The following is a 72,089-nucleotide window of genomic DNA, read 5'->3' as shown; positions in this document are numbered from 1 at the left end:
GACTAGAAAGAGGTGAGGGTGGTAGAATTAAAAATTTGTCCAGCTGCAAGAATACCAAGTTTCTGCAGATATAAAGAAATATAAAATATTCATGGAAGACTTTGACAATTTCCCATTAAATTTAAATAAAAGGTGAATCATTTTCAGAATGCAAAGTGCCCTGGAATGCTGCAAAAATTGTAGGCAAGGTCAGGGAGCTTAAGACTTCTGCTTACAATCATGCAGCCAGTGTCAGCTGATAAGAGTGGAATGGCAATATTGAGTTCTGAAAATGTGTCACCAGTTTGGAAGAAAGTCTTTGATAATCTGGAGAATGACAAATGGGCCAGGGAAAGCTCTAGCAACATCCCATCAATATGACCTTTACCAAGAGAAGAAAAGAGCACACTTGCAGCAGGAGATCTGTGTCTGGACAGCAGTGGTTTTTCCTACAACAGAAACATCAAGCTGTTAATATTGTCAGCTCAAATCAGATGGTGTCTATGTTGTTGTTTATATTAGCAGTCTGGGGTTCAGATGGGCTGGTTCAGCAGCTATTTTCCAGCTCTCTTATCATTCAGTGGGTCTTACCGTGATCATTTTAAGAAGGTTCTATACTGATAATTCAAAAGCTAAAGTTTACTTTCAAACTTGAAATTCTGGGGAAAAATATTATTTCTTTGCCCATCTGTAGGTTCCTACCTGGTAAAAGCTAGACTATTGGCAAAAGTACAAAATTTGGCTGGTGTTTGAAAACTATACTCTGAGCTTTGCCCACTGAATTCTTCCCACTAAATACTACGAATCTGCCTACCACTGTGTGTGTGTGTGAAGATGTATTGTTAACAGTAACTAAGTTTGTCTTAGTTGAGTCATCAGTGAATTATTCCTCTACATCTGGCACAATCTCTGTGAATTTAGAGTTTCATTGAGCCACCAGATTTTCTTCCGATCAGGGAGAGGTAGATTATAATTCTCCCAGTATACTAATTGTTACCTGTTCATTGAATCCCGAGCTGATGCTATGGCCAAGCCACTGAACCCTTGAATTGGACTGAGGCATATAAATTCTACAGTCCCCAGAGCCCAGCAAAGACTGTCTCTCTTTTTAACTTAAGCTTATATCTAAGTTTTTTTTTTCTTTTAATTCTCATTGTTGACACAACTTATTCTGGCTTTGAACACCCGTTGACTAATTTATAGTGACTGAAGCTATGACTTATTCCCATTCACCTAGAAATTGACATAACCTTTTTTTCCTTGGACTACCTGGAATAGAGTGAGCATAGTCATCATTTTGAAAGCAGTCCTCAGTCCTAATAATGCAGAAATTTTACACTTATTTGCCCAGGAATTGAGCAATTATGTTTGTTGTGGATCTCAGTGATTATCCTCACATCCCCTAATGCAACCATGAGAAAACACCACATTGTTATCCAAAATCAAGTCTTTGTCAGTATTGCATTCCCATTGCAAAAGATTTAAGTATTGTAGGAGTTCTGAGATTTTACCATGCTGAGATTTTTAGCTGCCTAGTATGTTCATTTCTTACAGATGCTGTGGGGTTAAATGAGAACATCGTTCAGAGACAGTGAACTTTATCACTTACAGCAAGGACAGTTTTAAATTTGCATCCATTCCCTAATCTCAGATGAATACAGAGAGAGAAAATTTGATGCCTACAGAAGCAGTGGTCTGTTAATATGAAGAAAGTTTAAGGCATGGTAAAACAGTAATTTTATGAGTATCTTTATGTAAATATATTAAAATCACTTATTTATAAGTATCTTTACCTAGGATAAGTATATCATGACTCAAGTTTAATTGCTGCAAAAACAATCATGAGAAATAACATGGGAAAAAATGACCATTGACTTTACATTTTTCCTTCAGCTCTTATTGAGATATAATTGGCAAAAACCATTGTGTAAATTTAGGTGCACAGGATAGTGATTTGATTTACAAGTATCATAAAATAAATATCATAGCAACTTTAGGGAGAATTCATTATCTCTTTTAGATACAATTTGAAAGAAATACAACTTGTCTTTTGGTTGTGATGAGAAAACTTATGGTCTTCTCTCTTAACAACATTCATATAGAACCTAAAGCAGCATTAATTGTAATTTTCATGTTACTACGGGGCATCCCTAGAACACGTTTATTTTTCGGCTGCAGGTTTGTAGCTTTTGAGTGCATTAATCAAATACTCCTTTCCTAACCCCTGCCTCTGTTAACTACAAATCTAATTTTTTTCTATAGTATGTTTGTTTGTTTTTGAAGTGTAGTTTTATCTATAACACTGTGTTAGTTTCTCTTACACAACATACTGTTTTCTATCTTTAATACATTTCAAACTGATCACAAATATAAAACTAGTTTTGATATGTTGCTTTTTAAAGATATTTCATGGTTATTGACTCTTCCCCATACAGTACATTTCTTGTCCCTGACTCATTTAATCTGCCAATGGAAAATTTTCTCTCTTAATTTGCCTCATATATTTCTTTTTCTTCATCACATTTCCCTTCTTCTTGTGAACAACCTGTTTATTTCTATATCTATAACTCCTTTTCTGTTTTGTTATGTTCGTTTGTTTTAAAGTCCAAATATGAGTAAAACCATTCAGCATTTGTCATTCACTTTCTGACTTATTTCACTTAGCATATTACCCTCTTGGTCTACCAATTTGTTGCAAATGACAAGAAATTAATCTTTTCAGAGCTGAATAATAACCCATTGAACTTTTATTTTTGTTTGTGTGCATATATAAATATATATATATTTAGGGTGTCTGTATATATATGTATAAATATAGACAAATCTTCAGTTAATAGATGGGTAGATATATTTACTATAAAAACACATCTTTTTATCCATCATCTGTTGATGAGCAATTAATTTGCTTCTATATCCTGGCTATTGTAAATAATGCCATAGTGAATATAGGGCTGAATTTATCTTTTCTGATTAGTGTTTTTGTTTTCTTGCAATAAATATCCAGATATGGAAATGTTGGATAATATTTCATTCTTAATTTTTAGATAAAATTGCATACTGTTTTCCACAGTGGCAGCACAAATTTACATTCACTTAAACAGTGTATCAGAGTTCTATTTCTTACATCCCCACCAACACTTATATTTGTTATCTTTTTGATAATAGTCATTCTGACAGGACTGACATAAAGTCTCATTGTGTTTTGGACTTGCATTTTACTGATGATTTGTGATGTTGACCGATTTCATGTGCCTATTGGTTACCTTTCCCCCACTGTATATTCATTTTTGTAATGGGCTAAATGACCATAACTGTGCGATTTCATTTTTATGGATTTTGCTGTGTTCCATTATTCTGTTCATTCTGTGCCACTACCTTATTCTTTTTAATACTGTAGCTTTGTATTTTAGTTGAAAATCAGGGACTGTGTTACATCCTGTTAGTTCTTTGTCAAAGTTATTTTTGTTTTTAGTTTGTTTTCTTTGTTTTCATTTTATTTTAGTGATTTCATCTCTTTTGTGTTTACATGTAAATTTAAGAATTATTTATTGTAAGTGTCTAAAAATGCCGTTGGTATTTTAATAGGAACTGAATTTAATTTGTGTATTTTCTTGTCTAGTACTGTCACTTAAACAATATTTATTTCCTAATCTATGAACAGAGAATCTCCTTTCATTTGTTTGCATTATCTTCATTTTCTGTTATAAATATTTTATAGGTTTCTGAGCACAGATCTTTTACCACCTTGGCTGCACACATTACTTGATTTTTGGCTTTTTTTTGTAATGCAACTGTAAATGAGACAGTTCCCTCACTTTCTCTGTTAGCTTGTTGTCAGTGTGTAGAAATGCAAGATTTCTTTATGTTAATTTTATATTCTGAAATTTTACAAAATGCATTGATAAGCCCTAGAGGATTTATGCCATCTTCTTTAGGATTTCAATTTGAAATATGTCATCTGAAAACAGATACTTTTACCCCTTTTCTTAATTAGCTATATTATATTTACATTTATTTTGGATAGCTATGGCAAGAATTTCCAATACTGTACTGAATAAAAGTGGTAAGAGTAAGCATTCTTGCCTTTTTCCTGCTCTTAAAGGTGATGTTTTCTGGTTTGAATCAGTGAGTGTCATGTTTGCTGATTTCGTGTCATTTATGGCCTTAAATGTGTTGAGATGTGTTTACTTATGCCCACTTTGAGGAGAAATATAATCATAAATAGATACTGAATTTGTCAAAACATTTTATGACTCTTTTGAGGTGACCATATAATTTTTGTTTTTCAATTTGTTAGTGTGGTGTATCATATTAATTAATTTGTGGGTAATGAATCACTTTTGCATCCCTGGAATAAAATGGACTTAATCATAATGTATAACCCTTTTAATGTATTGTTTGCTAGCATTTTAATGATGATTTTTGCAACTATGCTTTTTAGTAGTATTTAACATGTAATTTTATGAGGTATTTGTTCCTGTTTTTGTAGCAGTCTGATACAGAAATGTGGGGTAGGAAGCCTTCCTTCCTCTGCAAATTTATGGAATTCTCTGAGAAGTATAGGTGATAACTCTTCTCTAAGTGTTTGGCAGAATTCACCTGTGAAGCTGCCTAGGCCTGGAATTTTGTTTCTTGGGAGATTTTGTTTAATTACTTATTCAATTTCATTAGTGATAATCTGTTCATATTTTCTAATTATCATTCCATCCTGGAGATTAAGTCTTTCTAAGAAATTGTCCATTTCTTCTACGGTTTCCATTTTAATTGTCATATAATTTGTTGTATCTTCTTATGATGCTTTGTGTAACTTTGATATAAGCTGTAACTTCTCATTTATTTTGGAGTTTATAAATCTGTACTCTCTATTTTGCTCATGAGTCGGGTTAAATTTTATGAATTTCATTATTCTTTCAAAAGATAATATTTAGTTTGATTAGATGTTTCTATTTTTAATCTTTATTTTATTAATTTATATTCTGAACTTTCAGCTGTCTTTCCTTCTACTAACAAGTTTTTTTAATTGTTTTGCTACATATTTTGTTTGTAAGACTATGTTATAATTGAGAGATAATTATTATTTGTATAAGTGGGATTATTTTGCTATAAGCTTCCCTATTAATACTGCGTCTGCTTTACCCCATGGACTTTGTTTCTGTAGTAATATTTCTTTATATATATTTCCTTTGATTTATACAGAAATCCATTTTTTGTTTAATATTGTATGATTTATCCTCCACACTTTACAATTTTCCCAGGTTTTTTCTTTTAGTAAATTTCTGTTCTACAGAATCCATAAGTCTCTTCACAAAACAAGGAGAAAAATAATAAAATTTATAAAAAATATGAAAGACCCAAATTTTCTAAAATTATCTTTGAAAAATGAACAAAGCTGTGGGTAATATCCTCCCTGACTTTGGAACATACAACAAAGCTACAGTAATGAAAACACCTAAATATGGCACTAAAAGAGACACATAGAACAATGGCACAAAATAAAGAGTCCTAAAATAAACCCACACACATATGGTCAATAAGTCTACAATGAAGGGGGCAAGAGTATAAAATGGAAAAAAGGCAATCTCTTCAACAAGTAGTTCTGGGAAAACTAGACAGTTCATGTAAAAGGAAGATGTAAGAGCACTTCCTTCCATAGTATACAAAATAAGATAAAAATGGAATAATTTTCTAAAAGTAATACCTGATAATTAACACTTTCTGACCAAGAACAGGAGCAGATCTGTCTTTGAGATAAATCATAGCAATATTTATTTTTGATCTATCTCCTAAGTAAAAAGAAAAGGAAAATTTACAATAACAGTTTTTAATTTTACTGAGGAGAAAATAAATGTAATATGTGATACAGGGATTCTACTTCTTGTATAAATGTGAAGTGCAAAACATTTTGCAGAGCAAAGGAAACCTTCAGCAAGATATATGGCAACACACAGAATAGAAGGAAGAATTTCAGACAATGAAACCAACATTTTGTTAATATCCATAATATATTTATAGCATACTAGACTCAATATTTAAAGACCAAAGACTCCAACTTAAAAACATTTGAAGGATCTTCAAAGAAACTTTTCAAATACAGACACGTGGATGATTTTCATGCACATAAAAAGAAACATAATGTTGCTATTAATTAGGAAATTGTAAATCAAAACCAGAGTGAAAAATAATCTCACAGCAACCAAAATGGCTATTAAAAAAGTCTTCAAATGTCAAACATTAATAAGAATGTCGATAAAAGTGAACCCAGATACACTGTTGGTGGAAATATAAATTGATGCATTCACTATGATAAAAGAGTGGACAGTGCCCAGAAAACTAGATATAGAAGCACTATATGTTGCAGCAAATCCAGTTTTTGATATAAATCTTAAAAAAATGAAAACATTATCTTTAAAGAAAATATTACCCCCAATGTTCTTAACATCTTCATATATAATAGTCAAGGAGAGATGCACAACTCAACCCCCCCATCAACAGATGATTGGCTGAAGTTGATGTGAGATATAGATAACATAAAAAATACTTAGTCATTGTCATATCAAAAAATAAAATTCTGCCATTCGGAGCAATGTGACTGGACCCAGAGAGTGTTGTACATAAAAAAAAGTCATACAGAGAGAAACAATCTACGTTATCACTTATATAAGGAAACTAAAGATATAAGAGAAATAATCATAAAAAAGAGAAACAGAATCACATTTATATGTGTAGTGTACCAAGTAGTTGTTTCCTGTGACGACAGGTAAGAAGGATGGAGAAGACAGAAATGTGCAAGGAACTAGATATAATTTAGAGAAGCAACACTGTCATATTTGCAGCACAGAAAAATATTTTAATAATTTAAATGATTTTAAAGAAATTATAGGCATATATTATAGTAAAATTTGCATGTAGGTGGGAAAAACATTGAAGAAAAGAACCCAGGAAATACAAAATAGTTTATGGTACTCTGATATTAAGGGAGGTGATTTGTTCACTTTCTTTACTGTTCTAATAATGTCCTTAGTAGAACTTAACCTTTTAAATGAAAAAGCATATGCTTTTAAAAAAGTGACATAAATTTAAACTATTCCTGTCTCTCCCTTTAAATCTACAGTCAGTGAAAGGATCACATCTCAACAAAAATAACTACAACACAAAACAATACTCAAGAGCGCATGTGTACAGCTGAAGTTTGGTGGGCTAAAACACATAAAGGAGGCTAAAATGAAGGAAGAGCAGAGGTGGTGCCTGCATCCAAGGCCCACTGACAAGGGTATCTGAGCCCAGAACTTCAGAGTACACAGCAGAAACAGTGTCTCATTGGTTCACACAGCTTCAGCCACCAACTGCACCATTACTCATGGTCACAGGTAACCAGGAGGTTGGCACAGTGGAGACAGAAATTCCATCCTTCAGACACTCAGATATTCATGACACAGTCCCTACTCCCCATTCACAGTGGTGGAGACAAGGTACCTTGCAACATAGGACATGGCAAAGGCACTTGTGTGATTCCAAATGCCCACCTGTCTTTACACCTTTCCTCAATGTGTACACTGAGTCTCAAGGGATATCAGATAAAAGGAAAGGTTCACTGGCCCAGTGACAACAGTGGCATTAACTACCAGAGATGTCTAAAAAGTGACAATGTAAGCAATCTTTTATCCAGACAGTAGCAACTGGAAAGTGCCATTTTGAATTATTATCAGAGGTAGCTCAGGTAAGTTAAACCAAAAATTGTGCAATATTGCAAAATACCAGAGAACAAAAGCAAGGACTCCAACTCCCAATCTGTTATTTAGTGTCATCAGGGCAATAATTCACCATGATCATGACCAATCACAGTAACAGTGTAGGGCACGCACACACAGAGATACTCACACACAGACATCAACACAGATGCAGACACACAAGAACACACTCACAAACCCACACTCGCACCCACACACACACACAATGTCAACCCTGCAGCAAAGAAACATAAGTCATGGAATATTGCCATATAACTAATAGAGAATCCAGACAGTTGTGATACAGAAACTCAATACAAAAAACAAAACTCAGAAAGCAGTTTAATGAGCTCAGTATTAAAATAAATGTTGATAAGGAATACATTACCTAAGAGACTGAAATTATAAAATAACCCAACATTATGAGGACCAGATGAACTTTGAAAATAAGATGAAGAATGCAACAGAAAGCATTGGAAGAAGACTATCTTTGTGGAAGAGAGATTAGCAAACTCACCAATACAAAGCTAGAAATGATAGGAGATGGCAGAGATTCAAGATATTAAAAAGTGAGGAAATTTTACAGTAGCCTTCAGACTTCCTCAGGAAGTGAACATAAGAGTGAAATCCTGGAGGGAGATGAAAGTTAGACGGCAGCTGATGGTTTATTTAAAGAAGAAATAGTTGATAATTTCCCGAACCTATTTGAGGAACTGATATACAACTCTGTGAGCCAACAAAACACCAATAACTTTAAGACAAAGAGACCTGTTTCAAGATACATCATATGCAAGTTGGCAAGTCAATGACAGAGTAAAATTTTAAAGGCAGCCAAAGAAAGTTTTGATAATGTACAAAGAACCCCAATTAGGCTCTCAGCAGATTTCTGAGTGGAAAATATGTGCCAAGGTTAAATAAAATGACATTTTCAAACTACTGTATTTAGAAATTCCTCACCTAAGAATATTCTACCTCGCACAGTTGTCACTTCAGTATAAAATTAAAATAAAGCCTTTACCAGAAAAACAAATCCTGAATGAGATAAAAAAAAAAACCAAGACACCTTAAAAGATATGAGGAAAACTGCTATTCTAAGAAAAATAAAATGGCAGAACTATGCAAAACATTGAACAAAATACTAAGCAGAGACCACGAGAAAGTTGCAACTGATTCTTTGGGTATGTTTTTAAAGGCTGCTATTCTATATGGATAAAATAGTGTAAAATAGGAAATTAGTTGCAATAAATAAAGATACATCAATCTGGTAAGATGTTCTCAACAGTAATAGAAATAATTTGAGTCAGTATTCATAAAAGGTAACTTGTAAAAATAATACAATATTAAAGGAAGATGCTATCAGCAGAAAAAGGACTAAATTATACATGAGATATTTTATTTTTAATTGAAATAGAGTAGATGTACTCTTTTGTGTAGTTTCAGATGTATAGCATAGTGATTCCAACCACTTTGTAGGTTATATTGCATTATAAATTATTATAATAATTGTAACATACAATTATTATATGTTATTGTGCATAATTCCCTGATCTATACAGATTATCCTTGTTGCTTCTCTCCTTTATATATACTAATTTTTATCTGTCAATATCCTACCATTAAATTGTCTTTCCCTTCCCCTTTGGTAAACATAAATATTTTCCCATATGATTCAGTCTGCTTCAGTCTTGTCTATCTAATCTCTCCATCTCTCTACCATATCTCTATCTATCTATCTATCTATCTATCTATCTATCTATCTATCTATCTATCTATATATCTATCATGTATCTATGTATCTATACTTCTATCTATTTATCTGTAATCTATCAAAAAATAGCTATAGATAGATGTACTCAGATACTTATTATTCTTTAGATTCCACAAATAAATTATATTATATACTATTGTCTTTGTTTAAGTTACTTCACTAAGCACAATATTTACTAGGTCCATTCATGATGCTGAAAGAGAAATGTGTTGTACTTTTTCATGGCTGAGTAATATTCCATTGCATATTTATTGTAACATCATACCTTCTTAAATCCATAGTCTAATGTGGACTCTTGGATTGCTTCCCTGTCTTGCATATTATAAACAGTGCGGTTGTGAACATTGGTTTTTCTCAATTTAGTGTTTTTCCCCAGATTTTTCCTAGGAGAGATATTACTGAGTCATATGGTAGTTCTCTTTTTACTTTTAAAATATCTGAATTCTGTTTTCCATAGAAGTTGTACATTTTACATTCCTACCAAAGGATACAACAGATTTGTTTCCTCCACATCATCTTCAACACTTTCTATTTGTAGACTTTTTGATATTATCCATTTGAGCAGTGTGAAATGATATCTCATTGTGGTTTTGATTTGCAATTACCTAATAATTAGTAATGTTGAGCATTTTTATCACTTGCCTGTTACTCATCTTTTTGTTATTTTGGAAAAATATTAACTCAGGAACTCTGTTCTATTTTTTGATTGGGTTTTTGTTTTTAACATTGAGTTGGGTAACCTAAATCCATGTTACATCTATTAACCTACATCTATTAACCCCTGGTCACTTGCATTGTTTGCAAATATATTCTCCAATTACACAGGCAGTGTTTTCATTTCATTCATAGTGTCCTTAGCTGTGCAGAAGTTTTCAAGTTTCTTTAGGTCCCATTTGCTTATTTTTGCTTTTATTTCTTTTGCCTTAGGAGACTGATATAAGAAAATATTCCTATGATATATATACAATAGTGTATCTCCTATATCCGCTTCTAGCAGTTTTTTAGTATCAGGTTTTACATTTAGGTCCTTAATACACTTGGAGTTTATTTTTGTATATGATGTCAGGGAATGCTCTAATTTCACACTTTTACATGTAGATATCCAGCTTTCCCAACACCATCCATTGACGAGACTGTCTTTCTCCATTGTGTACTCTTGCCTCCTTTATCATAGATTCATTACTCATAGGTGTGTGGAATTATTTCTAGGCTCTCTATCTGTTTTTATTGATTACATTTCTGTGTCAATCCTATGCTGTTTTTATAACTGTAGGGTTGTAGTGTAGTAAGGTATCCGGGAGGATTATACCTCCAGATTTGTTGTTTTTTTCTCAAGATCATTTTGGCAAATTTTAATGGTTTCATGTAAAACTTAGAGTTATTTATTTTCTGGTACTGTGGGAAATACTACGGCTTCGTAACAGGAATTGCACTAAATCTGTAGGTTTCTTTGTTCGGCCATGTTAACAATATTAACTCTTTCAATCAAAGAGCACAGGACATCTTTCCATTTCTTTGAATAATTTTTAATTTCTTTGTCAATGTTTTTTAATTTTCAGTGTGTAGATCTTTCATATATGTGTTTTCATTTATTCCAAGATATTCGGGGTGATGTGATTTTAAATAGTATTGCTTTCAACATCCATGTTAAGGTATCTCATGATTAATATGTAGGAATGCAAGAGACTTCTTTACATTAATCTTGTACCCTGCTCCCTTGAGGAAATTTTTATTGTTCATAATAGTCTGTGTGGAGCCCTTAGGACTCTATGTAGATTGTTATGTCATCAGTACTGGTGAAAATTTTGCCTCTTTCTTTCCATTTTGCATTTCTTTTACTTCTTTTTCTTTCCTTTTTCTTTCTTCTTTTACTATGGAACAGAAGTGCTGAGAATAGAAATCCTTGTGTTGTTCCCGAATTTACTCAGAAGGCTTTCAGCCTTTCCTCTGAGCATTATAAATTGTTATAAGTGGCCTTTAGTATGTTGAGAGATGTTCCCAATGCACTCCCTTTAATGAGATTTCGGATCATGATGTATGTTGAATTTTGTCTAATGATTTTTCTGTGTATTCACATGGTCCTGTGAATTTTGTCCTTCCTTTTTTATATAAGTGTCATGCTGATTGACTCGTGTATGTTGAACTATCCTTGTGAATCTGGATGGAATCAAACTGATCATCGTTTATTATCCTTCCTATCTACTGCTGGATTAGTTTGTTGATGTTGTTCGAGGATTTTTGAATGTATATTCATCAAGAATATTGGCTTTACATTTTCTTTTTTTTTTTTTGTTAGTATCTTTGACTGGTTATGTTATCATAGTATTGGTGGCCTAATAGAATAACTTTGGGAATTTTCTTTCCTCCTTCATTTTTTGAAATACTTGGGAGGAAAGTGGTTTTAGTGAAGGCATCCAGGCATTTTGTTCAAGGGGTGTTTTTAAAATTATACATTTTATTTAACTTGCACAGATTGTTCTTTTCAAGTTTTCAGTTTTCTCTTTATTCAGTGTTGGCAGGCTGAGAAATTTATCCATTTCTTTAAGATCGTCCAGTTGGTTGTCATGTAACTGCTCAGAGTGCTTTCATAATCTTTGTATTTCTGTAATATCAGATGTTATTTCTACTGTTTCATTTATTATTTTTTGGGGGCCCACTCCCTGTATTTCTTGATAAGCTTGGCTAAATTTTATCAATTTGTTAAAATTTTTAAGAAAATAAAAGCTGGTTTTTTTATGATTTTTAAATTATTTTTTAATTTTATTGTATTTATTTTCAACCTAATCATTGAAGATTTCTCATTCTACTGCCTTTAGGTTTTGTTTGCTCTTATTTCACTTTATTTTGGGTGGCAAGCTTGGTCCTTTGTGTGAGGTTTCCTTTTTCCTTGTAGAAGGCCTGAATTGCTCTAAACTTCCCCCTTAGATTTGCCTTTGCTGCATCCCATAAATTTTATGAAGCTCTTTTCATTGTAATTTGATTCTACGTATGTTTTCATTACCTCTTTGATTTCATCATTGACCTTGTTTTATTTTATTTTTTTAAAGGATGTAGTTTAATCTCATGTTTGTGGTTTTCCTGTTCTTCTCTACAGATTTGATGCATAGTTTCATAATTTTGTGTATGGAAAATTACTTGCTGTAAACTATATTAGCTTAATGTTCCTGAGGCTCTTTTTATGACATAATATGTGGCTAATTCTTTAGAAATCATCCTGTGCACCCATGAGAATCTTATGTGTTCTCCTTTTCTGATGCAGTTTCCAATAACTCATTTAGATTCAAATGATCTAATTTGATAATAAGACCTCTGTTTCCTTACAGATACTCTTTCTGGATGATATGGCCATCAGAAAAGTGAGGTGTTAAACTCATCTATTATTGTTTTATAATGAATTAATTACTTCATGTCTACTAATATTTCTTTTTATACTTATGATCTACATTGTTGGGTACATATATAATTTAATGAGTGTAATACTCTATTTTTATTTTGATCTCTTTTTCTTTATGTAATCTCATATTTATCTTTCATTGTAAACCTTATTTTAAAATGTATTTTGTATGATTTGAGCTTTGCAATCTGCACATTCTTGTCATTTCCATGAAATATAATTTCCAGGCTGTGTATGTCTTCCACCATAGAGTAAGATTTTTTTGGGTGGAGGCCAAGATGTTGGAGGAGAAGGATGCTGGCATCGCACCCTTTTCCACAAATGCACCAAGACTCATCCACAGACCCACTCAGCTAACCAGAGAACCTGCAGAACTCTGATAGAGCATTGTCCTCTTCAAAAGATAAAGATGCAAAAAATCTGGCAGGAGAAAAGGAGGAAAGAAAGAAGAAAAGGTAAAGCAGATTGTGACAGGTCTCACAGGGAGGGATCAGCTAAAAAGGACTGGCGCTCTTTCACTAGGTCTCCCCACTCCCACTGAAATGTTGGCAGAACGGACGGGGAGCCTCCAAGGATTGGATCTCTGAAGTCTATAAGTTGACTGACAGTACTAAGTTAAACAGGCAGAGGATCCCTGTGACAGCCAGCCTGTGATGCATCCAGGCAGCTGAGGGCAGGGCCATGCTGCAAGACCTGGTTGGAAGATGGGGATGGGTGCACTGAGGCAGACCAGGGGAATGGATGGGGCTGTGTGCCATTGCTGTGGGTGGACAGGGCAGAAAAACCTGGGCCCTCCATAAAACAACAGGGCAGATGTTCCCTGGCAGGGGAAAGGTGCATTCCCCATCTCTGAAATTCCACAAATTTTCTTGGAGAAGAGAGCTGGGGCTCAGCCACAGCCACCATACCCTCTGGTGCTTCGCACCCAGGTGGCAGTGGGGGCAAAACCTGTATCCTCTCCTAAGGACTTAGCAGCCTCAAAAGCCAAATGGGGCTTGTCTACAGTCCGAGGCAGATAGGATACTTCTGTCATTTTTCCTCAGAATACTTGCTCTGCCTAGACAAACATGGAGATGTGTTTTGGCCCAAACAGGGACAGGTCTGTTCCTAAGTCTACCCTGAGCCCAATTCCGGTGTGCAAGCCTGAGGCGGAGCATTCAGTGGCACAGAGCAGTGGAGAGACTGGCACCCTGAGGTGGCTGGCAGCCCACCAAATTTTGGGGTTGAATGCAGCCTCTGGCCATGGTGCTGGGAGAGGGCATGACACCCACTCCTGCCTGCTCAGTCAGAAACATTTGACTGCAGCCTCAGACAGGGCAGTGAGAAGCCAGCTCACAGTAAAGATAGCTGCTCCAGAACCAGTTTTCAGTGTAGGAGCAATCTACTTGCTGATAGGCTCTGGGAGCAGCACAGATGAGGGCTCCAATGGAGGGCCTCTGGAAAAAGCAAGCTCAGCTTCAAAAACAGGATGAATACAGAAAGAGTTCACATTAAATGTACACAGTCTCCAGGAGGACACTGACCATCCCCTTGTCTTAATCTGTTTTTACCTGTTCCATTTTCTATTACCCTCTTAATTTTTACTACTAAGTCAATTATATATACCCCCATATTAATCCCTTTGAAATTTTTAAAAATATTTTTAATATTATTATTTTTCAAAACTCTGCACCAACTTGCTTTTCTATTAGTCATTATACAATGTCTTCAAACTTTTATTTCTCCCTTCTTTAAAATTCTTTATGTCTCTCTCTCTCTTTTTTCTCTTTTCTTAGTTGTATTTCTACATAGGCATTGTGTAGATAAACACCTTTAAGAGCACAGTAGATAATTGATACTCCATAAACCACAGTGCCAGAGAGGTAGGAGCAAGATGAAGAAGCAAACATTCTCAATTAAAAAACAAGAGAAATCCCCTGAAAGAACGATCAGTGAAATAGATATCTATAGCCTACTAGATCAAGATTTCAAACAAGAGTGATCAAATTATTGAAGGAAATAAAAGATAGAGTTTAGAGATATAAAATATGTAAAAAATGAAATGGAAGATATAAAGAAAAGCTGAGTAGAATAGGTAAACCTATTTACTGAGATGAGAAATGATCTAAAGTGGTCACAAAGCTGACTAGACATTGCAGAGGAATGAATTATTGACTTAGAAGACAGGACAATAGAAAGCATCCAATCAGATTGTCTACAAGAGAAACAATTGAATAAAGCATGAGACCTAAGGGATAATAAAAAGCATGCCAATCATGGCATGATAGAAATCCCAGAAGGGGAGGAATGATCAAAGGGGATTGCAAAGGTGTTTGAAGAAATAATGACTGAAAACTTCCCAAACAGATACAAGGAATCAGATATCCAAGTACACTAACCTCAGAGTGTCCCAAACAGGAAGAATGCAAATACCAACACCAAGACATAAAATTAAGATGTCCAGAGTCAAGAATAAAGAAATGATCCTAAAGGCAGCAAGAGAATAGCAAAGAGTGAGTTATAAGGGAATCCCCATAAGGCTCCCAGCTGATTTCACTACATCAATACTAAAGGCCTGAAGGGAGTGGAAAGATATATTCAATGTCCTGAATGAAAAAAAGTTGTATCCTAGGATACTTTAATCAGCATGTTTATCCTTCATGGTAGAAGGATACATAAAGAAATTCACAGACAAGAAAATGCTACAAGAGTTTAGCAACACTAGACCCATGCTAGAAGAAATATTTAAAAGTCTACTCTAAATAGAAAAGCAGCAGGATACAACAAATATGTGAAACTCACAGCAGGAAAAGTGCTAACTCATGAATTACAAATAAAATACACACAAAATTTTAAAACAAGTGATACAAATCATTGAGAATGGGAGAGGGAGGCAGGAAAAGACAGAATTTTTTTTTGTTCTTTCTTTTTAAAATATTTTGTTCTCTGTAGGATGGGTTTGAGATCATGTTACTATAAGTTTAATAAAATCACTTATAATAATGGTCTAAAAGACTTATAAAAAAGGGTAACAACAAGAAAAAAACTTATCAGGGTGTCAATAAAACTAAATAAAATACATGATAATACAAAGGAAAATGACCAAACCATAAAAGGAAGATAAAAGGAACAAAGAGGAAATACCAAATCAACTGCAAAAATAATGTCAAAATAGCAATAAACACAAACCTATAATCGATTATTTTAAATGTTAATGGACTAAATGCTCCAGTCGAATGTCATAGAGTGATATGCTGGATAATAAAGCAAGAACTTTCAAAATGCTACATACAAGAGACCCAATTGAGAGAGAAGGACACATAGAGATTGAGAGTGAAAGGATGGAAAAGAGTATTCCATTCAAATGGAAAAGCCAAAAAAGCAGGTGTTACAGTAGTCATTTCAGATAAAGTAGTCTTTAAAACTAAGGCCATAAAGGAAGGTAAAGAAGGACATTTTATTCTGATTGAAGGAGTTATACAAGATGAGGATAGCACACACGTTAATATATATGCACCAAATAGAGGAGCTCCTAAATACATAAAATAATTACTAACAGATATAAATGGGGATACTAATGGGAATCTAAACATATTTGGAGATTTCAACAGTGAATTAACATCACAGGACAGATCACTGAGATAAAAAATAAATTAGGCAACAGAGAAGTTAAATAATACAATAGAAATATTACACTTGGTGGATATTTTCAGAGCATTGCACCCCCCACAAAATAGTATATACATTCTTTTCAAGTGCACATGGGACATTTTCCAGGATTCATGATATACTTGGGCACAAAAGAAACCTCAGCAATTTTAAGAAGACAGAAATTACCTCAAGCATGTTTACTGAACACAATGCCATGAAGCTATAAATCAACAACAGAGAAACAAATGATAACAAAAGGAAAACATGGAGATTAAAAAATATATTATTAAAAAACCAATGGGAAAATAAAGAAATCAAAGCTGAAATGAAAAAGTACCTTGAGACAAAAGAAAATGAAAGCAAAACGGCACAAAATTTATGGGACACAGCAAAAGCAGTGCTGATAGGGGAGTTTATAGCGATACAGGCCTTCCTCAAAAAAGAAGGACAATCACAAAAAAATAATTTAACTCACCAGCTGAATGAACTAGAAAAATAAGAACAAAAAATCGCCAAAGACAGCAAAAAGAAGGAAATCATAAATACTGGGGAGGAAATAAAATAGAGATTAAAAAGAGCATAGGAAAAAATTAAACCAATCCAAAAGGTGGTTTTTTAAAAAAGTAAGTAAAATCGACAAACCTCTGGCAAAACTCAAAATGAAGAAAAGAGAGAGAGCACAAATTTGCAAAATAAGATAGGAGAATGGAGAAATTACAACAAATAAAATAGAAATACAGAATATCATATGAGAATATTCTGAAGACTATATGGAATCAAACTGTATGACCTAGACGAGATGGACAAGTTTCTGGAAACATACTGTCCACCAAGACTGAATCTAGAAGAAATTAACCCCTTGAACAAGCAGAGCACTAGAAATGAAATCAAAATAGCAATATAAAACCTCCCTATGGATAACAGCCCAGGACAGGATGGCTTCACTAAGGAATTCTACCAAACATACAAAGAAGGACCCATATCAGTTTCACTCAAACTCTACCAGAAGATTGAAAAGGAAGGAATACTCCCAAAGTCATTCTATGAAGCCACATTCACCCTGATACCACAACCAGGCAAAGACACTACCAAACAAGAGAATTAAAAGCCAATATCACTGATGAACACAGATGCCAAAATCCTCACCAAAATAGTAGCAAATAGAATCCAAAAACACAGAAAAAAGATTATACATCTTGACCAAGTGGGGATCATGCCAGGGACACAGGTGTGGTTCACCATATGCAGATCAATCAATGTAATACAGCACATCAAAAAGAGAAAGGAACAAAACCGCATGATCATCTCAATAGATGCAGATAAAACATTTGCTATAATTCAACACACAAGTATGATAAAAATTTTAACCAAAGTGGACATAGAGGCAACATATTTCTGCATCATGAAAGCTATAGATAACAAATCTACAGACAGCATAGTACTCAACGGTGAGAAAGTCAAAATCTTCCCACTAAAAACTGGGACAAGTCAATGATGCCCACTCTCACCATTTCTATTAAACACAGTATGGGAAGTCCTAGCAACAGAATTCGGACAAGAAATAAAGTTATTCAAGTTGAATAGAATGAAGTAAAACTGTTATTATATTAACTTAGATGACCTGATCATCTATATAGAGAACCCTAAAGATTTTCCAGAACAAAACTACTAAAGCTAATAAAGACAATTCGCCAAGTAGCATGATTCATGATTAATATATAAAAACTGTCACATTTCTTTACCCTAACAGTGAAATATTCCATAATTTTAAAAAATTCATATGAAATCAGGTCAAAAAATGAAAAACCTAAGAAAAACCAAGATAAAAAAATCAATAGGATACTGATAAATAAATTTGAAGATGATGCAAAGAAATGGAATGAAATCTCAAGGTCTAGTTGAGATTAATTAATATTGTTAAAATATGCATACTACAAAAGATGTCTACAGATATAAAGTGATTCAGCTCGAACTACATGATATTTTCCTCATAACTAAAAATACTCCTAAGATTTGTATGGCACTGAAAAAGAACAAGAACTGCAAAAGTAACAATGAGGAAAAAGAAAAATTTGGAGGTATAACCCTAAACCCTCCCAGATCGCAGAATATATTGCAAATATACAGTAATCAAAACAGCACAATACTGGAAAACATACAAGCAACTATATCACTGGAACAGAACACATAGGCAGAAATGAATCATCACATCTATGGTCAACTAAACTATGACAAAGGAAACAAAAATATACAATGCCTAAAAGACCATCTTCAGCAAGTGATATTGATAAAACTAGACAGCTACATGTAAATCAATGAAATTAGAACACTCCCTCACACTGTACACAAATAAACTCAAGATGTTTTAATTATCTGAATCTAATACATGACACAGTAAAACTCCTGGAAACTAACATATGCAAAACAAGAGAGAAATTGTAGTAAAATTTTCTTACGTCATTCTTCCAAGCTGAAAACAATAAAAGCAAAATAAATAAAAGCAAAAAAAATAAACTTAAAAGCTTCTACACAGCAAAATAAACAGAATGAAAAGATGAACTTAAATCTAAGAACACATTAGGAAACTACGCAATCAACAAGAGGCTAATTTCTAAAATACACACATCGTTCATTCAACTACATTTCAAAAATCTACAAACAACTCAGACAGAAAATGAGCAGAAGACAATTCTCTAAAGAAGACACACAGATGACAAATAGGAACATAAAAAAAAATGTTCACATTGCTAATCATTATACAAAGGCAAGACAAAAATAAAATAATGTTTTACCTCACACTAGTGAGAAGGGCTGTCATCAAAATGTCTCAAATAATAAAGACTGTGGAGGTTGTAGAGAAAAAGGGACTCTCCAACGCTCTTGGTGGGTATGAAAATTGGTGCAATAACTTTGGTAACAGTATGGAAGCTCCTTTAAATAATAAAATTAGACCTATCATATGACCCAGAAATCCCAGTCCTGGGCATATAAAACATAAAACCTGAAAACAAAGAATCCTAGGGTAAAACATAAGAAGTACACTTGACTTAATTTGATACTTTATATGTCTCCTCTGGCAAGGGAAGCAGAAGCAAAAGTAACAAAATATGATTAGATCATTCTAAACAGATTTACACTGAAGAGGAAATGATCAATAAAACGAAAATTCAACCAAAACAATGGGAGAATATATTTTCAAGTGATATTTTCCAATCAACTGTTAATATTCAAAATATATGGCAAACACATACACCACAACAACAAAAAAGACCAAACAATCCAATTTAAAAAAATGTCCATAGGAACTGAATAGATAGATCTGAATCAATTTTCTGAAGAAAACATACAGTTGGCAAAATGACACATGAAAATATGTTCAGAGTTATAAATTTTTAGGAAAGTCATAAACCAAAAATGAGACAAGACCTCACACTTCTCAGAAGGCTCTCATCAAAAAGTAAAGAAATAGATGTTGGAAAGATTGTGGAGAAAAAGAATAACCGAGGACACTGTGTATGCAAAGAATGCAAAGTATTAATTCCATTGCATATAAACATCAAATTTTCTTCATCTAGTTTTTTTCAAGGGATGTTGGGTTTGTAGGCCCCTGTCTGAAGGCTGTAGAGATTAAGCCCATCGGCTGAACTGATAAACAAGCTGTGAGGAATGTCACATATTCAGGCTGGATAAGAAATGGCCTACTCAATGTATCCAGTATAGATGGCTGGATACCCAATGATGGGTAAGTTCCTCAGAGGAGGACAAACTACGGCAGGCACAGCCGCCGGCTGGATAAGAGATGGCCTGCTTAATGAAGTTCCGTGATGAACTTGAAAACAATCCTTGATCATTTAACATCCTGTGCTTTCTGCAGGAGCATCAGGACATAAATAGCTTAAGATTATTAACACTGTTATAACTTAGATGATATATGAGGTATTGTGCATGTCCTATATAAACCCTTCTTCTAATAATCAATGAACAGAGAACTGCTTCGCTTCTCTCCACACAGTGTTTTTGTATATATGTTATCGTGCCACTGACAGGGTTAATTTAATTTGTTGGGAGTGTCTTAAAAGGATGTTGCATTATATACAATGCTCTTTCTGCACCTATTGAGATGATTATGTGAGTTTTGCTTTTCATTCTATTAGTGTGGCATGTCACCTTTATTGATTTGAATATTTTGAAGTCTCCTTAAACCCAGGGATAAATCCCTTTACTCATGTATGTGTATGATACATTAAATGTGTTGTTGAATTCATTTTGCTTGTGTTTTGTTGAGAATTTTGGCACATATTTTCATCAGGGATAATATTCTATATTTTGCATATAATGTCTTTTCTAGCATTGTATTGCAAATAAAGCTGGCACCATAAAATAAGTTTGGAAACTTTCAACCCCTTCAAATTCTTGGAAGATTTGGGGAAGACTTGGTGAAAAATTGTCTTCAAATTTATGACAGAATTCACCAGTAAAGTCATCTAGTATATATTTTCTTGTTTGGGAGGTTTGGATTTCTGATTTACTCATACACACTTTTGCTCTATTTAAATTTCTAATTTTTTCTTGATTCAGTATTGGAAGACATATGATTCTGGGAATTTGTCTTTTGTTCTAGGTCATTCAAATTGTTGGCTAGTGGTAATTTCTTATGATGCTCTGTATCTCTACACATCTACAATATCTTCTCTTTTATTTCTAATTTAATTTCAATCTTTATTTTCTTAGCCAACCTAAATGTTTGTCCAATTTATGTTTAAAAGAAACAGACTTATGTATATTTTATATCTTTTCAATTATTTCTCTTGTTATTTCCCTTACTCTGATTCATTCAATTTTCTCATTATTCTTTCTGTTTTCTCCTAGATTCTTGATGTGTAAAGATAAGTAGTGTGAATATTTGTATTTCTTTTATTATTAAATATTATTTATATAGTTATTATTTATTCATTTACTTACATAATCATTTACTTATTTACTTATTTATTCATTTATTTATCAATGAAGTACTACCATTTACAATGTGTCAATCTATGGTTTATAGCAGAATGTCCAAATTCATGCATATGTTTTTGTGCCTATTAAAATAAACTTCATGATATTTACATACAGCCCTGTGTCATACAAAAGGCATTTTGAAAAAATCTATTGTTATATATAGTTGATAACATATATAACTCTACAGCTCCCAAATACATCGTCTCTTAGCCCCTTTCTTCAGTAACCATGAGATTATTAAGTAGGTCTGCAAGTTTGTTTCACTTTTGTAAATGGAATCATAGTGTTCTCATCCAAAATTTTTTTAATGTTCTACATATGTGATGTCATGTATTATTTTTCTTTCTCTTTCTGGCTCACTTCAATTAGAATGACACTATTTGGGACATCCATTTTGCTGCATTTGTCATTGTTTTATCATTTTTTATGGCAGAATAGAATTCCATTGTGTAAATATGGCATAAATTCTGCATATTGTCATCTCTTGATGGACAATTAGTGTGCTTCCATGTCGTGGCTCTTGTCTATAGCACTGCTAAGAATATTGGGGTGCAGGTGTCTTTTTGAATTAGGGTTCTCTTTGATATATACCCAGATGTGGGATTGCTGGATCATATGTTAAGTCTAGTTTTATTCTTTTGAGGAATCACCGTCCTGTTTTCCACAAAGACTGCAACAAACTCTATTCCTACCAACAGTGTAGGAGTGGTCACTTTCTCTACAGCTTCCCCAGCATTTATTGTTTGTGGAGTTTTGAATGATGGCCATTGTGACTATTGTGAGTTGATACTTCATTAAAGTTTTGAATTTCCCTTCTCTGATAAAGATAGTGAGCAATTGTTTTTTCATATTTCTATGTGGTATTTGTATGTCTCTAATGGAGATTTGCTTGCTTAGGGCTTTTGAAAATTTTCATATTGGGTTTCTTGGTTTTTTTTTATTATTATTAGGTTGTATGAACCCTTTATATTTTAGAAATTTAGCCTTTTTCAGTTGCATCACTTCTAAATATTTTCTTTAATCCTGTAGGTTGTCATTTTGACTTGTTTATGGTTCACTTTACTGTGCAAAAGCTTATAAGTTTAATTAGGTCCCATTTATTAAATTTGCTCTTACATCCATTACCTGGGTAGGCTGTTCTATAAGATAATTGCTGAGATTCATCTCAGAGTGTTTTGCGTATGTTTTCTTCTAGGAGATTTACTGTGTCTTGGCTTATGTTTAAGTCTTCAAGTCATTTTGAGTTTATACTTGTGTATGGAGTGAAGGAGTGTTCCAACTCCATTGCTCTGATGCTGCTATCCAGTTTTCCCAACACCAGTTGGTGAAGAGATGGAATTTTCTCTGTCATATTCTTGGCTACTCTGTCAAATATTAATTGAACATAGGCCTGTAGATTTACTCCTAGGCTCTCTATTCTGTTGCATTTGTCCATATGCCTGTTTCTGTACCAATATCATGTCGTTTTGATTATTGTAGCTCTGCAAAAGTGTATGGAGTCCAGGCGGGTTATTCCTCCAGCCTATTTCTTTGTCTTCAATATTGTTTTGGAAATTATGGATTTTTTTTTGATTATATATAAGTCATATAATCATTTGTTTCATTCCTAAAAAGAAATGTTTTGCATAATTTGATAGGAACTCCGATTAAGTCTGTGGATTGCCTTGGGCAGTATGGCCATTTAAACAATAGTATTTCTTCAATTATTAGACCATTGGGTATCTTTTCAATTCTTCAAATCTTTCTTGATTACCTTAATCAATGTTTTCTTGTTTTCTATGTATAAGTCATTTGCTTCCTTGGTCAGAGTTTTGATTAAACATTTTATAGTTTTGGGTGAAGTTATAAAAGGGGATGTTTCTATGCTTTGTTTTCCTGTTGATTCAATGGTAGTGTAAAGAAATCTAAATGGTTTGTACATTACTCTGTCTACCTTTCCCATTTCCTTTTATTGCCTAAGTTATATTTTGTGAAGCTTTTACAATTTTATATATATAGTGTCATGTCTGATTATCGTGACAATTTTACCTCTTCTTTCCCAGTCTGAATTTTTATTTCTTTTTCTTGCCTGATCGTTGTGGGTAAGAATTCCAAGACTATATTGAATTGAAAGTGTGAGAATGGGCATCCTTGTCTTGTCTCAGGTTTTTGTGGGAAGTTTTCCAGTTTTTCACCATTGAGTATTTTGCTGGCTATAAGTTTGTGGTAAATAGTTTTCATTATGTTGAAATATGGTCCCTCTATGCCCACTGTGATAAGAACTTTTATTGCAAATAGGTGTTAAATTTTATCAAATGCTTTTTCTGCATCTACTGAGATGATCATATCGTTTTTGTCTTCTCTTTTTTTGATATGGTGTTTCATAATTTATTAATTGATTTGCATATGTTAAACCATCCTTGTGTTCCTGGGATGAACCCAACTTGTTCATGGTGAATGATTTTTTTTTAAATACTGTTGGATTCTGTTTGTTAATAATTTCTTAAGGACATTTACATCTATGTTTATCAATGATATTGGCCTATAGTATTCTTCTTGGGGTAGTGTCTTTGGTTTTCTTATCGGTTTGATTTTGACCTTATGGTGTGAGATTGGGAGTACTCCTCCATATCAATCTTTTGGAAGAATTTGAGTTGGAATTGTATGGATTTTTCCTTCTATGTTTGGTCAATTTCCTCAGTGAAGCTATTTGGGTCTGAATTTCGTTTGCAGAGATTTTTTATTTAATTGATAATTCTATTCCAGTTTTGGTGATCTGTCTATTCAAATGGTTAATCTCTTCTTGATGCAATATTGCTGGGATGAATGTTTCCAAAAACTTCTCCATTTCTTCCTGGTTATCCAGTTTGTTTCCATACAGTTGCTTATGGTATTCCCTTATGATGTATTGTAAATTTGTTGTACACTTTGTAGTTTCTCCATTTTCATTTCTTATATTATTTTTGTTCTCTCTCTTTTCTTGCTGGTGAGCCTGTCCAGAGATTTGTCTATTTTGTTTACTACTTCAAAAAAGAGTTTGATTGATTTTTTTTCTATTTTTTAACTTTATTTTATTCTTCCTCCCTTCATCTTTATTTTTTCCTTCTTTCTGCTGACTTTTGGTTTTGTTTGCTCTTCTTTTCTTGATTAGTTTACATAGAAAATTAGATTATTTATTACAAAATGTTCTTCTACTTTTAGGAGGGTCTTGTCACTCTGAACTTCCCTCTTAAGAGTGCTGTTACTGTATTCCATAGACTTTGTGTAGTGTTTTGTCATATTTCTCAAGATATTTTTTAATTTATTCTTTTATTTCGTCACCTACCCCCCTTGTTTTAGTACCATGTTTTTAATCTGGATGCTGTTATTTTCCTCCCTGGTTTTCCGTGATTGATTTCTAGTTTCATGCTATTATACTCAGAAAAGCTGCTTGAAATTATTATTATCTTCTTAAATTTGTTGAGGCTTCTTCAGTGCCTGAGTTCATAATCTTTCCTAGAAAATGTTCCATGTGCACAGGAAAAGAATGTATATTCTCTTTTGGGGAGAAGTACTGTTTTGAAAATGTCAACCATCTCTAATTATTTTATAATGACTTTTAGTATCTTTGTTCCCTTATTAATTTTCTGTGTGAAAGACCAGTCCAGTGGTGGTAATGGGAAGCTGTAGTCTCCTACTGTGATTGTGTTCCCAGGGATTTCTCTCTATTTATCTATTAGTATTTGCTTTTCTTTTAGGTGCTCCTATATTGAGTGCATATATCATAATGAGTATAATATCCTCACGTTGTATTACTTCTTTAATCATTATGTCATGTCCTTGTTTATCTTTCTCTATGGCCTTTCTTGTAAATTCTATTTTGTGTGAAGTCAGTACTGCTAGTCCTGCTTTCCTGTCAAGTGCATTTGCATGGAATATAATTTTCCATCTTCTGATTTTCAATTGATGTGTGTTCCTCTTACTAATGTGGGTCTCTTGTATGCTTCATAATGTAGGGTCTTGTTATATTATCCCATCTGACAATATATATCTTTTTATTGAAGCACTAAGTCCATTAACATTTGTGATAATTATTGATAGACTGGTGTTTATTTCCATTATGAACTTCATTTCCCAGGTGATTTGGTATTTCCTTTTTGTTAATTTTTTTTCTCCTTGTGGCTTGATAAGTTTTCTTTTACTATTTTGGTTTTTTTTTCTTTGTGACTTCATTGTTAGTATTTGATTTATGGTTACATTGTTTTGTATTTATATTGACCAGTACTATATCTGTTTATTTTAGCTGAAAAGAACACAAACTCAAATCCATCCTACAGAGAACAGAAACAAGAAGAAAACTCCCTGTATTGTCCTGTTTCACTCTGTGACACTTAAAAATTTTAATGTCCTGTTTTACAACATAGTATTTATTCTGTTGTAAGTCATTGAATCTATTGCCTTTCTAATTATGCCTTTCTCTTCTTTATAGTGTCCTGCTTCTATTTTATTTAGAGTAGATCTTTCATTATTTCTTTTTCTCTTGCTAAATTCTTTTAGTATTTGCTTGTGTGCAAGTTATTTATCTCTCCTTCAATTCTCAAAGATAGCCTTGCTTCATAAAGTATCTTAGAACCCAGTTTTATTTTATTGATGACTTTGAATATGTCTTGTCACTGCCTTCTGCCTGCTGTATTTGTGTAGGAAACTAGTTTACAAATTTTATATATATAATTATATATATTTATGTAAAGAGCACCTAGAAATGAAGTTAATATATAAGGTGAAAACCTATACATAAAAAACAGAAAACATTGATGAAGAAATTAAAATTTATCCAAAGAAATGAAAAGATCTCTTATGTTAACGATGTGAAACAATGTGGTTGAAACAACCATACTTCCCAAAGGAATCTACATTTAGTGTGATTCATATCAAAATACCCATGAGAATTTTTCATTAAATAGATCAAATAATTTCAAAATTTATATATAATCACAAAGACCATAAGTTGACAAAATAATTTTGAATAAGAGTATTAAATTTAATGGTGTAAAGTTCTCTGATGTTAAACACTCCTACAAAGCTTTAGTAATTAAAACAACATGTTACTGGCTCAAAAACAGACACCAATCAAAAGAAGAGAATAGATCAACCAGATATAATTCCTCACACCTATGATCAGTTAACCCATGGTAAAGTAAGCAAGAGTACAAAATGAAGACATTCTCCTCAATAATTAGTGCTGGAGAGATTGAACATGTAAAAGATTGATTAGAATATTTCCTCACATTGTATACAATCCATGAGCAAAGAATATCATTCTATTTATTTTGTTTTCTTTTATTTCTTGCACCTGAAATTTATAGATCTATGTTAAGATCTTTTATTTCACATACCAAATGTATTCCTATATTATTCTATTTGATATAAGTTAACACACAATTGTTTTCCTAATTTCTCTTTCTGATAATGTGTTGTTACTATACAAAAATGCAATGAATATTTGTATATTGATTTTGTATTCTGCAAGTTTACTGAGTTTGTTGGTTATTTCTAACAGTCACTGGAGGTGTCTATGGAGTTTTCTATCTATGCATAATTATGTCATCTGTAAAAATTCACTGCTTTTTTACAAGTAGGATGACTTTTATATTTTTCTTGACTGATTGTTCTGGCTAGGACTTCTAGTAATGTAATTTAGGACTTGTGTAAGTGAGCTAGTTTTTCTTATTACTGGACCAGAGTAAAACATTCCTGTATGCTAATATTGAAATTGATGTTAGTCATGGTTTTTTCATATATGGCTTTTATTATGTTTAGTTACATTCTTTGTAGAGCAAATTTGTAAAGAATATTTTTATAAAATAGTTATGATCAGATCTGTCAATAATTTTCCTACATTTTTTGAGATTGTTATTTTTGAGTTCTTTGTTTTTTAAGGGATGATATCACATATATTGATTTGTGTATGTTAAATAATATTTATGTATCAGGACTAAACACAACTTAACTATAGTTTATAATACTTGTAATATGCCATGAATTCAGGTTGCTAATATTTATTTAGAATGGAATTTATAGATACTGAAGGAAAAATTTTCTTTGTAGCTTGAGTGTACATTTATTTATTTAAAAATTTTATCACTCATTTTGAATTTGGCTTCAGTTTAACGGAATTTATTACTAAATAAAAATATAAAGTTTTGTAGAACAGCATTTACTTCAGTTTACTGATACAGAACATAGCTATTATTTACAATTAGTGAACAAAACACTTGCCTTAAAATGCCGTATTATACTAACAATGCCAACTGTTCCAGAACTGAGAAATGTACTGCTACCTAAAATGAATTGCCTGGTCTTTTTCACCCCAAACCACATATACTGTTGTTTCTTTGTTTTTGATTTTTTATTTCTTTGCCCCTTAATGGAGGCACTGCTTATTGAACCAAGGATCTTGTGCATAAATGTATTTATCAACATCATTTTGGAACACATAACAGAACCCACAAGAGTATGGATAATAAACATGACAAAAAATTTATTTCTTCTAGCGACTGAAAAACCTCTGAGTGAAAGAATGGCAAACATAAACATTTGTAAATATACAATAATATGTTCTCTTTTGTAATTTTAAAGTAGAATATTAAATTACATTTTTTTTACTTATAGCAATGAAATGAAATTTAAAACAAAAATTCCCCCCTTTGGGATTTCTTAAATTTGATTGCTTATTTTAACCTAATTTTATTTCATAAATATTTACCATTTATTTACAAACATACCAAATAAACAGATATTTATTCTGCTAATATTTTGAATATAGAGTTATTTATTGTAAAGTACACAGATAAATACATACTTCCATTTCCAAATCAAATTATTTTTCACCTTAATTACAACTGATCATGAAAGTGTTATAAATTTTATGTAGAGGTTTTAAACAGTTTTCACTGTAAATTCCAAAATTTAAAATTATTTTATATATTTTCTGCATTATTTATACTCTGTTCCCCAATCTGGTGTAAATTTATGTACAAAAGGATGGATATTGGTTTTATTTCATAGACCCCAAAATTAAATTATTAAAAAGATTTTGTGTGGATAATATTTGCAGATCACACTATAAAAATAAACATCCTACATGTTTCATTTTAACTGGATAAATGAGAAGTAAACACTGACTGAACATTACACTTGAGTTGCTAGGAGACCAGTCGTTTTGTGATGTCACAGCTACTCAGGTTGAGAACCATTGTGATGGCCTAGCAGTTTATCTGTGCAGACCTACCAAAGCAGCATTTGAAGATGCAGTGCTCAAAATCATGCAGAATAAAAAGGTAGCTGTAGATAAAGTTACTTTAGATGGCATATTTTTCTTCAGAAATTCAAGTTGTGTCTCATAAAGATGGACCAATTGGTTCAGGAAACCCCGGTAGATCTCTATTGTGTAATCAAACATTCCTTGTGGACTTGGACTTGAAGACTATGATTGAAGAAAATGCTGTTCAGTATTTGTCTGAAAGATCCTTGATTAAAAGACCATGTTACATACATTGTGTCTCTGAACCAGATGAAGATAATGATTTTCGTTCTCTGTCATTTCCAAGAAAACTCTGGAAAAAAGGTGCGAGTGACAAACTTAAATCCATCTGGTGGGGTGATAATGGACCTTCCATAGTGATTGATGAAGATGTCTTTAAGAAGGAAGTTTTGGAAAGAAAGCCCCCTTTCAGAATATTTCAAATTGGAAGTATGAAAAGTTTAGTTAGACAGCTTAACCTTTATGGGTTTGGTAAAGTGCAGCAGAATTTTCAAAGATCTGCTTGTCTAGTTGACTTTCTGGCAAAAGAAAAAGAAGTCTCTGTTTTAAGAAAGGTATACAGAAATTTTAGATACCACTTGGTAACTTATATATAAAATTTTATTCTGTACATCATCCTATGGTAATATAAATGTTAAGATAGATTTTGAAAATTGTATTAAACTACTAAGGCTAAAATACTTTATTTTTTCTAAAAAATGAGGACAGTACCTTAAGAAGTCAAAATTATGAGAAACTTTGCTTGAAACTCTGAATCTTAACAGAAATCAAAATAAAGGTATTAATGCTGCTTTTAAAACGTGGCATAAACCATTACTGCAAATACTACCTTCTTAAATTTGATGACTATTCTATTTAAATGTGTAGTTTCCAAACAAGAAACTTAAAAATATCGTCAGCAATGTTCATATTTTGATGATATTATCTTTGCATTGTAAACGTGAAATCTGAGGATTTACAGGTTAGGCTAATTTTTGACTTGTATTTTGATTTAAAATATTACTAAAAATTTTCACCTTTGGTTGTAGCTGCAGTTCTATCATAATCCAAATTTTAAATGAGGCTGTCCCCAGATTTTACTTAGAGTAAATAGAAGAGTTGGGATTAAAAATGATTCTCTGGTATCTTCATTGGCTGAAGATTTCAAAAAGAAGCACTTTAAAGCAGGGGGTAATGTGGATAATCATAATTCTGGTTTTGTGGCTAACGCTAGTGGAGAAAGTGCTTTTTAACCTACTGCAAATTTTAACATGCCTCTAATAAGAAGGCCCTCTACCACCCAGATAATTGGTGATACAACTACCCTTATCAGAGGTGATTTTTCTCCTCCATCATCAAGGTCAGTTAGACCAACAGAACAAATTGCAGTGGATCAACGTGCTATTTTAAATGAGTTGACCACTGTCCACTGGCACTATCAATGCAGCTAAACTGAAGCAAATGGCCGTGTTGTGAACTTCATTACAACTAAATATTCTACTTCTCTGTACAGCATATTGTCTCCCATACAGATCAATTATTTTGGACTGATGGTGGAGCCTTATACTTTTCCAAATAGATATCACAACATATCTGCCAATGAAGGTCGTTTTTATAAACTTCAACCTGGGAGCAACCCACGGATTCTAGTGCCAGTGATAGCTGATACATCAGCTACCTCTCTTTCAAGGCCAACTCATCAGCCATCTTCAGTTTATGAACGTCATCCTAATTACAACTGATCTACCACAGGATTACCATATTATACAGGTAACAAAGATTAAAATGATGTTGAAAAATGTCGACAAATATCTGCCAATTTCTTGTTTGAACGATAAACATAGATGTGTAGCTGTATTTTCCTTTTATTTTTTAATAGAATTAAGAGTTAAATGGGGAGTAAGTTACCATTTAAAAAAAAAGAGATATTTGATATGATCATTTGATGAAACAATATGGGAGTAAATTTAAATAATTTCTTGTAAGGAAGAAGAGAAAATGGAAGAATTTGGAATAAGACTAAAACATGGAGAGTGGGAAAAGTACTAAATGGTTTCTGGTTCATACTGGAAAGTATTAAAAGTGTTAAGTTAGGATAGGTTGGAACAGTAGATAAATGCAGGTATCGGCCCAGGGATCATGGTCTCTATTATGTCATCCCTGGAATCATAAAGGTCACATGATGTAGTCTCAGATGGCACATTCAGCACGTGGTAGAATTTAAGAAGTAATTTTATCAATGGTCTTCTTTGCGCTGTTCTCAAAGCAATCGAATGGGTGCTTTCATTCCCTGCCCTCAAGATTCTACACTATATTTTCTAGTCAATAATTTATATTGCTTTTCTGTTCCAGCCAAAGGCCAGCTTACATCCTCAGGGTGGCACTTAATGCTTTTCCAACTCTAAGCCCACAAACTCAACTTAGTTTAGTCAGTTCTTTATAAATTGGCATCTGACTACCTTGGCATATCTTAATGTTTCACTGTATCTGGAGATACATCCAGGCAAATGCTTGTCAACTATTTTAGCTCCAGCCTCACCACTTTTGCTCCAGCTCATCCTTGGAAGTTGTGTGTCCTCCTTTTACCTACTTACACTTTTCCAGTCTCAGCACAGAAACCACCTCCTCCAGATGTTTTCTGTCTATCCCACTTTCCTTGTCTAACTTGTATACCAGCAAAGTAAGCACAGCACATGCCAAAGGATGAATTTTACTATTTAGTGAACGAAAAATACATGTTGACTTTAAGCAAAATCTACTTTCCTGAAACAACAAAACTCTCATGGTTTTCAAAATATTTCGTTATGGTCTTTACTCTTCACCACAAACTAGTTCTTTTCATAGTCCAAGGACTAGTAACTCAAGAGAGTAAGTGGAAGTAGGTACAGGAGAAAAAGTATTATTTTCTTTTTAATTCATGCCTCCAGAGGCCTAAAGCATTCCATTCCCATTTGCTGGAATTTTTCCTGTCTCTTCATCACCCACCCACCCCAAAATAGCTGATTCTCTTCCCCTTACCAATAACTATACTGACTTCTAATTAATTTACTTCTTAGAATCAGAAATTTACACAGAAGAGACAGTGCCATTGCAAATATTTAATGTATGTTTATACACCCCACATAAATTGTGCCCCTTCTAACTTTCACACAGGAAGCATCTTAGAGGTACTAGCCCGTTGGTTGGAGTGGTCATATTCAGTAACCCAATTGCAATCTAAAATGTGTGGAGTAGGAGGAAGTGAGGGTAGTGGAATTAAAGATTTATCTAACTGCAAGAACACCAAATTTCTGCAGATATTAGAAATATAAAATATTCATGGAAGACTCTGACTTTTTCCCATTATTTTAAAATTACAGGTGAAGCATTTTCAGAATGTGAAATGCCCTGAAATGCTGGAAAAATTGTAGGCAAGTTCAGGGAGCCTAAGGCTTCTGCTCATAATCATGCAGTCAGTGTCAGCTGATAAGACTGAAATGGCAAGATTCAGTCCTGAAAATGCGTCACCAGTTGTGAAGAAAGCCTTTGATAATCTGGAGAAAAGGCAAATGGGCCAGGGTAAGCTGTAGCAACATCCCACCAATATGAAATTTACCAAGAGAAGAAAATAGCCCACTTGCAGCAGGAGAACTTTGGACAGCAGTGGTTTTTTCCTACAACAGAAATTTCAAGCTTTTAAGTTTGTGAGCTCAACTCTGATGGTGGCTATGTTTTTGCTTACATTAGCAGTCTGGGGTTCAGATGGGCTGGTTCAGCAGCTAGTTTCCAGCTCTCTTATCAGACAGTGGTTCTTACCACGATCATATTAGCAAGGTTCTATAATGAAAAGTGAAAAGCTACAGTTTACTTTCAAAATTAGAAATCCTAAATAAGAATATTGTTTATTTGTCCATCTGTAGTATTCTACCTTGCAAAAGCTAGACTATTGGCAAAAATAGAAAAGTAGTCTGGTGTTTGAAAACTATTATCTGAGACCTGCCCACTGAATTCTTCCCACTAAGTACAACAAATATGTCTACCATTGTGTGTGTGTGTGTGTGAAAATGGATTGTTAAGCAGCAACTGTTTGTCTTATTTGAGTCATCAGTGAATTATTCCTCTGCATCTAGCAGAATCTCTGTGAGTTAAGAGTTTCATTGAGCCACCAGATTTCCTTCCAATCAGGGATAGGTAGTTTTTATTTCTCCCAGTATACTAATTGTTACCTGTTCATTGAATCCCAAGCTGATATTAGGGCCATTATAATGAACCCTTGAATTGGACTGAGGTATATACATTTTCCTGTCCCCAGAGCCCAGCACAGGACTGTGTCTCCTTTTTAATTTAAGCTTATGTCTAATTTTTTTTGTCTTATTCTCATTGTTGACACAATTTATTATGGCTTTGAACAGCCGTTGTCTTATTTATAGCAACTGAGCCACTGACTTATTCCCGTTCAACTAGAAATTGCAATAACCTTTCTTTCCTTGGACTACCTGGAATAGAGTGAGCGTAGTCATCATTTTGAAAGCAGTCCTCAGTCCTAATAATGCAGAACCTTTACAGTTCTTTGCCCAGCACTTGAGCGAAAATGTTTGTTGTGGATCACAGGGATTATACTCACATCCCCTGTTGCAACCATGAGAAAACACCACATTGTTATCCAAAATCAAGTCTTAGTCAGTATTGCATTCCCATTGCAAAACAGTTAAGAATTGTAGGAGTTCTGAGATTTTACCATGCTGAGATTTTTAGCAACCCAGCAGGTTCCTTTATTACAGATGCTGTCGTGGAGATGAGACTTTCGGTCAGAGACAGTGAACTTTATCACTCACAGCAAAAGCAGCCAGGGTTACCATTTGTTTCCATTCTCTAATCTTAGATGAATATACAGAGTGATATTTTGTTGCCTACAGAAGCAGTGGGCTTTTAACATGAAGAAAGTTTAAGGCATGACAAAACACTAATTTTATTAGTATCTTTATGTATAATTTATTAGAATCACTTATTTATTAGTATTTTTACCTAGGATAAGTTTATCATGACTCAAGATTTCTTGCTGCAAAAACAATCATGAGAAATGACATGGGAAAAAATGACCATTGGTTTTCCATTTTTTCTTCCACTTTTTTTTGAGATATAGTTGGCATAAAACATTGTGTAAGTTTAGGTGCACAGGATAGTGATTTGATTTACAAGTATCATGAAATAAATATCATAGCAACTTTAGGGAGAATTCATTATCTCTTTTAGATACAATTTGAAAGAAATACAACTTGTCTTTTGGTTGTGATGAGAAACATTATGGTCTACTCTCTTAACAACATTCATTTAGCACATAAAGCACTATTAGTTGTAATTTTCATTTTACTATGGGACATCCTTACAACACGTTTATTTTATGGCTGGAGGTTTGTAGATTTTGAGTGCATTAATCAAATTCTCCTTTCCCAACCTCTGCCTCTGTTGACTGCAAGTCTAATTTTTTTCTATAAAAATGTTTCCTTGTTTTTGAAGTGTACTTTAATCTAAACACTGTGTTGGTTTCTCTTACACAACATACTGTTTGCAGTTTTTAATACATTTCAAGCTGCTCACCAGAATATACCTAGTTATGACTTGTTGCTATGTAAAGAAGTTTTATTGTTAATTACTAATACCCATACAGTATATTTCTTGTCCCTGACTCATTTAATTTGCAATTGGAAAATTTTCTCTCTTAATTTCCCTCAACTTTTTCTTTTCCTTACCCCATTTCCCTCCTTCTTGTGAACAACCTGTTGCTTTCTATAACTATAACTCCTTTTCTGTGTTGTTATGTTCATTTGTTTTAAATTCCACATATGAGTAAAATCATTCAGCATTTGTCATTCTGTTTCTGACTTATTTCACTTAGCATATTACCCTCTTGATCTACGAATTTGTTGCAAATGACAAGAAATTATTCTTTTTAGAGCTGAGTAATAACTCATTGTATTTTTATGTGTGTGTGTGCATATATATAGTGCATATAAATATATATTGTGTGTATGTATATATAAATATTGATAAATCTGCATTTAAGTTGGGTAGATATATATACTATAAACACACATGTTCTTTATCAATCATCTATTGATGAGCAATAAATATGCTTCTATATCCTGTCTATTGTGAATAATGTTGCAGTAAATATAGGTTTGAATTTATCTTTTCTAATTAGTGTTATCATTTTCTTGAAATAATTATCCAGATATGGAAATGTTGGTATATATTTCATTTTTAATTTTCAGATATATCTCCATGTTGTTTTCCACAGTGGCAGCACATATTTACATTCACTCCAGCAGTGCATCATGGTTGTTTTTCTTACATCCTCATGAACACTTATGTTTGTTATCTTTTTGATAATAGTCATTCTGACAGGAGTGACATAAAATCTCATTGTGTTCTGGACTTGCATTTTTCTGATGGTTAGTGATGTTGATCGGTTTCATATGCCTGTTGGTTGCCTTTCCCCCACTGTATATTCAATTTTTGTAATGGGATAAATGACCATAAGTGTCTGATTTCATTTTGAAGCATTCTTTGTGTTCCATTATTCTGTTTGTTCTGTGCCACTACCATATTCTTTTAATTCTGTAGCTTTTAATTGTAGTTTAAAATGAGGGACAGTGATACACCCTCTTAGTTCTTTGTCAAAGCGTTTGTGTTTTTAGTTTGTTTTCTTTTCTTTCTTTTTTTTAATTGATTTCAACTATTTTGTGTTTACATGTAAATTTTAGATTTATTTATTGTAAATTCTGAAAATGCCCTTGGTATTTTGATAGGCACTGAATTTAATTTGTTTATTTTCTTGGCTAGTACTGTCATTTAAAGAATTTATTTTCTCATCTACCAACACAGTATATCCTTTCATCTGTTTGCATTATCTTCAATTTCTTTTGTAAATATTATACAGTTATCTGAGAACAGGTCTTTTAACTCCTTGGTTGGAAACATTTCTTGATTTTTTTTTGTTTTTTGTAATCCAGCTGTAAAAGTGATATTTCTCTCACTTTCTCTATCTATTAGCTTGTTGTTAGTGTGTAGAAATGCAAGTTTTCTGTATGTTAATTTTACATTCGGAAATTTTACCAAATGCGTTGATAACTCCTAGAAATTTTGTGGCACCATTTTTAGGATTTCTGTTTAAAGTATTTCATCTGCAAACAGATACTTTTACTCCTTTTCTTAATTAGTTATATTTTATTTACTTTTATTTTGGATAGCTATGGCTAGAATTTCCAGTACTATACTGAATAAAAGTGGTAAGAATGAGCATTCTTGTCTTCTTCCTTCTCTTATTGGGGATGCTTTCAGCTTTTAATCAGTGAGTGTCATGTTAGCTGAGTTCTTGTCATATATGACCTTAACTATGTTGAGGTATGTTTCTTTATACCCACTTTGAGGAGAAATATATTCTTAAAAAGATACCAAATTTGTCAAAACATTTTATGACTCTATTGATGTGACCATATAATTTTTATTCTTCAGGTTGTTAGTGTGGTGTATCATACTGATTAATTTGTGGGTATTTAATCAATTTTGCATCCCTAGAAAAAAATGGACTTATTCATATTGTATAATCCTCTGAAAATATTGTTTGATTTGCTAACAATTTAGTGATGATTTTGCATCTATGCTTATCAGTAGTATTTAATCTCTAATTTTTTGAGGTATTTGTTCCAGTTTTACTAGTGGTGTGATACAGAAATGTGGGGTAGAAAGCCTTCCTTCCTCTCGAAATTTTTGGAATACTCTGTGAAGTATAGGTGAAACCTCTTCTCAAAATGTTTGGCAGAAATCACCTGAGAATCTGTGTAGGCCTGTAATTTTGTTTCTTGGAAGATTTGGTTTAATTACATATTCAATTTCATTAGTGATAATCTGTTCATATTTTCTTTCTCATTCCATTCTGGAGATTAGTTCTTTCTAAGAAATTGTCCATTTCTTCTAGGCTTTCCATTTTATTGGCATATAATTTGTTGTATCATCTTATGATGCTTTGTATTTCTTTGAAATAAGATGTAACTTCTCATTCATCTCTGAGCTTATTAATCTGTAACTATCTTTTTTGCTCTTGTGTCTGGTTAAAGTTTATCAACTTTATTTATCTTTCAAAAGGCATTATTTAGTTTGATTATATGTTTCTATTTTAATCTTTATTTTATTTAATTATGTTCTGTCCTTTCAGCTGTCTTTCCTTCTAGCAAAAAGTTTGTTTATTATTTTCTACAACATTTGCTGGTAACTATATTTTATAAGAGAGAGATATTTCCTATTTGTATAAGTGGGATTATTTTGCTATAAGCATCCCTATTAATACTGCTTGTGCTATACCCCATGGATTTTGTTTTGGTTGTCATGTTTTATATATATTTTTTCTTTCAATTATTCAGCAATCCATTTGTTGTTAATATTGCATGATTTATCCTCCACACTTTAGTATTTTTCTCAGGTTTTTTCTTTTAGCAAATTTTCATTCTCACAGAATCCATAAGTTTCTTCAAAAAACAAGGAGAATAATACTAAAATTTATACATAAATCTGAAAGACCCAAATTTTCTAAAAGTATTTCGAAAAATGAACAAAACTGTGGGCATTACCCTCCCTGACTTTATAACATACTACAAAGCTACAGCAATCAATACATCAAAATATGGTACTTAAAGAAACACATAGATCAGTAGAACAAAATAAAGAGTCCAAAAATAAACCCACACACCTAAGGTCAATTAGTCTACAATGAAGGAGGCAAGAGTATACAATGGAAAAAAGGCAGTCTCTTCAACAAGTAGTTCTGAGAAAAGTAGACAGTACATGTTAAATGAAGATGTAAGAGCACTTCCTTCCAAAGTATAAAAAATGAGGTAAAAATGGATTAATTTCCCAAATGTAAACACAAATTTATACAATTTCTGACCAAGAACAGGAGCAGAAGTGACTCTGAGATAAATCATAGCAATGTTTATTTTTGATTTGTCTTCAAATTTCAAGCATAAAGGAAAACTAACAATTACAGTTTTTAGTTTACTGAGGAAAAAATAGATGTATTATGTGACACAGGGATTCTAATTCTTGTATATGTGTGATGTGCAAAACCTTTTCCAGAGCAAAGGAAACCTTCAACAAGACATGATATCAGACAGAATAGAAGGAAAAATTTCAGACAATGAGACCAACAAGATGTTAATATTCATAATATATATATAGCATATTAGACAAAATATTTAATAAACAAAGACCCCAACTTAAAAACAGTTGAAGGATCTTCATGGAAACTTTTCAAAAACAGACATGTGGATGATTTTCATGCACATAAAAAGAAACATATTGTTGCTATTCATTAGGAAATTAAAAATCAAAACCAGAATGAAACATAATCTCACAACAACCAAAACGGCTTTTAATAAAAACTCTACAAATGACAAATATTAATAAGAATATCAATAAGAGGGAACCCAGGTGCACTGTTGGTGGAAATATAAATTGATGCATCCACTATTATAAAAGTGTGGACAGTGCTAAGGAAACTAGAAATAGAAACATTATATGTAGCCACAATTCCAGTTTTTGTTATAAATCTGATAAAAATGAAAACATTAACTTTAAAGGATAAATTACCCACAGAGTTCTTAACATCATCATTTATAGTAGCCAAGGATAGAAGCACAACTCAACTGCCTATCAACAGATGATTGGCTCAAGTAGATGTGAGATATAGATAACATAATAAATACTAAGCCATTGTCATATTAAAAAATAAAACTCTACAATTTGGAAATATGTGAGTGGACCCAGAGATTATTGCACATAGTAAAATAAGTCATACAGAGAAAAACACACTATGTTGTCACTTAAATGAGGAAAATAAAGATATAAGAGAAATAATCATAAAAAAACAGAAACAGAATCACGTATATATGTGTAGTGTACCAAGTAGTGGTTTCCTGTGGGGACAGGGAAGAACGATGGAGAAGACAGAAATGTGCAAGATACTGGTAATAAATTAGAAAACCAAAAGGGCTATATTTACAGCACAGAGAAATATTTTAATAATTTAATTGATTTTAAAGATGTTATATGGATATATTATAGTAAAATGTGTATGTGGGTGTAAAAAACATTGAAGAAAAACCCCAGGAAAAACAAAATATTTTGTAGTTCTATGATATTAAGGGATGTGATTTGTTCACTTTCTTTACTGTTCTTATAATGTCCTTAGTAGAATTTAAGCTTTCATTTGAAAAAGTATATACTTTTAAAAGTGACATAAGTTTAAATTATTTTTGTCTCTCCCCTTACATCTACAGTCAGTAAAGCATTCACATCTGAAGAAAAATAACTACAACACAAAGCAATAATCCAGAAGGCATGTGAACAGGTAAAGTTTGATGGACTAAAATACACAAATGAGGCTGAACTAAGGGAAGAGCAGATTTGGTGTCTGCAACCAAGGCCCACTGACTAAGATATCTTAGTCCACAAGTTCAGAGAACCCAGTAGAAACAGAGTCACAGTGGTTCGCACAGATTCGACCTCCAACTTCACCAGTGCTCATGGTCACATGTAATTAGGAGGGACCCACAATGGAGACAGAATTTCCATCCTTCAGACGCTCAGACATTCATGACACTGTCCCTACTCCCCATTCACAGTGGTGGAGACATGTTACCTTGCAATACTGGACATGGCAAAGGCACTTGCCTGATTCCAAATACCCACCTGTCTTTACATGTTTCCTCACTGAGTACACTGAGTTTCAAGGGATATCAAATAAAAGGAAGGGTTCACAGTCCCAGTGACAAGAGTGGCATTAACTACCAGAGAAGTCTAAGAAGTGACAATGAAAACATATCTTTATCCAGAAAATAGTGACTGGAAAGTGCCAGTTTGAAATATTATCACAGGTAGCTCAGGTAAGTAAAACAAAATCTGTGCAATATTGCAAACAACCAGAAAACAAAAACAAGGACTCCAACTCAAAATCTGTTATTTAGTGTCATCAGAGAAATAACTTATCAAGACCATGACAAATCACAGTAACATTATAGGGCATGCACACACACAGATAGACACACAAAGTCACCGACACAGACACAGTCAAACACGCACATGCAACTGCACACACACACACACACAATGTCAACCCTGCAGCAAACAAACTTAAAGTCATGGTATATTGCCACATTACTAATAGAGAATCCAAATAGGTGTCATACAGAATCTCAATACAAAAAACAAAACTAAGAAAGCAGTTTAGTGAGCTCAGGAATAAATGAAATGATGATAAGGAATACATTATCAAAGAGACTGAATCTATAAAATAACCAAATAGTATTGGAGGACCAGGAGAATTTAATAAATGAGATGAAGAAAGCAACAGAAAGCATTGGAAGTAGACTGTCTTTGTGGAAGAGAGATTAGCAAACTCACCAATACAAAACTAGAAATGATAGGAGATGGCAGAGATTCAAGATATTAAAAAGTGAGGGAATTCTACAATAGCCATCAGACTTCTTCAGGAAGTACACATTAGACTGGAATCCTGGAGGGAGAAGAAATTTAGAAGGCAGCTAATGGTTTATTTAAAGAAGTAATAGTTGATAACTTTCCGAACCTGTGTAAGAAGCTGATATACATGTCCGTGAGCCAACACCAATAACTATAAGAAAAAGGGACCTCCTTCAAGATACGTCATATGCAAATTGGCAAGTCAATGACAGAGTAAAATTTTAAAAGCATCCAAAAAAGTTATGATAATCTACAAATGAACCCCCATTAGGCTATCAGCAGATTTCTGAGAAGAAAACATAGGCCAAGGGTAAATAAAATTACATTTTCAAATACTAAAATACAAAATGTCTCACCCATTAATACTTACACAATTATCACTTAGAGATACAGTGAAAATAAAGACTTTAACAGACAAACAATACCTGAATGAGGTAAAATAAACAACCGAGATAACTTATAATAGGTGTAAAAAAGAAGCTTTCCAAGAAATATAAAATGGCAAAAATATGCAAAACATTGACCAAAATGCTAAGGAGAGACCACGAGAAATTTGCAACTGTTTCTTTGGGTATGTTTTTAAATGCTACTATAATATATGGATTAAAGAGAGAAAAATAGGAAATCAGTTGCAATAAATATAGATACTTCAAACTGGTTACATGTTCATAGCAGTAAAAGAAATAAATTGAAACAGTAATCATAAAAGGTAAAGATTAAAAATAAAATAATATTTAAGGAAGCTTCTATCAGCTGATAAAGGACTAAATTACACATGAGATGTTTTATTTTTAATTGAAGTACAGTAGATGTAGTATATTGTGTAGTTTCAGAAGTAAAGCATAGTTATTTTTACCAGTTTGTAGATTTTATTGAATTATGAATTATTAAAATGATTGTAACATACAATTATTTTAAGCCATTGTGTATAATTCCCTGACCTATGCAGATTATTCTTGTTGCTTCTCTCCTTTATTTATACTAGTTTGTATCTGTCAATGTCCTACCATTAAATTCTCTTTTCCTTCCGCTTTGGTAAACATAAATATTTTCCCATATCTTTGAGCCTGCTTAAGTCTTGTCTATCTAATCTCTTTACCTCTCCATCATGTCTCTGTCTATTTATCCATGTATCTATCTATCTATCTATCTATCTACCATGTATGTATGTATCTGTCTATCTATTTATCTGTCATCTATCAAAAGATAACTATAGATTGATGTAAACTGATAATTGTTATTCTTTATATTCCACATCTAAATTATGTTATATTCTTTTGTCTTTTTCTAAGTTACTTCACTAAGCACAATATTTACTAGGTTCATTCATGATGCTGAAATAACATAGTGTTATACTTTTTCATCACTGAGTAATATTCTATGGCATATTTATAGAAACATCCTATCTTCTTAAGTCCATAGTCTACTGTGGACTCTTGGATTGCTTCCCTGTCTTGTATATTATAAACACTGCTATTGGGAACATTGGTTCCTCTCAATTTAGGGTGTTTCCCCAGATTTTTTCTATGAGAGACATTACTGGGTCATATGGTAGTTAACTTTTTAGGTTTTAAAGAAATCTGAATACTGTTTTCCATAGAAGTTGTAGCAATTTACATTCCTGCCAAGAGTATACAAGAGATTTGTTACCACAACATCATCTCCAACACTTACTATTTGTAGACTTTTTGATAATAGCCATTTGACCTATGTGAAGTGATAACTCATTTCAGTTTTGATTTGCAATTACCTAATAATTAGTTATGTTGAGCAATTTTATCACTTGCCTGTTACTCATCTGTAAGTTTTCTTTGGAAAAATATTAACTCAGGTACTCTGCTCTTGTTATTGATTGGGTTTTTGTTTTTCACCTTGTGTTGTGTAATCTAAATACATCTTACATCTATTAACATACATCTATTAACCCCTGGTCACTTGCATTGTTTGCAAATATGTTCTCCTATTACACAGGCAGTGTTTTCATTTCATTGATATTGTCCTTAGCTGTGCAGAAATTTTCAAGTTTGTTTAGGTCCCACTTGCTTATTTTTGCTTTTATTTCTTTTGCCTTAGGAGATTGACATAAGAAAATATTCCTATGATATATATCCAATAGGGTTTCACCTACATTCCCTTCTAGACGTTTTATATTATCAGGTCTTATATTTAGGTCCTTAATATACTTGGAGTTTATTTTTGTATATGATGTCAGGGAATGCTCTCATTTCACTGTTTTACATGTAGATGTCCAGCTATCCCAACACCATCCATTGATGAGACTGTCTTTTCTCCATTGTGTACTCTTGCCTCTTTTATCATAGATTCATTGCTCATAGGTGTGTGGAATTATTTCTAGGCTCTCTATCTGTTTCTAATTGATTATATCTCTTTCCCAATGCCATACTGTTTTTATTACTGTAGGTTTGTAGTATAGTAAGGTGTCCAGGAGGGTTATACCTCCAGATATGTTGTTTTCCTCAAGATCATTTTGGCAATTTTTAATGGTTTCATGTAAAACTTAGAGTTATTTAATTTCTGGTCCTGTAGAAAATACTACAGCTTCGTAACAAGAATTGCACTTGATCTGTAGGTTTCTTTGTGTAGTACGGCCATGTTAACAAGACATCTTTCAATCCAAGAGCACAAGACATCTTTCCATTTCTTTGAAACATTTCAATCCAAGAGCACAAGACATCTTTCCATTTCTTTGAAACATTTTTAATTTCTTTGTCAATGTTGTGTAATTTTCAGTGTGTAGATATTTCACATATGTTGCTACATTTAATCCAAAATATTCTGGGGAATGGGGTTTTAAACATTATTGCTTTCAATGTCCATTTTATGGTATCTCTTCTTTAATGTGTAGAAATGCAAGAGACTTTTTTACGTTAATCTTGTACCCTGCTCCCTTAATGAAATTATTTATTGTTCATAATAGTCAGTGTGGAGCCCTTAGGACACTCTATGTAGATTTTTATGCCATCAGTACTGGTGAAAATTTGGCCTCTTTTTCCATTTTGCGTTTCTTTTACTTTTTTTCTTTTCCTCTTCCTTTCTTGTATTAGTGTGGAACACAAGTGGTGACAGTAGGAGCCCTTGTCTTGTTCCCGAATTTACCCAGAAGGCTTTCAGCCTTTCCCCTGAGTATTATAAATTGTTATAAATGGCCTTTAGTATGTTGAGAGATGTTCCCATTTTACTCACTTTCATGAGAGTTCTGAAGGTTAATGTATGTTGAATTTTCATGTGCTTTTTCTTTGTGTATTGACATGGTCTTGTGAATATTGTCCTTCCTTTATTAGATAATTGTCATACTGATTGAATTGTGTATGTTGAACCATCCTTGTGTCTCTGGAAGGAATCCAACTGATCATAATGTATAATCTTTTCTATGTATTGCTGGATTAATTTGTTGATGTTTTTTGAGGATTTTTGAATATATATTCATCTAGGATATTGGATTTTCATTTTCATTTTTTTTTGGTATTTTCTTTGACTGGTTTTGTTATCAGTGTAATGGTGGCCTCATAGAATAACTTTGGGAATTTTCCTTCTATCTTCATTTTTTAAAATAGTTGGGGGGAAAGTGGTTTTAGGGAATGCATCCAGGCATTTTGTTCAAGGGGTGTTTTTAAAATTACAGATTTTATTTAACTTATACTGATTGCTCTTTTCAAGTTCTCAGTTTTCCCTTACTTCACTGTTGGCAGGCTGTACATTTCTAGAAAATTGTGCATTTCTTTTAGGTAGTCCAGTTTGTTGTCATGTAAAAGCTCATAGTGCTTTCATAACCTTTTTTTTTTTGTATTTCTGAAATATCAGATGTTATTTCTACTCTTTCATTTCTTATTTTGTTTTGGTCCAGTCTCTGTATTTCTTGATAAGCCTGGCTAAATGCTTACATGTTTGTTAAATTTTTAAGAAAAATTAAAGTTGTTGATGATATGAATTGTAATTTATTTTTCAACTTTTACTTTATTTATTTTCAACTTAATCATTAAAGATTTCTCTTTCTATTGCCTTTGGGTTTTGTTTCTTTTATTTCTTGTTATTTTTGGTGGTATGCTTTGTCCTTTCTATGAGGTTTTTCTTGTTCCTTGTAGAAGCCCTGGCTTCTTCTCAACTTCCCTCTTAGATTTGTCTTTGCTGCAACCCATACATTTTATGAAGCTGTGTTGTCATTGTAATTTGTCTCCAGGTATGATTTTATTACCTCTTTGATTTCATCATTGAACATGTTTTATTTTATTTTTTTAAAGGATGTGGTTTGACCTCATGTTTGTGCTTTTCCTATTCTTCTTTCTACAGTTGATTCATAGTTTCATACTTTTGTGTATGTAAAAATACTTGCTGTAATCTATATTTGCTTAAAGTTCCTGAGGCTCATTTCATGACATAATGTGTGGTTAATTCCTTAGACAACATCCTGTGCACACTTGAAAAGTTTATGTGTTCTGCTTTTCTGATGCAGTGTCTAACATTTCAGTTAGGTTCAAATGATCTAATATGCTATTAAGACCTCTGTTTTCTTACAGATATTCTTTCTGGATGATCTGGCCATCATTATAATAAGATCTTAAACTCATCTGCTATTATTGTTTTATAATGAATTAATTCTTTGTTGTCTACTAAAATTTCTTTTTATACATAGGATCTATGGTGTTGGGTCCATATATACTTTAATGAGTGTAATACCCTATTTTTTTATTGATCTCTTTTTCTTTATATAATCTCATGTTTCTTTCATTTTGGCCCTTATTTTAAAATGTATTTCCTATGAGTTGAGCATTGCAATCTGCACTTTCTTGTCATTTCCAGGGAATATCATTTCCATTTATTTCCAGACTATGTTTATCTTCCACCATAAAGTGAGACATTTTTGGGGGGGAGGCAAAGATGTTAGAGCAGAAGGATGCCCGTAGCTCACCCTTTCACACAAATGCACCAAGACTCACATCCACAGACCCACTCAGCTAACCAGAGGACCTGCAAAACTCTGCCAGAACATTGTCCTCTTCAATAGATAAAGGTGCGAAAAATCTGGTAGGAGAAATGAAGAAAGAAAGAAGAAAAGGCAAAACATAGTGGGACAGATCCCATGGGGAGGGAGCAGCAAAGAAGGACTGGTGCTCATTCACTGTATCTCCCCTCTACAACTTAGAGTTTGGCAGGACGGAAGGGGAGCCTCCAAGGTTTGACCTTTACAAAGTATAATTTGACTGACAATTCTAAGTTAACAGGCACAGAGGATCACTCTGAAACACAGCCAAAAATGCACCCCAGATGCAGGGGGCAGGGCCTTGCTGCCCGAGCTGGGAGGAAGATGGGGATGGCTGCACTGAGGCATCCCAGTGGAATGGAAAAGGCTTTGTGCCATTGCTGTGGGTGCAAAGGGCAGAACAACCTGGGCCTTCCATAAAACGACAGGGCAGATGTGCCCTTTTGGGGGGAAGGGTACTATCCCCATCTCTGGAAATCTGCAAAAAGTTCTAGGTGAAGAGAGTTGGGGCTAAGACACAGCCACCATAACCTCTGGTGTTTTGCACCCAGGTGACAGTGGGGGCAAAACCTGCATCTACACCTAAGAACCTAGATGCCTCAAGAGCCAGATGGAGACTTGCCTACAGCCTGAAGCAGATAGGATACTACTGTCCTGGTTTCTCAGAGATCTTGTCCACCAAGACAAACAAGGAGCTGGATTTTGGCCCAGAACAGGGACAGGGCAGATACTCAGTCTACCCTGAGCCCACTTCTGTTGTGCAAACCCGAGGCAGAAAGTACAGTGTCACAGTGCAGCAGAGTGACCGGCACCCTGAGGGTGCATGTGGCCCCCTACATTTTGGGCTGGAATGCAGCCCCTGACCATGGTGTTGGGAAAGGTTGTGATGCCCAATCCTGCCTTGTCAGTCTGCAACATCTGACTGCAGCATCAGGCAGGGCAGTGATAAGCCAGCCCATAGTAAAGAGAGCTGAACCTGACCCAGTGTTGGGTTTAGGAGCTATCTGCTTGCCGACATGCCCTGGGAGCACCACAGATGAGGGCTCCAATGGAGGGTCTCAGGAAACAGCAGGCTGAGATTCCAAAACAGGATGAATACAGAAAAATTTCACAGTCTCCAGGAGGACACTGACCACCCCCATGTTTTAATCTGTTTTACCTATTCCATTTTCCATTACCCTCCTAATTTTTACTTCTTATGCAATTATATATACCCCCATTTAAATCCCTTTGAAATTTTTAAAAATATTTTTATTATTATTATTTATCAGATTTCTGCTTCAACTTGTTTTTCTATTATTCATTATACAATGTCTTCAAAGCTTTTGTTCTCCCTTCTTTAAAATTCTTCATCTCTCTCTCTCTTTTTTCCATTTTCTAACTTGTATTACTACATAGGTATTAGGTAGATAAACTCTTTTAGGACCGCAGTAGATAACTGATACTCCATAAATCACAGTGCCAGAGAGGTAGGTGCAAGATGAAGAAGCTGAGAAACCATTCACAATTAAAAGAACAAGAGATATCCCCTGAATTAATGATCAGTGAAATAGACATCAATATCCTACAAGATCAAAATTTCAAAAAAATAGTGATCTTATTATTGAAGGAAATTAAAGATAGTGTTTAGAGATATAAAATATGTTTAAAATGAAATGAAAGGTATAAAGAAGAGCTGAGTAGAATTAGTAAACCCATTGACTGAGATGAGGAATGATATAAAAGCATCACAAAGCTGACTAGACAATGTAGAGGAAAGAATTAGTGACTTAGAAGACAGGACAATAGAAAGCACACAATCAGAATAGCTACAAGAGAAACAATGAGAAACAAATGAAAAATGCATGAGATCTATGGGATATTATAAAGCATGCCAATCTTGGTATGATAGAAGTCCAAGAAGGGGAGGAAAGATCAAAGGTGATTGCAAAGCCGTTTGAAGAATTCATGACTGAGAACTTCCCAAACATAAAGAAGGAATCAGATACTCAGGTACAGTAAGCTCAGAGTGTCCAAAACAGGAAGAACACAAATATACCCACACCAAGACATATAATTAAGATGGCCAGAGCCAAGGATAAAGAAATGATCCTAAAGGCAGCAGGAAAATAGCAAAGAGTGAGATACAAGGGAATCCCCATAACTCTCCCAGCTAATTTCACTACACAAGTACTACAGGCCTGAAGGGAGTGGAAAGATATATTCAAAGGCCTGAGTGAAAAAAGATATACCCTAAGATACTTTAATAAGCAAGTCTATCCTTTTTGGTAGAAGGAGACATAAAGAATTTCACAGACAAAAAAATGCTTCAAGAGTTTAGCAACACTAGACCCATGCTAGAAGAAATATTGAAAAGTCTACTCTAAATAGAAAAGAAGCAGGATGCTTCAGAAATGTGAAATTCACAGCTGGAAACGTGATAACTCATGAATTACAAATAAAATATGCACAAAATTTTAAAATAAGATATCCAAATCATTGAGAGTCGGAGAGGGAAGCAGGAAAATAGAACTTTTTTTTTTTAGTCTTTAAAAATTCTTTTGTTTTTGGTTAAATGGGATTGAGATCATGTTACTATCAGTTTAATAAAAGCAGTTATAATAATGGTCTAAAAGACTTATAATGAAGGGTGACAACAAGACTAAAACATATCAGGGAGTCACTAAAACAAAATAAAATTCATGAAAATACAAAGGAAAATGACCAAACCATAAAAGGAAGGTGATATGAACAAAGAGGAAATAACAAATCAACAGCAAAGATAAGGTAAAAATGGCAATAAACAGAAACCTATCATTGATTACTGTAAATGTTAATGGAATAAATGCTCCAGTAGAAAGTCAAAGAGTGGCATGCTGTATAATGAAGCACGAACCTTCAATATGCTGCATACAAGAGAACCACTTCAGATAGAAGGACACATATACATTGAGAGTGAAAGGATGGAACAGGGAATTACATTCAAATAGGAAATCCAAAAAAGCAGGTGTTACAGTACTGATTTCAGACAAAATATTCTTTAAAACAAAGGCCATAAAGAAAGATAAAAAAGGACATTTTATTATGATTGAAGGAGTGATTAAAAAATGAGAATAGCCCACTCGTTAATACATATGCATGAAAAAAAGGATCACCAAAGTACATAAAATTATTACTTACAGATATAAAGGGGGATAGTGATGGGAATCTAATCATAGTTGGAGAATTCAACACTGCATTAACATCACTGGAAAGATCACTGAGACAGAAAATGAATAAGGCATCAGAGAAGGTAAATAATACAGTAGAAATATTACACTTGGTGGATATTTTCAGAGCATTGCAACCACAAAAAATAGAATATACAGCCTTTTCAAGTGCACATGGGGCATTTTCCAGGATTCATGATATACTTGGGCACAAAAGAAACCTCAGCAATTTTAAGAAGATAGAAATTATCTCAAGCATCTTTACAGACCACAAACCCATGAAGCTAGAAATCAACAACAGAGAAACAAAGGGGAACAAAAGGAAAACACGGAGATTAAAAAATATGTTAATAAAAAACCAATGGGTCAATGAAGAAATCATAGCTGAAATGAAAAATACTTTGAGACAGAAGAAAATGAAAGCAATACCACACATAATTTATGGGTCACATCAAAAGCAGTGCTCAGAGGGGTGTTTACAGCAATACAGGCCTTCCACAAAAAGAAGAACAATTTCAAAAAAAAATTTAAACCACCAGCAGAATGCACTGGAAAAAGAAGAACAAAAAACAACAAAAGGCAGCAGAAAGAAGGAAATAATAAATATTGGGGAGGAAATAAATAAAATAGACATTAAAAACACCATAGAAAAATATCGACAAATCCAAAAGCTGGTTTTTCGAAAAAGTAAGTAAATTCAACAAATCTCTGTCCAAACTCGAAAAGAAGGAAAGAGAGAGACCACAAATTAGCAAAATAAGGAAGGAGAATAGAGAAATAACAACAAATAAAAAATACAGAATATCATACGAAAGTATTATTAAAAGTATATGGATAACCTAGACGAGATGGAAAAGTTTCTGGGAACATACTGTCCACCAACACTGAATCAAGAAGAAACTGACCCCTTGAACAAGGAGAGCACTAGAAATGAAATCAAAATAGCAATATGAAAGCTCCCTACAAATAAAACTCCAGGACAGGACGGATTCACTGCAGAATTCTACCAAACATACAAAGAACTCATACCAGTCCTTCTCAAACTCTTCCAGAAGATTGAAAAGTAAGGAATACTCCCAAAGTCATTCTATGAAGCCACAATCACCCTGATACCACAACCAGGCAAAGACACTACCAAAAAAGAGGATTCTAGATCAATATCACTGATGAACACAGATGCAAAACTCCTCACAAAAATTGTAGCAAATAGAATCCAACAACACAGATGAAAGGTTATACATCATGACCAATTGGGGATTATGCCAGGGACACAGGGGTGGTTCAACATATGCAAATCAATCAGTGTAATACAGCACATCAACAAGAGAAAGGAACAAAACCACATGATCTTCTCAATAGATGCAGGAAAATTATTTGATAAAATTCAACACTCAAGTTTGATAAAAAATCTCACCAACATATCTCAGCATCATGAAAGCTAAAGATAAACCTACAGCCAGCATAGTACTGAATGGTGAGAAAATTAAACCTTCCCACCAAAATCTGAGACAAGACAAGGATGCACACTATCACCACTCCAACTCAATATAATCATGGAATTCCTAGCCACAGCAGTCAAACAAGAGAGAGAAGTAAAAGGGATGCAAATTGGAAAGGAAGAGGTAAAATTCTCACTATATGCAAATAATATGTTACTATATAGAGAAAACCCTGCAAGATCCAACCAAAAACTACTACAGCTGAACGGAGAATTCAGCAAGGTAGCAGTTTACAAGATTAAGGTTCAAAAATCAGTGACATTTCTTTACGCTAACGATTCAGATAATGCTAAAGAGCTACAGTAAAAATGACAGCACTGTATTGGTAGGAAAACAGACATATAGGCCAGTGGAACATTATAGAGAGCCTAGAAATGAACCCACAAACTTTTAGTCAATTAATCTTTGACAAAGGAGGCAAGAAAATACAATGGAATTGAGACAGTCCCTTCAGGAAATGGTGTTGGGAAAACTGGACAGCAGCAGGAATATCAATGAAGCTAGAACACTCCCAATGAAGCTAGAACACCATACACAAAAATAAACTCAGAATGGGTCAAAGACTTAAACATAAGACAAGATACAAGAAACCTCCTAGAGGAAAATATAGGCAAAACGTTATCTAACTTACGTCTCCAAAATTTTCTTGCAGGTGAAATAAAAACAAGAATAAACATGTGAGACGTAATGAAACTTACAAGTTTCGGCACAGTTAGAAATCGGAAGTGAAACAAAAAGACCACCTACGGAATGGGAAAATAATTTGCATATGAAACCTATAAAGGCTTGATCTCCAAAGTATATAAGCAGTTCATCCAACTGAATAAGAAAAAATAAACAACCTAATACAAAAATGGGCAGAAAACCTAAACAAGCGATTCTCCAAGGAAGACATACAAATGACCAAAAGACACATCAGAAAATGCTCAATATCTCTGATTATCAGAGAAATGCAAATCAAAACTACAGTGAGGTATCACCTCACACTACTCAGAATGGCCATCATTCAAAAATCCACAAATGACAAATGCTGGAGGAGCTGTGGATAAAAGGGAACAGTCCTTCACTGCTGGTGGCAATGCAGTATGGTGAAGCCACTGTGGAAAACAGGATGGAGATTCTTCAAAAGCCAAGGAATAGACTTATCATATGACACAGGAATCCCGCTCCTGGGCATAAATCCAGAAAAAACCCTATTGTAGGATGACACCTGCACCCCAATGTTCATAGCCAGCATTATTTACAATAGCCAAGATGTGGAAAAGTCCAAAATGTCCATCAACAGTTTATTGAATAAAGACAAGGTGGTATATTTATACAATGGAATGCTATTCAGGCTTATAAACTGACAGCATAATGCCATTATCAGCAACATGGATGCTCCTGGAGAAAATCAGTCTAAGTGAAGTAACCCATATATAGAAAGAGAAATACCATATGAGATGGCTCATCAGTGGAAACTAAAAACAAAACAAAACAAAAAAAAACAGAAATTCAAAACAGAAATAGACTCATAAATATAGAATACAATGTTTTGGTTGCCAAGGGGGCACAGGGCAGGGAGAGATAGACTGGGAATTCAAAATTGTAGAATTGATAAACAGGATTGTACTATATAGCACAGGGAAATATATAAAACATCTTACGGCAGCTCACTGAGGAAAAAATGGGAAAACAAATGTGTTATGTTCATTGTAACTGAAAGATTGTGCTCTTCGCTGGAATTTGAGTCAACTTTGTAAAATGAATATAAACGAATAAAAAAAGTTAATAATAGAAGAAAACATGATCCTAAATATTACAGGTGTAAATATAAATTAGAGAGCAAAAACACTATGCAAAAGAGTAGTAAAACACCAGATTTTGTTTTATGTTTTCTTTTTAAGGTAAGCAAAATCAAAAAACCTCTAGCCAGGTGCACCAAGAAGAAAAGAGAGATGCTCCAAAGAAATAAAATAAGAAATAAAAAGAGAAATAATAATTGTTACCTCAGATATACAAAAAAAAGGATCATTTTGTCAACACATACATGCCAATAACCTGGACAACTTAGAAGAAATAGGCAAATGTCTAGAAAGAGACAGAGATAAGGAGAAACAAATAATTTGAACAAACTAATTACTAGAAGAAAGTTAGAATCTTCATTTAAAAAAATCGTTAAACATTAGTGCAGATATAAACAGCTGTCGTGGAGTACTGTACAAACATACAAAACAGGACTTATACTGTTCAAACTATTCAAACATAGTGAAGATGTGGGAAACTCCCAAATTAATTCAATGAAGACTTCATCAATGTGATAGCAAAGCCAACAAAGTACAGGCAAAGAGAATTTCAAGCCAATATATTTGATTGATTTAGTTGCAAAAGTTCTACCAAATATCATTAGCAAACTGCATGCAACAATAGCTAAAATGAATCATGCACTATGATCAACTTGGATTTATTGCAGGGTCACAAGAGAGGTTCAACATACACAAATCAGTTTGATACACCAAATTAACAAAAGAAAAAGTGAAAATGATGTGGTCACCCCAATAAATCCATAAAAAGCATTTCAAAAAATTCAACATTTATTCATTAAAACAACAACAACAGCAACAACAACAACAGCAACAACAACAACAACAACAGCAACAACAACAACAGAAACCTCTTACAAAAGTAGGATTCAGGAAATAAATCTCAACATAACTAAAGTCATTAATTACAGACCCACAGAAAATATAATATGTAAAAGTGAAAAACTGAAAGCCAAAATAAGAAATAAGACAAGGATGCCCACTCTCAAGATTTCTATTAAACACAGTATGGGATGCCCTAGCAGCAACAATTGGAATAGAAAAAAAATGTATTCAAATTGGATTGAATGTAGTACAACAGTCATTATTTTAGATGACATAATAATCTATATAGAGAACTCTAAAGATTCTCCACATCAGAACAACTAAAACTAATAAAGACATTTACCAATGTTGCATGATTCATGATTAATATAAAATACTGTCACATGTCTTTAACAATGAAATATTCCATAATTTAAAAAACCATATGAAATCAGATGAAAAATGAAAAACCTATTAAAAATCAAGATAAAAAATCATTAGGACACTGATAAAGAAAATTGAAGATGATGCAAGAAATGGAAAGAAATCTCAAGGTCCTAGCTTAGAGGAAATAATATTGCTATAATATACATACTACAAAAATGTCTACAGATATAAAGTGATTCAGATCGATATACATGATATTTTCCATAGAAATAAAAACAGTCCTAAGATTTGTAAGGAACTGCAAGAGAACCAGAACTGCAAAAGGAACAATGTGGGAAAAGAACAAAGTTGGAAGCATAACCCATAACCCTCCCAGATCTCAGACAATATTACAAAAATACAGTAATCAAAACAGCACAATACTGGAAAACAAACATCTATATCACTGGAACGGAACACAGAGGTAGAAATAAAACATCACACCCATGGTCAACTAAACAATGACAAAGGAAACAAAAATATACAATGCCTAAAAGACAGTTTTCAGCAAGTGATGTTGAGGCAATTAGACAGCTACATGTAAATCAATGAAATTTGAACACTCCCTCATACAGTACAAAAATAAACTCAAAATGATTTAATTATCTGAATCTAACACATGACACAATAAATCTCCTGTAAACTAACATAAGGAAAACAATAGATAAATTGTACTGAGATTTTCTTATCTCACTCTCCCAAGCTGAAAACAATAAAAGCAAAATAATCAAATTAGTCTGAATTAAAATTAAAAGCTTATACACAGCAAAATAAACAGAATGAAAACATGAAATTCCAAATGGGAGAAAACATTTGGAAAAAATGCAATCAACAAGAGGCTAATTTCTAAAATACACACATCGTTTATAAAACTCCATTTCAAAAATCTACAAACAACCCAGCCAGAAAATGAGCAGAAGACAATTCTCCAAAGAAGACACACAGATGACCAACAGGAACATAAAAACATGCTCATATTGCTAATCATTATACAAAGGCAAGACAAAAATAAAATAATGTTTTACCTCACACTAGTGAGAAGGGTTGTCATCAAAATGTCTACAAATAATAAAGACTGTGGAGGTTGTAGAGAATAAGGGACTCTCCAACGCTGTTGGTGGGAATGAAAATTAGTGCAACCACTTTGGAAACAGTACGGAAGTTCCTTTTAATAATAAAAATAGACCTATCTTATGACACAGTAATCCCACTCCTGGGCATATAAAACATAAAACCTGAAAACAACGAATCCTAGGGTAAAACAAAAGAAGTACACTTGACTTAATTTGATTTTTCATATGTCTCCTCTGGCAGGGGAAGCAGAAGCAAAATTAACAAAAGATGATTGTATCAGTCTAAACAGATTTACACTGCAGAAGAAATGATCAATAAAATGAACAGTCAACCAAGACAATGGGAGAAAATATATGCAAGTGATATTTTCCTATCAAGTGTTAATATCCAAAATATATGGCAAACTCATACACCACAACAAAATAAAGACCAAACAATTCAATTAAAAAAAGTCCATAGGTACTGAATAGATAGATCTGAATCAATTTTCTGTAGAAAACATACAGTTTGCTAAATGACACATGAAAATATGTTCAGAGTTATAAATTATTAGGAAAGTCATAAACCAAAAATGAGACAACACCTCACACTTGTCAGAAGGCTCTCAACAAAAGGAAAAGAAATAGATATTGGTGAGATTGTGGAGAAAAGGGAACACCATGGAAACTGTTGATAGGAATGCAAAGTATTGATTCCATAACATATAAACATCAAATTTTCTTCATCCAGTTTTCTGTCAAGGGATGTTTGGTTCGTAGGCCCCTGTCTGAAGGCTCTAGAGAATAAGCCCATGGGCTGAACTAATAAACAAGCTGTGAGGAGTGTTACATATCCAGGCTGGAAAAGAAATGGCCTATTCAATGTGTCCTGTATGGTTGGCTGGATAGCCTATGCTGGATAAGATACTCATAGGAGGACAACGTAAGACAGGCAGAGCCGGCTGGATAAGAGATGGCCAACTTAATGAAGTTCTGTGATGAACTTTAAAACAATCCTTGATCATTTAACATCCTATGCTTACTGCAGGAGCATGGGGACATAAATAGCTTACGATTATTAACATTGTTATAACTTAGATGATATGTGAGGCATTGTGCATGATGTATATAAACCCTTTTCCTAAGAATCAATAAACAGAGAACTGCTTCGCTTATCTCCACACAGTGTTTGTGTGTATATTATATCGTGCCTCTGACAGGTTTAATTTAATTTGTTGGGAGTAACTTAAAAAGATGTTGCATTATATACAATACTCTTTCTGCACCTATTGAGATGATTATGTGAGTTTTATTTCTCATTCTATTAGTGTGGCATGTCATCTTTATTGATTTGAATATTTTGAAGTTTCCTTAAACCCAGGGATAAATCCCTTTACTCATGTATGTGTATGATACATTAAAAGTTTTATTGAATCCATTTTGCTTGTGTTTTCTTGAGAATTTTGGCTTATATGTTCATGAGGGTTATATTATATATATTGCATATAATGTCCTTTCTAGCATTTTATGCAAATATAGCTGGCATCATAAATCTAGTTTGGAAACTTTCACCCCATCAAATTCTTGGAAGATTTGGGGAAGAATTGGTGAAAAATTGTCTTCAAATATATGACAGAATATACCAGTAAAGACTTTTTGTAAATATTTTCTGGTTTCAGAGGTTTGGATTACTGATTTGCTCATACACAGTTTTGCTATATTTAACTTTCTAATTACTTCTTGATTCAGTATTGGAAGACATATTTCTGGGAATTTGTCTTTTGTTCTAGGTCATTCAAATTGTTATCTAGTGGTCATTTTTTATGATGCTATGCATCTCTACAACATCAGTGTTAATATCTTCTCTTCTATTTCAAATTTTATTTGTCTTTATTTTCTTAGCCAACCTAAACTTTTGTCCAGTTTATGTTTAAAAGAATCACACTTAGGTATATTTTTTGTTATCTTTTCAATTATTTCTCTTGTTATTTGCCTTACTCTCATTCATTCAATTTTCTTCTTCATTCTTTCTGTTTTCTCCTAGGTTCTTGATGTGTAAAGTTAAGTAGCGTGAATCTTTGTATTACATTCATTATTAAATATTATTTATTTATTTATTTATTTAATTTGTCTATTTATTTACTTATTTATTTTCTTATTTACTTATATATTCATTTATTTATCATTGAACTACTTCCATTTACAACGTGTCAATCTGTGGTGCATAACACAGTGACCCACTTCATGCATATGTTTGCATGCCTATTAAATTTAACTTCACGATATTTAACATACTGCCCTGTGTCATACAATAGACATTTTGAAAATATTTATTTTTATATATAGTGGATAACATTTATAAATCTACAGCTCCCAAATATATCCTATCCTTGACCATTTCGGCAGTTACCATAAGATTATTATGTAGATCTGCAAGTGTGTTTCATAGTTGTAGATGAAATCATAGTGTTCTCATCCAAATTTTTTTTTTAGGTTTCTCCATGTGTCATGCCATGTATAATTTTTCTTTCTCTTTCTGGCTTACTTCAATTAGAATGACACATTTTGGGAGATATATTTTGCTGCAAATGTCATTGTTTTATCAATTTTTATGGCAGAATATTATTCCATTTTGTAAATAAGGCATAAATTCTGTATACTGTCATCTGTTGATGGACATTTAGGGTGCTTCCATGTCATGGCTTTTGTATATAGCACTGCTAAGAACATTTGTGTGCAGGTGACATTTTGAATTAGGGTCCTCTTTTATATATACCCAGGAGTTGGATTGCTGGATAAGTTAAATATACTTTTATTCTTTTGAGGAATACCCATCCTGGTTTCCACAATGACTTCAACAAACTACATTCCTACCAACAGTGTAAGAGGGTTCCATTTCATCATAGCTTCCCCAGCATTTATTGTTTTTGGACTTTTTATTGACGGCCATTGTGACTAATGTGAGGTGATAATTCATTATAGTTTTGAATTGCCCTTCTCTGATAATGAGAGTTAGCAATTTTTTTTTCATATTTCTATGTGGCATTTGTATGTCTCTAATGGATAATGTATTGTTTAGGGCTTCTGTGCATTTTCAGATTGGGTTTCTTTTGTTTTGTATTATTATTAGGTTGTATGAACTCTATATTTTGGAAATTTAGCCTTTGTCAGTTGCATCATTTCTAAATATTTTCCTTAATCCTGTAGTTAGTCATTTTGCTTTGTTTATGGTTCCCTTTGCTGTGCAAAAGCTTATAAGTTTAATTAGGTCCAATTTTAATAATTTTGCTCTTACATCCATTACTTGGGTAGACTGTACTAGGAGATCATTGCTGAGATTTATCTCAGAGTGTTTTGCCTATGTTTTCTTCTTGGAGATTTACTCTGTCTTGCCTTACATTTAAGTATTCAAGCCATTTTGAGTTTATTCTTGTGTATGGAGCGAAGGAGTGTTCTAACTCCATTGCCCTGCTTGCTGCTATCCTGTTTTCCCAACACCAGTTGGTGAAGAGATGGTCTTTTCTCAGTCATATTCTTGGCTACTCTGTCAAAGATTAATTGAACATAGGCCTGTAGATTTATTCCTAGTCTCTCAATTCTGTTGCATTGGCCATATGTCTGTTTCTGTACCAATATCATGTCGTTTTCATTATTGTAGGTCTGCAATAGTGTATGGAGACCAGGAGGGTTATTCCTCCAGCCTCTTTCTTTGTCTTCAATATTGTTTGGAAAATTATAGATCTTTAGTGTATCTATATAATTCTTATGATCATTTGTTTCAGTCCTAAAAAGAAATGTTTTGAATAATTTGATAGGAAATCACATTAAGCCTGGGGATTGCCTTGGGCAGTATGGCCATTTTAACAATATTATTTCTTCCATTACAAGACCATTGGTTATCTTTTCAATTCTTAAAATCCTTTTTGATTTCCTGAAACAATGATTTCCTGTTCTCCATGTATAAGTCATTCACCTACTTGGTCAGAGTTTTTTTTAAGCATTTTATAGTTTTGGGTGCAGTTATAAAAGGGGTTGTTTCTATACTTTTTTTTCCTGTTGACTCAATGGTAGTGTAATGAAATCTAATTGGTTTTTGTACATTACACTGGCTACCTTGCCCAATTCCTTTTTTACCCTAAGTATTTTTTGTGAAGCTTTTACAGTTTTCTATATATAGTGTCATATCTGCATATCATGACAGTTTTAACTCTTCTTTTACAGTCTGAATCATTTTATTTATTTTTCTTGCTTGATCGTTGTGGCTAGGAATTCCAAGACTATATTGAAATTGTGAGAATGTGCATCCTTGTATTGTCTCAGGTTTTTGTGGAAAGGGTTCCAGTTTTTCACCTTTGAGTATTTGCTGGCTAAATATTTGTCATAAATAGCTTTCATTATGTTGAGATATGGTCCTTCTATGCCCACTGTGATAAGAACTTTTATCACAAATAGGTGTTAAATTTTATCAAATGCTTTTTCTGCATCTACTGAGATGATCATATCATTTTTGTCTTCTCTTTTGTTGATATGGTGTATCACAATTGTTTGATTGATTTGCAAATGGTAAACCATCCTTGTGTTCCTGGGATGAACCTAAAGTGGAAATGGTGCATGATCTTTTTTTACATGCTGTTGGATTCTGTTTATTAATAATTTCTTAAGGACATTTACATCTATGTTTATCAATGATATTGGCCTATAGTTTTCTTTTTGGGGTAGTGTCTTTTTCTGCTTTTGGTATCAGTTTGATATTGGCCTATGGTGTCAGTTTGGGAGTACTCTCTCCATATCAATCTTTTGGAAGAGTTTGAGGAGGACTGGTATGGATTTTTCTTTGTATGTTTGATCAAATTCCCCAGTGAAGGTAATTGGGTCTGGATTTTGTTTGCAGAGAATTTTATTTTATTGATATTTCTATTCGATTTCTGGTGATCTGTCTGTTCAAATGGTTAATTTCTTCTTGATGCAATATTGGTGGGCTGAATTTTTCCAAAAACTTCTCCATTTCTTCCTGGTTGCCCAGTTTGTTTACATACAGTTGCTCATGGTAATCCCTTATGATATTTTGCAAATTTGTTGTACTCTTTGTATTTTCTCCATTTTCATTTCTTATATTATTTGTGTTCTCTCTCTTTTCTTGTTGGTGAGCCTGTACAGAGATTTGTCAATTTTGTTTACTATTTAAAAAAATAATTAGATTAATTTTTTTCTATTTTTTAATCTCTATTCCAAATCTTCCTTCCATGGTCTTTATTTTTTACATCATTCTGTTGACTTTTGGTTTTGTTTGCTCTTCTTTTCTTGATTAGTTTACATAGAATGTTAGATTATTTATTTGAAATTGTTCTTCTTCTTTGACGAAGGCCTTTTCACTATGAACTTCCATCTTAAGCCTGCTTTAAGTTTTCCATAGAATTTCTGCTGTGTTTTGTCATATTTCTCAAGATATTTTGTAATTTCTTCTTTTACTTCATCAACTCTCCCCCTTGTTTTAGTACCATGTTTTTTATTCTGGATGGTGTCATTTTTTCTCCCTGTTTTTCTGTTTCATGGTATTATACTCAGAAAAGATGCTTGAAATATTTTTTATCTTCTTAAATTTGTTGAGGCTTTTTCAGAGCCTGAGTTCATAATCTTTCCTAGAAGATGTTCCATGTGCACAGAAAAGAGTGCATATTCTGTTTTGGGGAGAATTACTGTTTTAAAAATATCAACCATCTCCAATTATTTTATAATGTCTTTTAGTATCTTTGTTCCCTTATTAATTTTCTGTGTGAAAGACCAGTCCAGTGATGTAATGGGGAGTTATAGTCTCCAACTCTGATTGTGTTCCCAGGGATTTCTGTCTTTTTATCTATTTGTATTTGCTTTATATATTTAGGGGCTACTATATTGAGTGCATATACATTAATGAGTATAATACCCCCATTTTGCATTGTTCCTTTAATCATTATATCATGTCCTTGTTTATCTTTCTCTATGGCCTTTCTTGTAAAGTCTCTATTGTGTGAAGTCAGTACTGCTAGTCCTGCATTCTTCATATGTACATTTGAATGGAATATATTTTTCCATCTTCTGACATAAATTTGATGTGTGTTCCTCTCGCAAAAGTGGTTCTCTTGTATTTGTCATAATGTAGGGTCTTGTTATATTATCCCATCTGACAATATATATCTTTTGATTGAAGTACTAAATCCATTAACATTTGCGATAATTATTAATAGACTAGTGTTTATTTCCATTTTTAACTTCATTTTCCAGTTGATTGGTATTTCCTTTTTGTTCATTTCTTTTTCTTTTTGTGGCTTGATAAGTATTCTTTTATAATCTTGGTTTCTTTTTTGCTTTGTGAATTCATTGTAAGCTTTTGACTTATTATTACATTGTTTTATATTTATATTGACCTATGATATTTCTGTTTATTTTAACTGATAAGAATATAACTCAAACCCATCCTGCAGAGAAGAGAAACAAGAAGAAAACACTCTGTATTTTCATGTTTCAGTCAGTGACGCATAAAATTTTGACGTCCTGTTTTACAACATCATATTTATTCTGTTGTAAGTCATTGTAGCTATTTCCTTTCTAATTATACCTTTCTCTTTTCTATAGCTTCCTGCTTGTTTTTTATTTAGAGTAGATCTTTCATTATTTCTTTTTCTCTTGCTTAATTCTTTTAGTATTTGCTTGTGTGGAAGCTATTTATCTCGCCTTCTACACTAAAAGGTAGCCTTGCTTGATAAAGTATCTTAGATTACAGCTATTTTCATTCAGGACTTTGAATATGACTTGCCACTGCCTTCTGCCTGTTGTATTTGTGCAGGAAATGTATTTACAAATACAATGTATTTAATTATATATATGTAAAGAAAACCTACAAATAAGTTAACAAATAAGGAGAAAACCTATACATTAAAAAACAGAAAATATTGATGAATGAAATTAAAACTGGTCCAAAGAAATGAAAAAAATCTCTTGTGTTAATAATGTGAAACAATGTGGTTGCAACAACCCTACTACCCAAAGCAATCTACATTTAGTGTGATTCATGTCAAAATACCCATGATATTTTTCCATTTAATAGAACAAATAATTTCAAAATTTATATGTAACCACAAAGATCATGAGTTGCCAAAATAATCTTCAAAAAGTGTATTAAATATAATGGTGTAAAGTTCTCTGACGTTAAATAGTCCTACAAAGCTTTAGTATTTAAAACAACATGATACTGGCTCAAAAACAGACACCAATGAATTGAAGAGAATAGAGCAACCAAATATAATCCCTCACACCTATGATCTTTTAACCCATGATAAAGGAAGCAAGAGTATAAAATGAAGAAAAGACATTCTCCTCAATAATTAGTGCTGGGAGATTGAACATGTAAAAGATAGATTAGAATATTTCCTCACAATGTATACAATCCATGAGCACAGAATATCTTTGTATTTATTTTGTTTGCTTTTATTTCTTGCACCTGTAATTTATACATCTATGCTTAGATCTTTTATTTCACTTATCAAATTTATTCGTATTTTAATATTTTTGGTATTAATTTACACACAATTGTTTCCCTAATTTCTCTTTCTGATAATGTGTTTTTAGTATACATAAATGCAACGGATATTTGTATATTGATTTTGTATTCTGCAAGTTTACTAAGTTTGTTCATTATTTCTAACAGTCACTGGAGGAGTATATGGAGTTTTCTATCTATGCATAATTATGTCATCTGTAAAAATTTTACTGCATTTTTACAAGTTGGATGCCTTTTATAATTTTTCTTGACTACTTGTTCTGGCTAGGACATCTAGTACTGTAATTTAGGACTTCTGAAAATGAGCTACTTCTTCTTATTACTGGGCCAGATGAAAACATTACTGTATGTTAATATTGAACTTGATGTTAGTCATGGGTTTCCCATATATGGCTTTTATTATGTTTAGTTACATTCAATCTAGAGCAAATTTGTTAAGAATATTTTTATAAAAAAAGGTAATATCCAATCTGTGAATAATTTTCCTACATATTTTCAGATTGTTATTTTTGAATTCTTTGTTTTCTAATGGACGGTATCACATATATTCATTTACATATGTTAAGTAATATTTATGAATGAGGACTAAACCCAACTTAACTATAATTTCTAATACTTATAACGTGCAATAAATTCAGGTTGCTATTATTTATTTAGAATGGAATTTACAGATACTGAAGGAAAATTTTACATTGTAGCTTGAGGGTACATTTATTTATTTAAAAATTTTATCTCCCATTTTGAATTTGGCTTATGTTTAACGGAATTTATTTCTAAATAAGTATATAAGTATTGGTAGAACTGGATTTACTACAGTTTACTGATACAGAACATAGCTATTATTACAATTAGTTCACAAGACACTTGCCTTAAAATGCCGTATTATACTTACAATGACAAATGTTTCAGGACTGAGAAATATGTTGCTTCCTAAAATGCATTACCTGGTCTTTTCCACCCCAACCCACATACACTGTTATTTCTTTGTTTTTTGATTGTTTGTTTCCCCCTTAATGGAGGCACATTTATTGAACCCAGGATATTGTGCATAAGAGTATTAATCAACATCATTTTGGAACACATAACAGAAGCCCCAAGGGTATGTATTATATAGATGACAAGAAAATTTATTAGTTCTATGCACTGAGAAACCTCTGAGTGAAAGAATGGCAAAAACAAACATTTGTAAATATACAATAAGATTGTCTCTCTTGTAATTTTAAAGTAGTATATTAAATTACATTTGTTTTACTTATAGCACTGAATTACAATTTAAAACAAAAATGCCACCCTTTGGGATTTCTTAAATTTTAATGATTATTTTAATCTAATTTTATTTCATAAATATTTATTATTTATTTATAAACATAAAAAATAAACATATTTATTCTTCACATGTTTTGAATATAGAGATACATATTGTAAAGTACACAGATAAATAACTACTTCCATTTCCAAATCAAACTAAGTTTCACTTTAATTACAAATGATGATGAAATCATTATACCATTTCTTTACAGTTTTTACACAAATTTCACTTTAAATTCCAAAACTTTAAAATTACTATAGATATTTTGTGCATTATTTATACTCTGTTCACCAATCTGGTATAAATTTGTGTACAAAAGGATGGAGATTGGTTTTATTTCATAGACCCCAAAATTAAATTATTTAAAAAGATTTTGTGGGAATAAGATTTGCAGATAACACTATAAACATAAGCATCCTATATGTTTCATTTTAACTGGATGAATGAGAAGTAAACAGTGGCTGAATGTTACTCTTGGGTTGGTAGGAGATCAGTCGCTTTGTGATGTGACAGCTACTCAGGTTGAGAACCATTGTGATGGCCTAGCAGTTTATCTGTGCAAGACTGCCAAAGCTGCATTTGTAGCTGCAGTGCTCAAAATCATGCTGATTAGAAAAGTAGCTGTGGAAAAATTTATTTGAGATGGCACATGTTTCTTCAGAAATTCAAGATGTGTCTCGTAAAGATGAACAAACTGGTTCAGGAAACCCCGGTAGATCTCTATTGTGTGATCAAACATTCTCTGGGGACTTGGACTTGAGGTCTATGATTGAGGAAAATATTTTCCAGACTTTCTCTGAAGAATCCATGATAAAAAGACCATGTTACACACATTGTGTCTCTGAACCAGATGAAGATAATAATTTTCGTTCTCTGACATTTCCCAGAATACTCTGGAAAATGACTGGGAGTGACCAATTTAAATCCATCTGTTGGGATGATAATGGAACCTCTGTAGTGATTGATGAAGATGTCTTTAAGAAGGAAGTTTTGGAAAGAAAGTCCCCTTTCACTATATTTGAAACTGGAAGTATGAAAAGTTTAGTTAGAGAGCTTAAGCTTTATGGGTTTAGTAAAGAGTGGCAGAATTTTCAAAGATCTGCTTGTCTAGCTGACATTCTGGCAGAAGAAAAATTAGTCTCTGTTTTAAGCAAGATATTCAGAAATATTAGTTACGACTTGGTAACTTATATATAAAAGTTTATTTTGTACATCAATCTATGGTAATATAAATGTAAAGCTAGATTTTGAAAATTGTATAGAACTACTAAGACTAAAATCCTTTATTTTTTCAAAAAAATGAGGACAGTGCCTTAAGTAGTCAAGATTATGAGAAACTTTGCTTGCAACTATGAATCACACCAGAAATCTAAATAAAGGTATTAAAGTTGCTTTAAAAATTGGAATTCACCGTTGCTGCAAATGTTAACTTCTTAAATTTGATGACTACAAAATTTAAATTTGTATTTTCCAAATAAGGAACTTCAAAATATCATCAGCATTGTTTATATTTTGATGATATTTTCTATGCACAGTAAACGTGAAATCTGAGGTTTTATTAGTTAGGCTTATTGTAGTCTTGTATTTTGGTTTAAAATATTACTAAAATTTTTCTCCTTTGGTTGTAGCTGCAATTCTATCATTATCCAAATTTTAAACGAGTCTGTCCCCAGCTTTTAGTGAGAATAAAAAGAAGAGTTGGGATTAAAAATGCCTCTCTGGTATCTTCATTGGATGAAGATTTCAAAAAGAAGCACTTTAAATCAGGTGGTAATGTGGATAATCTTAATTCTGGTTTTGTGGCTGACACTAGTGGAGAAAGTCCATTTTTATCTCCTGCAAATTTAAATATGAATCTAATAAGTAAGCCCCCTACTAGCCACATTATTGGTGATACAAATACCCCGATCAGAGGTGATTTTTCTCCTCCATCATCAATATCAGTTAGACCACGAGTGCAAATTGCAGTGGATCAACGTGCTATTTTAAGTCAGTTTACCACTGTCCACGGGCACTTTCAAAGCAGCTTCAATGAAGCAAATGACACTGTTGTGAACTTCATTACAACTACAACTTCTAATTCTCAATACAGCATCTTGTCTCCCATACAGAGCAATTGTTATGGACTGATGTTGGAGCCTTCTACTTTTCCAAATAGATATCACAACAAATCTGCCAGTGAAGGTCGTTTTTCTAAACTTCAACCAGGGAGCAACCCACGGTTTCCAGTGCCAGGGATAGCTGATACATCAACTACCTCTCTTTCAAAGCCAACTCATCAACCATCTTCAGTTTATCAACGTCATCCTAATTAAAACTGATCTACCAGAGGACTACCAGATTATGCAAGATAACAAAGATTAAAATTGATGTTGTCAAATGTCCACAAATATCTGCAAATTTCTTATTTGAACAATAAACATAGATTTGTACCTGTATTTTCCTTATTTGTTTTAAATGGAGTTAAAATTTAAATGTGAGACTAAGTAACCATTTAAGAAAAAAAATATTTGATTGATTTGATCATTTGATGGAACAATATGTAAGTAAATTTAAATAATTTCTTGTAAGGAAGAAGAGAAAATGGAAGAATTTGGAAAAAAACTAACACATGGAGAGAGACAAATGTACTAAATGGTTTCTGGTTCATCCTTGAAAGTATTAATAGTGTTAAGTTAGGATAGGTTGGAACAGAAGGTAAATGTAGGACAAGCCCAGGGATCATGGTCTCTATTGTGTCACTCCTGGAACCATAAAGTTCACATAATGTAGTCTCAGATGGCATATTAAGCATGTGGTAGAATTTAAGAAGCAATTTTATCTATGGTATTCTTTGTGCTGTTCTCAAAACATTCCAATTGGTGGTTTCATTTCCTGAACTAAAGAGTCTATAGTATATTAACAAGTCAATAATTTATGTTGCTTTTAGGTTCCAGCTAAAGACAAGCTTATGTCCTCAGGTTGGCAATTAATGCCTATCCATCTCTAAGCCCAGAAACTCAACTTAGTTTAGTCATTCCTTAATAAATCTGGTATCTGACTTCCTTGGAATATCTTTATGTTTCACAGTATCTGGAGATATATCCAGGCAAATGCTTGTCAACAATGTAAGCTCCAACCTTACCACTTTTGTTCCAGCTCATCCATGGACTTTAGGTATCCTCCTTTTACCTTCTTAGACTTTCCCAGTCTCAGCATGAAACCACCTCCTCCAGATGTTTTCTGTCTATCCCCCTTTCATTGTCTAACTTGGATACCAGCACTGTAAGCACAGCACATGCCACAGGATGCAATTTAATATTTAGTGAATGAAAGATACATGTTGACTTTAAGGAAAATCTACTTTCCTGAAACAACAAATCTCTCATGCTTTTCAAACTATTTCGTTATGGTGTTTACTCTTCCCCACAAACTAGCTCTTTTCATAGCCCAAGGACTAGTCACTCAAAACAGTAAGTGGAAGTAGGTAAAGTAGACAAAGTATTATTTTCTTCTTAATTCATGCCTCAAGAGGCATAAAGTATTCCATTCTCATTTGCTGGATTTCTTCCTATCTCTTCATCACACACCCACCCAAAATAGCTGATTCTCTTCCCCATACCAATAACTATACTGCCTTCTAATTAATTTACTTCTTAGAATCAGAGCTTTGTCCAGAAGAGACAGTGCCATTTCAAACTTTTAATGTAGATTTATACACCCCACATAATTTGTGCCCCTTCTAACCTTAACACAGGAAGTATCTAAGAGGTACTAGACCCTTGGTTGTGGTGGTCATATTCAGTAACGAAATTGCAATCTAATATGTGTGGAATAGTAGGAGGTGAGGGTGGTGGAATTAAAATTTGTCCAACTGCAAGATTACCAAATTTCTGCAGATATTAGGAAATATAATATATTCCTGGAAGACTTTGAGTATTTCCCATTTATTTAAAATAAAAGGTGAAGCATTTTCAGAATGTGAAATGCCCTGAAAGGCTGGAAAAATTGTAGGCAAGGTCAGGGTGTCTAAGGCTTCTGGTCATAATCATGCAGCCAGTGTCAGCTGATAAGACTGGAATGGTAAAATTGAGTCCTGAAAATGTGTCACCAGTTGTGAAGAAAGTATTTGATTATCTGGAGAATGGGCAAATGGTCCAGGGTAAGCTCTTGGAACATCCCACCAATATGACCTTTATCAAGAGAAGAAAGAGACCACTTGCAGTAGGAGATCTGTGTATTGACAGCAGTGGTTTTTCCTACAACAGAAACATCACGCTTTTAAGTTTGTCAGCTCAAATCTGATGGTGGCTATGTTTTTGCTTACATTAGCAGTCTGGGGTTCAGATGGGCTGGTTCAGCAGCTAGTTTCCAGCTCTCTTATCAGACAGTGGGTCTTACCGTAATCATCTTAACAAGGTTCTATACTTATAAGCCAAAAGCTACAGTTTACTTTCAAAATTCAAAATCCTAAAGAAGAATATTGTTTGTTTGTCCATCTGTAGTTTTCTCCCTGGTAAAATCTAGACCATTGGCAAAAGTACAAAAGTTGGCTGGTGCTTTGAAAACTATTCTCTGTGCACTGCCCACTGAATTCTTCCCAGTAAATACTACAAATCTGTCTACCACTGTGTGTGTGTGAAGATGGATTGTTAAGTTTGTCTTAGCTGAGTCATCAGTGAAATATTCCTCTGCATTTGGCAGAATATCTGTGTATTAAGAGTTTCATTGAGCCACCAGATTTTCTACCGATCAGGGAGAGGTAGATTATATTTCTTCCAGTATACTAATTGTTAACTGTTCATTGAATCCCGAGCTGAAGCTAGGGCCAAGCCTCTGAACCCTTGAATTGGACTGAGGCAGGTACATTCTTCAGTCCACAGAGCCCAGAACAGGATTGTGTCTCCTTTTTAATTTAAGCTTACATCTAAGTTATTTTTCTTTTAATTCTCATTGTTGTCACAACTTATTTTGGCTTTGAACACCCGTTGACTAATTTATAGAGACTGAACCACTGACTTATTCCTGTTCACCTAGAAATTGCAATAATCTTTCTTTCCTTGGACTACATGGAGTAGAGTTTGCATTGTCATCATTTTGAAAGCAGTCCTCAGTCCTAATAATGCAGAACATTTACAGTTCTTTGCCCAGCTCTTGAGCGAGAATATTTGTTGTGGGTCTCAATGATTATCCTCACATTCTCTAATGCAACCATGAGAAAACACCACATTGTTATCCAAAATCAAGTCTTTGTCAGTATTGACTTCCCATTGCAAAACAGTTAAGAATTGTAGGGGTTCTGAGATTTTCCCATGCTGAGATTTTTAGCAACCTAGCATGTTCCTTTCTTACTGATGCTGTCATGGAGATGAGACCATCGGTCAGAGACAGTGAACTTTATCACTCAGCAGAAGAGCATCCATTTCCTAATCTCAGATGAATACACAGAGTGAAATTTTGATGCCTACAGAAGCAGTGGGCTGTTAACATGAACAATGTTTAAGGCATGGTAAAACTAATTATATTAGTATCTTTATGTATTATTTATTAGAATCACATATTTATTAGTATCTTTACCTAGGATAAGTATATCATAACTCAAATTTACTTGCTGCAGAAACAATCATGAGAAATATCATGGGAAAAATGAATATTGTCTTTCCATTTTTCCTTCTGCATCTATTGAGATATAAATGGCATAGAACATTGTGTAAGTTTAGGTGTCCAGGATATTGGCTTGATTAACAAGTATCTTGAAACAAATATCATAGCAACATTAGGGAGAATTCATTATCTCATTTAGATTCAATATTAAAGAAATACGATTTGCCTTTTGGTTGTGATATAAAACCTTATTGTCTACTTCCTTAACAACATTCATATATAACATAAAGCAGTATTTATTGTAATTTTCATATTACTACGGGGCATCCCTTGAACACGTTTATTTTATGGCTGGAGGTTTATAGCATTTGAGTGCATTAATCAAATTCTCCTTTCCCAACCCCTGCCCCTGTTAACTACAAATCTAATTTCTTTCTAAATGTATGTTTCTTTACGAAGTGAACATTAATTTATAAACTGTGTTAGTATCTCTTAAACATCAAACTCTTTGCAACTTTTAGTACACTTCAAACTGATAACCAGAATATATCTAGATATGATATGTTGCTATTTAAAGATATTTCGTAGTTATTTACTATTCCCCATACAGCACATTTCTTGACCCTGACTCATTTAATTTGCAACTGGAAAATTTTCTCTCTTAATTTTCATGAAATATTTCTTTTTCCTCACCCCATTTCCCCCATTCTTGTGAACAACCTGTTTCTTTGTATATCTATATCTCCTTTGCTGCTGTGTTATTTTCATTTGTTTTAAATTACAAATATGAGTAAAATCATATATCATATGTCATTCTATTTCTGAATTATTTCACTTAACATATTACCCTTTTGGTCTACAAATTTGTTGCAAATGAAAAAATTATTCTTTTTATAGCTGAGTAATAACCCATTGGAATTTTATCTGTGTGTGTGCATATATATATACATATATATTTATATATACATGTAAATATAGATTAATCAATAAAATCAAAGATAAAAATATAGCTGTGTAGATATATATATTATAAACACACATTATCTTTATCCATCATCTATTGATGAGCAATTAATTTGCTTCTATATCCTGTCTATTGTATATAATGCTGCAGGGAATATATGTTTGAATTTATCTTTTCTGGTTAGTGTTTTTATTTTCTTGGAATAAGTATCCAGATATGGAAATGTTGGATTATATTTCATTTTTAATTTTTCAAGAAAACTGCATACTGTTTTCCACAGTGGCAGCACAAATTTACATTCACTCCAGCAGTGCATCAGCTTTGTTTTTCTTACATACTCACCAACACTTATATTTGTTATCTTTTTGATTATATTCTTTCTGACAGGGCTGACATAAACTCTCATTGTGTTTTGGACTTGCATTCTTCTGATGATTAGTGATGTTGACCGGTTTCATATGCCTGTTGGTTACCTTTTCCCCACTGTATATTCATTTTTTGTAATGGTCTAAATGACCATAACTGTCTGATTTCATTTTTAGGCATTCTTTGTGTGCCATTATTCCCTTTGTTCTGTGCCACTACCAAATTCTTTTTATTACTGTAGCTTTGTATTATAGTTTTAAATCAGGGAAAGTGATACATCCTCTTTGTTGTTTATAAAATAAATTTGTATTTATGGTTTGTTTTTTTCTTTTGTTATTTGTTTTAGTGATTTCAACAATTTTGTGTTTACATGTAAATTTTAGAATTATTTATTGTAAATTATGAAAATGCCCTTGGTATTTTGATAGGCACTGAATTTAATTAGTGTATTTTCTTTGCTAATACTGTCATTGAAACAATATTATTACCTCATCAATGAACACAATATATACTTTCATCTGTTTGCATTATCTTCAATTTCTTTTATAAATATTTCATAGTTTTCTGTGTACAGTTCTTTCACCTCCTTGATTGGATATATTTCCAGGTTTATTTTTTTTGTAATGCAACTCTAAGTGAGACAGTTCCCTCACTTTCTCTATCTGTTAGCTTGTTGTTAGTGTGCAGAAATGCAAGATTTCTGTATGTTAATTTTACAATATGAAATTTTATCAAATGCATTGATAAGCCCTAGTAGTTTTGAGGTGCCATCTTAAGGATTTCTGTTTAAAGTATGTCATCTGCAATCAGATACTTTTATTCCTATTCTAAATTAGCCATATTTTATTTACATTTATTTTGGATAACTATGGCTAGAATTTCCAATACTATTCAGAATAAAAGTTGAAAGAGTGTGCATTCTTGTCTTTTTCCTGTCCATAAAGGAGATGATTTCAGCTTTTAATCAGTGAGTGTCATGTTAGCTGAGTTCTTGTAATATATGATCTTATCTGTGTTGAGGTATGTTTCCTCATGCCCAATTTGAGGAGAAACTTACTCATAAATAGATACTGAATATTTCAAAACATTTTATGACTCTTTTGAAGTGAGCATATTATTTTTTTCTTCAATTTGTTAGTGTGGTGTATCATATTAATTAATTTGTGGGTAATGAATCGCTTTTGCATCCCTTGAATAAAATGGACTAATCATACTGTATAATCCTTTTACTGTATTTTTTTCATTGCTAACATTTTAGTGATGATTTTTACACCTATGCTTATCAGTAGTATATAACCTGTAATTTTTTGAGGTATTTGTTCCAGTTTTAATAGTAGTGTGATACAGAAAGTTGGGGTAGGAAGCTTTCCTTCCTCTGCAAATTTTTGGAATTCTCTGAGAAGTATAGGTGATAGCTCTTCTCTAATTGTTTGTCAGAATTCACCTGTGAAGCTGTCTAGGCCTGGAATTTTGTTTCTTGGAAGATTTTGTTTAATAACTTATTCAAATTCATTAGTGATAATCTGTTCATATTTTCTCTTTCTCATTCCATCCTGGAGATTATGTCTTTTTAAGAAATTGTCCATTTCTTCTTGGGTTTCCATTTTATTGACATATAATTTGTTGTATCTTCTTATAATGTTTTGTATTTCTTTGATATAAACTGTAACTTCCATTTATTTATGAGCTTATTTATCTGTATTCTGGTTTTACTCATGAGTCTGGTTAAATTTTATCAATTTTATCTATCTTTCAATAGCCATTATTCAGTATGATTGAATGGTTCTATTTTTAATCTTTTTATTCGTGTATCTTATGATCTTTCAGCTGTCTTTCCTTCTACTAACAAGTTTGTTTCATATTTTGCTACATCATCTGTTTGTACGATTATGTTATAAGAGAGAGATATTTCTTATTTGAATAAGTGGGATTATTTTGCTATATTCATCCCTATTAATACTGCTTTTGCTATACCCCATGGACTTTGTTTTTGTTGTCATTTTCTTTATATATATTTCCTTTGATTTATACAGCAATCCATTGATTGTTTAATATTGTATGATTTATAATCTAAATTTTAGTATTTTTCTTTTGTTTTTTCCTTTAGAAAATTTCTATTCTCCCAGAATCCATATGTTTCTTCACAAAACAAGGAGAAAAATAATAATATTCAAAATCAGAAGACACAAATTTCCTAAAATTATTTTTGAAAAATGAACAAAGCTGTGGGTATTACCCTCCCTGACTTTAGAACATATTACAAAGCTACAGTATTCAAAACATCAA

At 33.0% G+C, this 72,089-nt stretch overlaps 1 long non-coding RNA gene across 1 annotated transcript; it reads left to right on the top strand.

The window, feature by feature from the left end:
* Window positions 1-28,836: 28,836 nt before the first annotated feature.
* On the top strand, window positions 28,837-65,328 carry LOC140693248 (uncharacterized). The gene is made up of 4 exons (XR_012068971.1): window positions 28,837-29,084; window positions 30,340-30,530; window positions 39,074-39,144; window positions 65,002-65,328. It is a non-coding gene; the product is annotated as an uncharacterized lncRNA (long non-coding RNA).
* The last annotated feature ends 6,761 nt before the right edge of the window (window positions 65,329-72,089 follow it).

The sequence above is a fragment of the Vicugna pacos genome, unplaced genomic scaffold (assembly GCF_048564905.1).
Source record: "Vicugna pacos unplaced genomic scaffold, VicPac4 scaffold_19, whole genome shotgun sequence".
Lineage (NCBI taxonomy): Eukaryota > Metazoa > Chordata > Mammalia > Artiodactyla > Camelidae > Vicugna > Vicugna pacos.
This window is presented reverse-complemented; position numbering and strand designations above follow the sequence as displayed.